General features: G+C 42.0%; 1 protein-coding gene and 1 long non-coding RNA gene across 2 annotated transcripts in view; both read right to left on the reverse strand.

The window, feature by feature from the left end:
* Positions 1-1,959, reverse strand: part of NEUROD1 (neuronal differentiation 1) — a 2,706-nt gene extending 747 nt beyond the window's left edge. The window contains exons 1-2 of the mRNA XM_015868327.2: positions 1,866-1,959; positions 1-1,620 (exon numbers count right to left, since the gene is read on the reverse strand). The exon at positions 1-1,620 is cut by the window's left edge and continues 747 nt beyond it. Of these exons, the coding sequence (XP_015723813.2) occupies positions 538-1,611 (1,074 nt within the window). The 5' untranslated portion in view covers positions 1,612-1,620; positions 1,866-1,959 and the 3' untranslated portion in view covers positions 1-537. The remainder of the gene's footprint in view (positions 1,621-1,865) is intronic.
* A 32,019-nt stretch (positions 1,960-33,978) lies between these two features.
* LOC107316586 (uncharacterized) lies at positions 33,979-49,261 on the reverse strand. Its single transcript, XR_014948073.1, has 4 exons — positions 49,168-49,261; positions 37,161-37,250; positions 34,783-34,973; positions 33,979-34,170 (listed from the first exon to the last, which is right to left on the reverse strand). It is a non-coding gene; the product is annotated as an uncharacterized LOC107316586 (long non-coding RNA).
* Positions 49,262-54,950: the final 5,689 nt, after the last annotated feature.

Raw genomic sequence — 54,950 nt, forward strand, 5'->3', positions numbered from 1 at the left:
CTCGTTCTTCTATCTTCTCAAGAGCTGGGGGTCTGGTTCTGCTTTTATGGGGGAAAGGAATACGAAAAAAAAAAAAAAAGAAAAAGAAAAAGAAAAAAAGAGAGAGAGAGAGAGAGAAAAAGGAACCAAAAAGACTTTCATGGGAAAGAAATTGCCCGGATTGCGCTTTGTGTTGTTTGTTTTTCTTCAACGATTAGAAAGGAAAGCAGTGCTAAGGCAACAGAACTTCTCTAAGCACTTTTCTGCTGGTTTAAATTAGTTAAATTATTTTGTATAAATTAGATATAATTCTACCTTTCCGATATGTATAAAAATTGATGAAGCTGCATGGTTTAAAATAGGAAATCCACGTTATAAAAAGTCATTAAAAATTCTGTACAAAACCACAACAAAATAATTCGGCGCGGGAAAGGTAACAAGTAGTAAAACGTTGGTTGAAAAATAGAGATCTCATATATATTTTGTAATTGGCCCATCGCGAGGTTAAAAATTGCATAGATCCGAATTATTGCTGGTGGCCCCGCTCGGCGGCGGCGCTCACTCGTGGAAGATGGCGCTGAGCTGCGCGCTCAGGACGCGCTCGTGGTGCGGGTGCCCCTCGTAGGGAGCCAAGCCGTCGGCGGGCAGCTCGCAGCGGGCGGCGGCGCCCGAGAAGACGGCGGCGTGGGCCGGCGCGGCGGGCAGCGGCCCGGCGGGGTAGTGCATGGTGAAGGCGTAGCTCTTGTCGAAGTCGGCGGCGGGCTCGTGCTTGAAGGAGAAGTTGCCGTTGATGCTGAGGGGCGGGCTGAGCGGGCCGTCGAAGGCGGGGCCGGCGCCCTCGGGCAGGCCGCCCTCGAAGAAGGGCTCGAGCGCGGCGCCGTAGGCGTGCGGAGGCTTGAGGTGGAAGAGGTGGGAGCTGTCCATGGTGCCGTAAGGCGGACTGGGCAGCCCCGGCGACGCGTAGGGGAAGGGCGGCGGAGCGAAAGGCGCTCCCGCGGGCGGCAGGTGCGGACCGGCGTCCGCGCTCTGCTCGGGAAGGAACGTCCGCGGGTTGAGCTGCAGGCAGCCGGCCACCAGGTTGGTGGTGGGCTGCGAGAGGCCCTTGCACAGCGTTTGCACGAAGGAGACCAGGTCGGGGCTCTTGCCGGAGCGCAGGATCTCAGAGAGCGCCCAGATGTAGTTCTTGGCCAGGCGCAGCGTCTCGATCTTGGAGAGTTTCTGCGTCTTGGAATAGCAGGGCACGACCTTGCGCAGGTTGTCCAGGGCCGCGTTCAGGCCGTGCATGCGGTTGCGCTCCCGAGCGTTGGCCTTCATGCGGCGCAGCTTGAAGCGCTCCAGGCGAGCCTTGGTCATCTTCTTCTTCTTGGGGCCGCGCCGTTTGGGCTTCTGCTCGTCGTCGTCTTCCTCCTCCTCTTCCTCCTCCTCCTCGTCCAGCTCGTCCTCCTCGTCCTCCTCCTCGCCGTTTCGCAGCGCGTCCTCTTCGGCCTCGCCGTGCAGAGCCTCCAGGTCCTCCTCCTTCTTGTCGGCCTCGGGCCCCTCGGCGGGCGGGCTCAGGCAGCCAGCCGCCCAGCCGGGGGTGGCCTGCGCCTGCGGCTCACCCGCCGGCCCATTCTCGCTGTACGACTTGGTCATGGCGAGCGCCTGCGGGATAGGGACAGCGCAGGTCAGGGGCACCGCTCGGAGCCGGTCGGGTGACGGGGAGTCGAGGGGTGGGAGCGGAGAGCGGGTGCGGAAGGACAGCGCTCGGGGACAGCCCCGGAGACGCCGTTTCTCCCGCTGCCCGCTCCCCGACGCCGCGCACAGGTGCCGGCTCCGCGCCCCTGCCCAACCGCTCCCCCTCGGCGGGTATCCCCGTACAGGCGCCCATCCCGTTCCAGACCCGTTACCTCCGTTCTCAGCCTCTCCCGCGCGGTGACGGTCTCATAACCCCGCCGCAATCCTCCGGCGCGCTCCGGGTGCGAAGGTGCGGCGCGTCGTTCCAAGGGCGCAGCGCCGGCCGCCCCGGTTTTATAGCGGGGCCGGCGGAGCGCGGCGGCGGCGGCGGGCGGGGGCCGGGCCCGGGGCCGCTCCGTTCGCCCCCGCCCCGCGCTCCTGCTCCCGCCCCCCGTCGCTCCGCGCCCCGCCCCGCGCCCCTCCCCGCCCCGCGGCCGCCGCGGCACGCGCCAGATGGTCGCTCAACGTCCGGCACCGCGCCGCGCCACACGTGACGCCCCCATTTGTATGCGGCCCCGCGCCCGGCCGCCCGCCGCGCCGCCCCGCCCCCGGTGGTGGCCCCGCCGGGCGCCGCCATCTGCCAGCGGCACGCGCGACCCGCGCCCATTGTTCCGCGCCGGCGGCGGGCGCGGGGATCGGACGGAGAGGCACCCGCGGGGACGGGCGGGGAGGATGGGGACAGAGGGAGCGGGGCTGAGCTGGGCGCCGGGAGTCGCGGCGACTCGGGTTGTTCGTGTGACGGGCGCGGACGGACGCACGGGGTGGGACAGGTGGCCCGGAAAGCGGCGCGGGGACGAGGAGCGGCAGCCCCGTGCCGCACGTCGGGGCCGGGCCGGGTACTCGCTCTCGGCCTCACTCTGCCTCTCCCACAGCTCTCCCGGGCCCGGTCCCAGCGCCCCGTCCCTCCCCGCAGCCCCCTGGTGTCATCGCTTCGAGCGACTCTTTCCCCCGACCCATAGACTCCTCCTCCTCCATCTGCCTCGTTTGGCTGCTGCTTGTTTTTCCCCTCGAGTCTCTTTTCTTTTTTTTTTTTTTCCTCTCTTTTTCTCCCTTTCCCCTTTCTTTGTTTTTCCTCTCTTCTTTCTTTTTATCATTCCCCCATTGCTCTTCCTCTTGATCTACCCCTCCCTCCTTCGCCCTTTGCTGTTCTCTTTTTCTTACTCTTTTTCCTTTTCACCCTCTCTTCCTTTCCTGTTCTTCTTTCCCCTTTTTCCTTTCACACTTTTTTGTTGTTGTTGTTGTTTATTTGTTTTCCTGTTTCCTTTTGATTTTTCTTCCTCTATTTCTTCTTTTATTTTTTTCCTCTTCCTTTTTCTTTTAACATTTTTCTTTTCTTCTCCTTCCTTTTTCTTTCTATTTTGTTTCTTCTTCTTTTCTCTATTTTATTTTCCCCCCTTTTTCTTTTCCTTCCTACCCCCGTTTTCTTCTCTTTCCCCTTCCTTTTTTCTTTTAATTCTTAAATTTTCCTCTTTGTTGTTGCCTTTCGTTATTGTTATTATTTTTTTCCAGATCTCTTTCCTTCCCCCCTCCCCGTTCCCTCTCCCACTACTCTCGTTTCTCCCCTCCCCTCCTGCCCCCTGCAGCGCCGCACGCGAGCCACACGCGGCCCGACAAAGCCCCAGCCCCCCTCCCCATCACGACCAGGGCTCAGCTGCCGCCCCCGGCCCGGCTCCGGAGGGCTTCGTGAGAGCTGTGATCGCCTGGGCCGGGGCCGAGCTGCGAAACGCCTCTCGGTGTCCGGAGTTCCATATCGCTCCCGGGGAAATCTCCGGGGTTTGCGGCATTATCTTAATTAAGATAATTGATTCATATTGCACCTGCGAGAGTGCGGGAGGAGGATGCCTCATCCCCAAATAGCTCCGAGCTACTGCTAGCGGGAGCCGCGCTCCTCACTTAGCGTGTGATTTACAGCCGGGCGCTCTCCGACGTGCTGCTCGCCTCCGCCGCCCTCTCCCTGTGCAGCCGAAGGTGGTTAAAACCCCGTCCAAATGTCATCACCGCGCCTCCGAAACTCCCCCGATCCCTGGAGAGGGGAGCACGGCACCGAGCTGGGAGAGCGGGGCGGAGTAGCGCGGTGCGGGGCAGTGCGGTGCGGATGGGCGCGGGGCCGCTGTGGCTCGTTCTGCCCTTCCGGACGCGGTGTATCGCGCTGAGGCTTTCGCCGCTGAGTAAATGCCGCCGTTGTTTTAATTCTATAAATGTAAACTTCTATTTAGTTAATGGAAAAGACATCGCCACCGCGGTGTAATTATCAGCTTTTTAAATGACTCTTTTAGTCGAGTACACACGATTACGGAATCACAATAGATTGAAAATATCGTTCAAATTGATTAAAAACCAAAAACAAATCATAGGAGTACGTACCATTAAAGCAAATGTCTAAACCGTAGCGGCAGGCCGAGCCGCGGCTTAAATAACATCGGCCGCCGCTCCGGTGTCAGAGCTCCGCCGTCATTAGGAAAAAGGATTCTTATCAGACGGGATTTAGATGCCGTTATAACCGCAAAATCTAATTATTTTTGATCCAGGCATTTACCCCCAGAGTCCCACCTTGTTTAAATAAAGTGTTTTCTTTCCTCTTGAACAAATGCATTTCCATTTGAATTAAATATTGATAATTTGACCTTTTAGTTCCTTTAACTAATCAAAAGGAGGAAAAAAAATCCAAACGTGGATCCTAGTGCCTGGCCCTGGTGGGTCTTTCCGCTTGAATAGACACTGAGATTAAATGAGTCAAACTTCCTCTTTCATTGCACTCTCTTTGCACTAATTGCTTATGCAAAAATGCAGATTTGTATTAATTAGTAACTCCACTGATTACTTCGGTGGTATTTCCACGTAATAAATCATGCTGCAGACACGATTTTTGGCACATCCCCAGTAGTGGCTCAGGATGCAATAAGTTTTCCATATTAAATAAAATCTTAGCCTAAATCTACCTTTTCGTTGCAGGTACACTGTGTACCACCTGCTGTACGCACCTGCTATGGGAAATTACCTTCTGTCCCTGGCAAGCCTTTTTCCTTCCCCTAATAATGCTCTGTTCTGCACAGGGTGTAGGCTTCAAAATGTGAATCATGAATCACAGCATCCAAGGACTAGATAAATCTGATGTTATTTTTAACCCTTTCACATGAATAATGCTCATTTTAAAGGGTATGAAACCTATTTAAGATGCATCGGATACAGATATTTTCCTTTCCCTTCCTGTGCCCAGCTACTAGAGCTCCTTTTCTAACCATTCCCCCTGCTACCCAAACTATAATGTAGAAAAGCATATTTTTTTTTCCTTTTTTTTTTTTTTTTTTTTTTAATTTTTTCGTCTTTCTGCGGAGACTGAATCCCTACCTACAGAGCTGCTCAGCTAATGTCCATGACAGGCACTGGGTCCTCAGTAGAAAAGGCTCCCCAGCACCACCATGGCACTGACATGTTGCTGACTATGACCCCCCCACCACCACATTTTTATCTAGTGGAAGACTCCCCAGTGCTCTCAGGCTGATGTGCCCAGTGTCTCAGCTGTACAGTTGAAAAACCTTTCTGAAAGTTTCAAAACCAGCTCCCAAAAGTGCCTACCTACCTGTTCCTCTCGCACAGTGTTCTCTGTGATTTGCACCTTTTAGTCAAAACATCACACAATGCAGATCACAGTGTGCAACACCTGCTAGCTTGGCACTTGGAAAGGGAGTAAGAGCTTCCAAAAGAAACAGGCGCTGGTGTCCTTTCCTGTAGGTGATGACTGTGGGCACAGAGCCTGATAAGCCCTTGCATCTCTCCTGGAGCATCTCATCCGTGCACAGGACTGCTGCTGCCAGCAGGAGCTGGCCTTTGGCCCTGCTCTAACCAATGCACTGGGGTGGAAGAGCAGCAAACACAGGTGCTAGCAGATTATCCAAAGCTTTGCTGAGATTAAAATCTTGTCTCAATATGAGTTATTGCATATTCTCTAAATAGAAATCTCCTTAGTGGTGGCTTTAAAAGGTCTGCTTTTGTTTTCCCCTGAGAGAAAATTATGGTTGAACTTCAGACTATACATGTAATAGTTGATGCATTCATTCCCTACGGCCACGTGAGCTGAACAATTTGCAAACGTTTGGCAGTTCCTAGAAAAAATATTGGTTCTTTCAGTGCTCCTTTCTTGAAGAGATAAAGCAAAAGTCAAAGTGCTTTTAGTATGTTACACAAAAAAATGATCCTGATTAATTTCAGAATATGGTTACTTATTTTAGCAATATCCTGAGAACAAAGCAAGGAAGGTTAAATCAATGATCCAGGGGGACGGAAAAAGAGATTCAAATAATCGTTAAATCTTATTACATAATGCGGCTTTGTTTTTACCTCTCAGAGTGAGTTCACACCTAAGTTTGGGCTCTGAGTGCTTCACAGAAAGCTGGGTATGAAGGAGCATCAGTCATTTCCCATCACCACACAGTGTAACCTTAACATCTGTAGGATCAGACTGGTCAGATAAAACTGCTAAGCATTGCAAGTGTATGGGAGGATATTCTATATTAAATACAGCATATGTAAAGGAGGATATTCTACATCACATATGGCACCATGCTTTGGGAAGTTGTCTTCCAAAGTCATTCCTATCATCACCTCCAAGTTATCCCCATAACTGCCACTAGGGTGCAACAATGCAGAATATTCCCAAGAATCTCACCTGAAACAGCTCTTTGGGGACGCTCCTGGGACATCCCAGCTGTGAGTGTGCTTTGCCCAGCACTCAGCTGGCACTCAGGATGGTGCCTCATCCTCCTAGCCACGAAGTACAAAATGAGCAACAGGTGACAACCCTTGATAATTTTTATCAGTGACAAGGTACTTGATCTTGAATTAAATCTCTGCTGAACCTGGGGCATGCCATCCCCTGCGTGTTAGGAGAGATGTGATTTTTCTCCTTGGCCTTGCATAGTGCCAGCACCACACGTCATTTAGGGGAGGATACAGAGGGAAAGAGAGTCATTGCACTGCATTGTTTCTGCTAGCAAAACCTGCAAACAAATCTATGCTGTATCAGGTATCTCTGGTGCAAACCCCTTCATGGAACAGTGGTTTGAAGCTGAAGAAACCAAACAGTGAAGATATTTGGTAGTGAGCATCCAATACCCTTTCCTTCTACTTCCCACCATGTTTAGAGTCTTGTACTGTCTGCAGAAAGAGGTCCTGAACAAAAAATTTCAGCCCAAGGCTTTGGGAATGAGCAAGATTCTGAGATGCTGGGGCTGGAGCATGCACTGTCTCCTGTGCCCAGGCAGACCTGTGAGGACTCTTGTCTAGGAAAGCTTGTTGTCTTCTAACGTTAAAGGTCCTGGAAAGCTGTAGCTCTCCACTCTACTTCAGTTACCTTGGCAGAATTTTCTTCTCATAACTGAGCATTTCGTTGGTTGATGTGGATTCCCATGAGAGGAGGAACATGCTGGTAAATCACTGTGCTTCCTCCACAACTGAGCTCCAGTTACATGCCACTATAACATAAATATTTACTCATTTTGTCCCTCTTCACCCTTGTAAGAGGATAAGAGCATCTGGCCCTTTGTTAGCATTCTATTGTTGATTTGCTAGAGTATCCACTTGTTTATGCTGACATATACAAGGGCACATAAATTTTCCCCTCTACTTTTTGCAGAGCACAGCCACTGCTGAAGCTAAGTGTCAAACCTGCCTTCTGTATGGAAGTGGAGAGCTCTCATCCAGGGGCTCACAGAGCTGTACAAGGCAGTCAAGAACAAATCTATGGGTTTTGCATTTCCATACATCTATCCTGGCACTTCACGCTGCGGTCATTTTGGTACTGAAGAAAACCTCTACATCAGAAGCAAGGTGCTGGAAAATGAGACCTAGCATCTTTTCAAATAAACTCAAAGTGTTAGTGGAGGCAGGAATATGGAGAGTAGCAGTAAGATGTATTTTTAAAGATCTGTTTCAGACTGTGATTTGCAGTTCTTTTGTGTTCATCTCACCTTAAGCTAGACTGGTACTCTGCAAATCTATCAGTAAATAGAAGGGCTGTGTATTCTTTCTGAGGTTAATTTAAAGCTTTATGTGGTCTGCACTGACTTTTATTTAGAGGGAGAAATCTCATTTAAGAGAAATTATCCCTTCCAGAATTCAAAGCAACTCTCAGCTCCTTTTTTTTTTTTTTCCCCTTTAATACTATTTTAACTACTAGAAGGTTCAAAGTTCAAACAGCAAGAATTTCTCTCTGAATAAATTTGTATTTCTATAATAAATTATACTTTAAAAGGAAAAAATTTAGATACAGAGTCTCTTTGCAATTTCAGTTGGAATCAGGAGTATAAAGTTCTTAGGCAATTTATAGCCCATTTCTTCTACTACATATTCACAAGTAATTAGAAGTTTATTGGGTATGCTTGATTGCAGATCATCTGTTGATAATTTAGGGCAGCTCATTCAATAGGTAAAAGGAGGTGTTTGTGGGGCTGCAGGGGTCTGTGCGCCTCACAGCAGAACTGCTGCACCCCTAGCCCTATGTGTGGGGCTTTCTTCTGAAAAAAAATCAGCCTGAATGATGTAGGTGCTCACGGCTTCAAGCACACCAAGGATCTTAGTATATGCAGGATGATTGCTTACACACCTCCTAACTCACAAATCTACAGAGCTTGAAGCTAGGCATTATCTCACTGAGCTTTTGAAAGAGATAAACACTCCATTTTCACTGCCTCTTCATGTGCAGTCAGATAAATGTAACAGCTTGCTGCTGCTCAGAGAGGGAGGGCTCATTCCTCCTGCCTCCTTTTCCATTCCCCCTGTACCTTTGCTCTTATCACAACTGGTCCTACCTTGTGAGTCAGAGCTGGAAGGACAGCTCAGAACCCCCCTCAGCACTGCAGGAATTATTAAGGCTCAGCACAGATCGATGGGGCTCTGGTGTTTGGTCAGCAAGTGCAGCTGGGAGCAGGATAAAGGAGAGACCTGAAACGAGAGGGGTGAGGGTGGTAGGAGGCCCTTGCTTTTTATGCTGCAATGAGATGCTGCTCTGAGTGTTTTAGGGAGCTGTACCATTTTAGCCACTTTCTTGTCTCCACTGAAGTACACAGGGTGGACCTGCTGAATGTGTGACTGGCATGAAGTCTCCCCAGATGGCTTAAGCCCACTTCATCCTGTGCACTGCACCATCCTCTTGTGATGTACTTCCTTCTCACTCCAAGCACATCCTCCTATATCCTCTTGTGCTAGTCTGGCCTGAAGGACAGGCAGCACAGGGCTGCCTAGGTCTATATTTTAGTTTGAAGAGATCAAAGAATCATAGAATAGTTTTTGTTGGAAGGGACTTTAAATCCCATTCAGTTCCAACCCCCTCCCATGGGCAGGGCTGCCACCTAGATCATGCTGCTCAGGGCCCCATTCAATCTGATGTTGAATGCCTCCAGGGATGAGACATCAATTCTTTGTGGATTCTCTGGGTAACTTGGTGGAGCTTTCATGTGGTAACTGCATTTTAAATTTATTTTATTTTATTTTATTTCATTTTATTTATTTATTTATTTTATTTTTTACCAGAAAACAAACCAGCATGTTCCACCAGGAAGTGTTGTTAGGGAAGAAAATCCCTCTTCAAAATCTTCACATTTGTATTTGTTAGCATTAACATCTTCCTCACAGGTGTTCTAGAAGTGAGATAGGAATGCCCTATGTGTTCTGTTTGTCTAAGTATGGTTTGTATGTGTATGTGTTTATGTGTTAAACAACAACAATGTATATATCTCAGGCTATTATTATTTACAGTTTACTATAGTGCCCAAGGAAAATCTTTCAGAAACCAGGACCTTATCATCTTCATTCTTACAGAGGCAAAATTAAAGGCAATCTAATCCTCAAGGCAAGCTGAACAATGATTTTTCACAAACCAGCAAATAATATGTCTCAGGGAATTCAAATTCACAAGCCATATTTGAATTTGTGAAAACATAAAATAATTCACAAAGTTCCTCTCTTGGAAATTTTATTTATTTATTTATTTATTTATTTATTTCTGTTTTACCATGTATTTCTATTTTCTCAGGTCCTTTTATCAACTCTAAAACTACCAAACTTCTATCAAATACAAGAGTCTATGAGCAAAATGTTGTTACTAAGAATGATTTATGACCACTACATTCTGAAAGGATAATCAGCTCACTCTGAATAGTGCTATACTTCTGTTGCAGCTCTGCAACAACACGTGGAAACACACTTTAGAAATATTAGTGGAAAATACTGAGGGCTTTCTGGTGACAGGAATATTTACACTTTTTAAAGTCATATCTAGTAAATATTTAAAAAGATATATATATATATTTGCTTCACAGAGAACTGCAGTAAAAGTAGATTTCTGTCATAAAATGCTAAGTAGTGATTTTGGATAGATTCCTACTGATTTAGTGACAACTGAAAGGGTGTAAATTTGCAGTCAGTAGCAGTTAGAACTAGACAAGAAGACATTACTAGTATATAATATTTTGGTGGCAAATGGCAGCTATTGCAGAAAATCTAGAGATTAAATGATGGAAACTTGTTCATATTCCTTTCTTATCAGTATTTGTAGTTTCTCATGGAGACTGACAAAAATATCTTCAGTGTGATCCAAGTTGCACATAAGCCTCAGGGTTCACTTTGTGACTTTTGATGCATCTCTGATCAGGCTTTATTTTGGAATGTGTGATGGTATCACATTATCATCAACCATTACAAGTAAGCACTAATGTTAATTACACTAAGCACAATTCTCCAGTTGGTCCATCTGCTAGTCATTTCTTCTGATATCTATTTTTGTTTGGGGTTTCCTTTTCCTTCCAGCTTTCTTCTGGCTTTATTTAAGTAATAGTACATGTCTTCTTTCTTTCTTTCTTTTTCTTTCTCTTTTTTTTTTTTTTTTCCCCTTTAAATTACATTTCATGTTTTCATGCAATTTTTTTACATTATTTCAACATGTACTTTTAATGTTATATTATTGTTCTGTGTATGAATGTTTAACAACTTTAACATACAGTATATATCTAGAAAAATCAATCTCATTGTGTTTTCATAAGAAGCTGGGCTGGGCCACAAAAATGATCCAAAGGGTGAAACACCTCCCCTAGGAGGACAGGCTGGGAGAGCTGGGGCTATTCAGCATGCAGATGAAAAGGCTCCAAGAGAGTGAGAGTGAGAGGCCACTGAGAGTGGCCTATCAGTATTTAAAGGGGGGCTGTGAGAAAGAAGGGGACAGACTCCTTAGTAGGGGCTGTTGTGACAGGACAAGGGGAAATGATTTCAAACTAAAAGAGGGGAGATTTAGATTGAATACAAGAAATTAGGGGTTTTTTTTGTTTTTTTATGATAAGGTGAAGGTGATGGCAAAGGACTGGCACAGGTTACCCAGAGAAGTGATAGATCTCTCTTCCCTGAAGACATTCAAAGTCAGGCAGGATAGGGCTCTCAGCCACCTGATTGTGCTATAGGTTCATCACAGGGGACTTGGACTAGATAACCCTTAAAGACCCTTTCCAACTCAAATGATTCTATGATTGTTTGCCATCATCAAGTGAGAAAAATTTAGTTTTTCTTTCCCATGCTATATTTGCCATTCCTTTTCACATCATTTTCAGCTAAAAATGGTATTTTCAGCATTATACGCCTGCAGCTTTCCTTGTGGCGAGAGCTCAGCTCTGTCACCGACTCGGGAATAGCCAGGAAAAGGGCAGACTGTCATCCTGCAGCCCTACGACCAAACCCCACTCAGCCCGCAGGCCTCCAGGACGATGCACGGGCGCGCATCACCGCGCAGCACTGCGGGGCCCGAGAATGGCCGGGCGAGCAGCTCCCTCTGCAGGGCGGCTGGGAGATCCCCGGCGCGTGTCCCTAATCCTGCGGCCGGCCGGGGGAGCTGCACGTTGGTCTTACAGTCTGTACGGTTCAAAATATATAAATAAATTACATCTCCCGTCTTCTTCAGCAGACACTGCAAGCTGAACACAAAGCACATCTAGAAAGGAATGTTTGAGGGCATGGACATGCTTGTTTACCTGCATCAGTAGTAGTTAAACAGTGAAGCAGCCGGAAGGAAAAAAAAAATCTTTTTTTATAAAATGTGAGATTTCATAAATCTCGAGGTGAGGTGCGGTGAGGTTCTAGTTAAGTCAAGGGTCTGGGCAAATAAGTGTTGCAGAAACAGTTGCTTGCTGCATTTTGCAAAGGCATAGGTTTGGTACAGTGCCTGGTTCTTAAATGTGGAGGGGGCAGAAGTATTTAAGATCTTATAGGTTGACATCTGCTATTCAGTTTAAGATTTGGAAAGGTAAGTTTGGACTCAAGTTTCCTGTTCTATGTGTTGAAGTTCCACGAGGTAAGGGAAGGTTAGTCAGAAGAAGTTTAATAGACTTATTCAAACTACTTGGGCAACAGAACAGTTAAAGGCTAAATCCTTCATAGGGGCTGAGGCTGGGTCAAGTTTATGAAGACTAGATCACCGAAGTATCCTCTGCTGTATTTTGAGAAGTTCTCCCAGACCAGCAGGTAGGATGTGATTTGAATTCCTTCATGGTCTTGTTTTGCCTTGTTTGTTTGTTTGTTTTGGAAGTAGTGTTTTGTGGTGATGCAGGGGAAAGAGCTATGTTGGTGCCTTTAATTTTCCTGAAAGCTAGAGTTTGGAAAAGTGCTTCTTGCTGTAAGGTTCTCAGAGGACTTCAAGCAGCCAGGAATTTCTGGGGTTCCATCAGGACTGCTGCTAGGGTCTGGAAATTCACAGAAGTGATTGAAGACTATGTTGAAGTCTTCAAGTCCAATGCAGTTAGCTTGGGGTTAATGGATAAGTTATTTATTTATTTATTTATTTATTTATTTATTTATGGGCAGCAGGTTGTTCTTGGTCTATGTTATTATTTTGGTTTTCATGAAAGCACAGGACACTGATCAAAACAGACCTGGAATTGTGACCAATTGTGACAATAGTGACCAGCTCACAACTGGAAGAGTAGACATCTCTCTACCAGATCTCACTGGGATTTTCCTGAGAAACTGAGAAATAAAGGCAAGACCTACATATTTCCTGACTGCTGGCCTCATCTGCATGTTGTGAAAGATCCTTAAAACTCAGCATTTAGAAATAAGATCTCGCTATATCGCAGAACTCAGAACCACCTCTTAGTTTCTGAAAGGCTGCTATGAAGAATCTCATGACCCCAAAACTTTTTCTTCTCCAGGCTGAACAAGTCCTTGTCCCCCAGGTCTTGCTGCAGGGTGTGAACTCCCAGGGAGAGAAGGGAGTTATGTGTGCAGGCTCTGACAGGTGCAGTTATGCAATGTGCTTTCAGAACTGAAACTCTTGCTGTGACACAGCATCCAGCAGCAGGTGTTACATTCTACCCATTTATCACGCAGGGTTTTCAGGTAATGTTATATGATTGTAGCCTTTTGCCATGGGATTGTCAGTTGTGCAAATCACCAGAACCAAGACTAATCAGAGCAAAGAAGTATGCAGGTGGCTGCATTTACAGCAAATTGTGATCAGGATGATTATGGTTGGGGATGTGAGCCTTTGTCCTCCAAGCTCTTCTCTCCACATCTGAGAGCTACAGCCACATTTCCAAATTTGCCCAAGTGGACTGAGATCCTCCAAAACGAGAAGGGAGTTACACACACATAAGCTATCACACCTTGTGCAAGAGGAAGATTTCCTTTGAAATAGCATCCTAGGGCAGTTCCTGCATTCTGTGCCAGATCCTGTAATGCATAGCACACCCATCTGGGCTGGAAGCAGTGGCTCCTGCAAACAACAGAGTGCATGGCACCTGCTGCGTGTGTGTATGTGCTGCTAACCACTATGAACTCTTTTTGTTGCCAAAAGGTGTTTTCTGTCATGTTCGGTCTCGCATTTCCCATCGAGGCTCGGTCCTCTCCAGTCGGTGGTTTTCCCACAGCTGACACGAGGTGGTGCTGCAGCCTCGAGCTTGGCGGTGCTCCGCAGCCGCCGCGCTGTGCCCGACGCGCTCCTCAAGCTTTGCAAAAAGCGCTGGGTCTGGGCTAGTGCAAGATCGGAGATTCATTCCTGTGCGAAAGGCAGCTGGTGCTGTGGTGAGGAGCTGATCCCCTGTCCCTACCCTCCTCGCTCAGCCTTCTATCTCTGCAAAACATCAGGCAGGAAATAACCTGTATGGACAAATGATATTGTTAGGACAGAGATTACTTGTCTAAGTGTGAATTCTTGGTACTACTATAAAAAATCATCAGGATGCATTACTGTAATTAATATGAATCCCTTCCTCCCCAAAAATTTGTCTTTAAATCTAACTTATCTGGTTTATTAATTAGTCTTAAAACTAAAAACTGCAACAAAGATTTTGCAGTTTGCACAGTGTTAGCGTGAGCTGGAAACATGACCACTCATAGGGGCTTAATGGGAAGCCATCAGATTGCAGGCTCAAAAAAACCCACACTCCTTCTGAGAAAAGGCGGTGGACATACAAACACAAATGAGATGGAGAAGCACAGCAAGTGCGCTCCTGCAGCAGCAGTGGAGGTACTGAGCTGATGTGGAAAGTCTGTCTAGCTTACTAGGCAGTAAAATATGTTCTTACTTGGTGGTACCCTGTGGTGAAAGCCTCAAAACATATGGTAGGATCATTTTGGTTTTGGACACATGTTTTAATGCTGTTTAACATGCAAGCTTCAGATTTCATTGGCCTTAGTAGATAAAAGCAAGCTTCTTATAACATCCTGCTGCTTTGCAGAGGCTGATTTTATGTGTGGACCTTGGAGTTGGGACAGATGGAGGGAATTATGCTTCAGCAGGAAAAAAAGATGCCCATCATTGAGTTATGAATGGGAGAAATTGTAACATATGCCACTTATTCAAGCTCTTTTTTAAAAGAAAGAGAGAAATAGAGAGACAGAGGAAGAGAAGGAAGAGAAGGAAGGAAAGGAAAAGGGAAGGAAAGGAAAATATATCTGGAATTTCCCTTCACTATTTGAATAGAATATTACTTTTTCCACAAGAAAGAATGTGTTTGTTTTGTTTAAATTTCTTGGTTTATTTTCATCATTGCTGTAATTCTCTCTTTCAAACTCTGAAGGTTGGATATAGAAGAATTTTGGTCTAACCTTTGCCTATGGAACAGATACAAAGCTTGCTTTGCTTTGCACCCTGAGGCCTGTCCTTTTAATGAGGATTAAATTACACTTCATTTTCCCCTGGAAATCAGTGAGTAACTGTGGCTCTTCTGGGAAGCAAGGGAAGACAGACTGACAGACTGACCACGTTTTAATGAATTCTTCTTGAGAATTGTGTCTCAGTTTATTTTAAATAAGTTCTCAGTTCAATGCCAAACATTACTTGATCTTTGTTATTTCAGTCTAACATATAGCTGGTCATCTGTAAATCAGTAATTTTTGGATTGTATGCACTTGTATATCCTGTTGTTCCTGCTTAAACTCAATAACTATCATAGCATAGGAGAACTCTAGAAGAATTTTGCCACAGTTCTCTAAGAACATGCTTCTGTGATTAGTTCTGGTGCTTTTGTTAGGAAGGGGTGATTATTTAAAAATGTACTCTCTACTCATATTCACAGAGATGTGTTAGGCACAGACATGTAGCGTTTCTTTCTTTGTTTCATGAAAAAGGTGTGTTTCCTTCTTTCTTTTCTCTGCAAAATGTATGTTCCATCACAGCCTAGCTATGTGAAAAGCAAGCAAATCTTGCCTTAGACTGCCACTTAGAGTATAAAACATGCTCACTGACATGATTTAAGTAAACAACAGAAGAGAGTCTGAGATGGACATCAAAACAAACCTCGCTACAAAATTACACACACAAATAACATTCATGTTAATATAATGCATGTCTTCCTGCAGGATAATCCTTAAACTGGTAATGGTGCCGAGCTAATTGACGAAGTAGAATCTGACAGCAAAGAACTACATCTCCTGTCTGGACAGGAGATCTGCTGTGTGGGATGTGTTTAGGGGACAGAGGGAAGAGGGTAATCCCATTCACAGCCAGAATGAGAGCTCTCCAAGGAAGCTTTGTGGGCTGGCAGAAGTCTCTGATGATGGATAGGGCGACATGACCCTCTTGGGAAGAGCAACTGTATGCAAACACTCCTGCACTGACCTCTTGGTCACTGCACCATGGCCCAAACCCAGCCCATCACTCCCACACTGACCTTCGCTGTTCTTTTGGGCTGACCTCCCTATCCTTGTGGAAGAAATAGCTGTGGGATACAGCCCTGCTTCTCAGCCATGGCTCAGCTTCTTAACTGTTGCACCGGTATTTCTCTCACTCAAATGTTCACCAGGACCCTCCGCTGTTTCCTGATCCAAGAAGAAACTTTCTTTCTGGAAGTTGACTTGTTTGATTATCTTTGTTGTAGACTGCTAAAGTGCAAAAAGGGAATGTGGCCAGACACTTTCTCTATGTCTTGTGTTCTGGCTGAACCCTCTAAACGAAGCAATAGCCCTCAAAGCAAATTTTGTGTCTCTTATTCTGAATCTCTCTTTTTCTTCTATTTTCCCCCCTCTTCCAGCTGCTCAAGCAGCGAAGCTGTAACATGTTGGAAGAAAGTTTTATTGTTTTCCCATCTTCATATTCTTTTCCCCATTCTTAGGGGAATATGCAATACCATCTAGTTTATATATATTTTTTAAGCTGTTGATTGCAAAAACAGTTACATGGGTTGCCCAAATCTCTTAGGGTGTGCACCCTCTTTTTTATACAGTAGAACCCCATGATGATTCATGGCCTGGAACTTTTGGTCTGGTTCAAAGGCTGATGCACTGATGTAATGCTGCCTGATCTTTCATGTTATATCAACTGCACACTGTACTGCCTTTGTGAAAGTTCCTGCTCTGGGATAATAGCGCATGGAAATGACTTGTCCTTCAGCAGGGGCATGCTTTCTCTGTTATAAAAGCATACACCATGAAAGTAGATGCTCTTTTTTTTTTCCCTTAAAACATTTCTTTGTTATGGATTATTAGTGAAAGGAGAGGAAAAAAGGGAAAAAAGGGAGAGGAAATGAGAAAAGGAAAAAGAAAAGGAAAAGCAAAAAGAAAGAAAAGGAGGAGAAGAGAAAGAAGGAAGAAAAAGAGGGCATTTTGAGTACAGAGCTAAAGGAGATTCACATCCTGCTGGGTTGCCTGGTCTGGCTCTGCTCACTGTGCTGAGAGATCTCCAGGGCCTGTCCAAAGAAAATACATCTCTTGCAGCAGTGTGTCTGCCTTTTTCAGAAACGTGCAGAGTTGGAGAAGGCTGTACTTGTGCCTTCCCTGTGCTGGTAGGCTGTCATGCATGAAGTAATTGAAAGGTGCAGTCGTGTGCCCATGCTATTTTTGAAGCATAAATCCTGTTTCTCTCGGTCAAAGTGAGACAGCCATGAGGCATGGTTGAGGGAGCAGCACATGAAAACACAATAGGTTTTGGTCCAAACGGTTCTTGCATGGTTTTGAGAGTGAACAAAAATGCCAGTAAAATATGCTCAGGAGCCTCCGCTCCATTCTGACAGCAGCCACGTGGCATGGGGTGCGTGGATTGTGCTAGAGAGCACAGTATGGGTCTCAGCAGCCCCTCAACAATGCCCTGGGCAGCCTCTGGGGCCTCCTCCATCAGGTGAAAATTTTCCCCTCCAAAAGCAAGCTGTGTCTGTGCTCAGTGCCCGGCAGCAGGGCTGGTGTACGGCTGTGCCTTTCTGCTGCTGAATGAGAGGAAAGGCGGTGCATGGGGGCACGTCCTGTTTTGCAGGCATGTAGGGGCTGGAGCAGCGAGCCTCTTGCATCGTCACCTTGCCCTGCTCTGTGAGGTACTGAGCTTGGTGCAAGGAAAGAGGCATTTCAGGGAGTTAGGCTTCCTGCGCTGGTCAGGAGAGGACACTGTGTTTCTCAGTTGGGTGAAAGGGCTGTTTCAGGAGGCCTGTCCTCCCCCCGCAGAGCTTGCTGTCCCTCCTGCAATTGCGAGATTTCATCTGGAAGGAAACAAAAGATGCAAACACCAGACCCAATATGTTAACTGAAAAAGATATTTTTCAGTCAAGCAGATGGTGAATAGAAACCTGCCATAGAAACCGGCTTACGCAACTCTTTTCACAACCAGCACGCCTGGTAAATACAAAGCACCAGATAGAACAGCGAGATAGAGCCAGTCAAAACAGCCTGTGCTATTAAAACGGTGAAGTAAAGAGCATATAGCAATTTACAGAGAACTCGTAGAGGATATGTAAAAACACAAAGGCAATGATGTAATCCGAGCACTGCTTCCAAGCCTGTCTGTGACAGTCTCAGTGAATGTGTGCAGCCTTGCGGACAGCAGGCAGACCTCACCATAGGCATGATCTGGCTGAGGCTGTGGGGCAGAGCCAGGCCTGGCCTGCATGAGGGAGGGAAGGAGCAGTGAAATGAGGGGCACTGATGTGTTGGGGGAGGGCAGAAGAGAGGATGTGGGGAACAGGGGGTGAGTGCCTGCTGTGCAGACAGATTTCTCTAAGCCGAGTGCTGCAGAGCTGTGCTGTGAGCTTACTTTGATTTAAACATTTAGACATTTTGATTAAATGTTTATCAGAAAGACCTGAGCTATATGACTGAATATAGCATTTGATGGCAGGCAATTGCAGCTAGGATATACAACATGGTACATTAGCTACCTCCTGTTTATCCAGACTTTGCCTAAGGTTTGTGGATATTTCAGAGGGCAAATGTGCTCCAGAAAAGCCCATTTTAGCTCATTCTTATCAGCATTCTTCATTACTGCGAGTAGTTCAGTGTACACCTTGTATGAATGTTCTGGAAGTGTGAAGAGGGTATTTTCTATGATTAGGAGAGAAGGGTCCAGCCTGGCAAGGACTAGCAGCTTAGACTGGCACCCTGCAAACAGACCTGCTGATTTTACAGCTGGTTTGCTATCTCTCCCTATTTTCCCCTAGATCTAAAACTTTCGTTTTAACAGCCACTTGAGTCCCTCACATGGGTTGCACACACTGACAGCAGCTCTCCCATGCCCACATCTTCCCTTCCAGAATCTTATTTCTGATTGACTTTCACACTGAAGAAACTCCCAGAGGAACTCGTTGAACCATATGGGCCCTATCTTTTGACATAACAATTATTGCCTGATAATAACACAATAGCGATAGCAGCATGTTTGGGAATCAACAGAGAAATACTAATGAATGTTAATGCATTGTTTTAATTTAGTACATTTGTTTTGTTGATGTACTTATTAACCTTCTGGTCTGTGGTTAATAAGGCAGTCTATTTTAAGGTAGTATTATCTGGGGGAAGAAGAGAAAAACAACACTGATGAAGTTAGACAATTTGTTCCTCATTTCATTCACATTTTGTTTAGTAATTGACAGCAGATTTTGATTGCCAGCCACAAACCACACTTTGACTGGAGTGACATTGATGTTATTTTAATAAGACAGTGACATAGGGATATGTTTAAAAGAGAACATGTGGCTTATTTTAGCCACACAAAAGGACATTATGTAGCACATGGCATTTCCAGGACATAAGGCAGCCTGGACCTTTGCAATGGGCATACAAGTTCAAGCCTGCAAGAGCATTTTGTCATTTGCATCTAGAAAGAATCATTTTGGTCCTGTGACACTCTTCATCATTGCTATATATTAAGAACATGTGTCATCCTTTTCACAGCTTTCACCAGAACCGCCAAATAAACTGGGTATATTTATAGCCTCTTGAAGAAGGCAGGCACTGGTGTTTAAAGTGCAGTTGGTGATTCATGGAAAACTGATAAACACTAATTTCAAAACAATAGCGCTTAAGGCTTGCATTGTGCTCCCTATAGCTGCTGTTCTTGTATCTTACAACTTAGTCATACATCCTGAAACACCCAGAGGTCTTCCCCATGGTCTATTTGTGTCACTAATATCATTATGCTTGTACTCCTTTTTTCTTCATAATGTTGTGATGTGCCGGCTCAATAATATTTCTGCATGTAAATACAAGTTTGTGATAGAACCCAGTGATAGACCAGCACCAGCAAAAAACTTTGTATCATAAGTAGCACCTCACTTGGAAGCTTTAAAGAGCCGTAGGAGCTGACCAGGCATGAAAAATGCTTTTAACCCAAGGCTGATCTGTTGGTATTACAATTGAGGCTTTTGCTTTTACTGCCTGTGCTCTCAGTCCTGAGTAAACATGAGATGCCAGAATGGGTGAAGCAGAATCTTTTTTAAGCATTTAGCTCTGAAAGGGGTGGTTATTTTCACTTGAACTCACTTCCTGAAACATTGTATAAGTTCTTGTTGTGCAAAGATAAGAAGCTAAACACAGTTGGTACTAATCTCTTCTAAATTAAAACAATGAACAAGGCTCTATAATACAAAAGGGGGAAATTAGAAATGAATTCTGCAACTGCAACCAAATGATTGTAATTTTATTCTTGGAATTTGGAGTTGCTGCTGATTTACTATTCCAAATAAGTGATCATTGGTAGGAATTAAGATCTGGGGGGGAGGGCTTTCTGTTGCTGCTTCCAGGAATTAAAAGAATTGACAGGTGTCCAGTGGCTTAGTTGCTGTGGGACTAAAACCATTACTGCGCCCCATGCCAGGAGCCTGTGTTCCTTGCTGACAGATGGCAGTGTGCACAGGGGAGCATGTACCAGGAGCATGGGCTTCCAGGTGCCTCCTCCTAATCTGTTCTCTCTGGTAGAACAATTCTCTCATTTTAAAAATTAAAAAAAAAAAAGTTCCTGGTCTCTGGATTTCTATTGTGAGTGGTCTCCCTACTCAGCTGGGAAAACCTTTCCCTGACCTCCCTGCTGTGGTCAGTCCATAAAGCCTCTTGTGACCAACCCACTAGTTCCTAATGCCTCAGGACATGCTACTAAATAAAAAGGAGGTACGCTATAGTCTAAGGTAACTTTATCATTTTCAGAATAATTTTGATATTTCTTTTGGGTCACCTCCAAGAAATTATATTCCCAGAGCAATGTTAGTCTGTTCCCTGTTGAAAATAGGTAATGAGAAGCAAGTATAACCATACCTAGGCTGGATATATTTTTTCAATGAAAAGTCATCTGCCATAGATATGTCTATGATCCTTAAAGATGCATTTTCCCCTCCAGAAACACCAAAGCAGTAGAGTTTTTGGAAAACGTTTTACAGGTAGCCACAACTGGTTGCCACATCATTAGAGAAGATGCCAACAGAGTTGTTGATAGGAAATCTTAGCATTCATCAGGCTTAGAAATAAATTGACTGCCACAACATCAATTGGATCTGTGCATCTGAGCTAGAGTTTGCTGTATTTGCCACAATATACTGGATAGTGGCTCTTTCTACAGTGCAGGAATGGAGTTGAGAAGGCAAGGAATTAAATGGTTTTTTTTCCCCTATAGAACCTTAGGGTTTCCTTAGGTGTATCTGTTTGCTGAAGCATATGACTGGGTGAGAGTTTCATGCCAGTGGACTTGTTCTGGATTTAATGAGTAACTTAACAAATGTTAATGAATGCAGAAATGCAGTGTTCCTGTGAGTACAGCTAGAGGCTGCATTTGACTGCTTACTATATCTGAAAATGTACTTACACAGGGTTAATGCAGTGTCTAGCAGTGAGTCCTGCATGCTAATTCCAACCCCATGCCCTCCTGGTTGTGCTGCTTTCTGAACTTCATTCAGAAATGACAACTAGATAATTGTTTATGTGAAAGCTAATTACATCATTATTGTATGCTCATTGGTCAATAATACATGCTTCTTGTAATTTATAATAGCATTGGAGAAGAACACTTGGATCAATTCAATGCATGCTCAGCATCAAGTGCTCTAATTTTCATTTTTACTGTGTGCATACAAAGCAGTAAGCTTCCCCCCTCCCCAGCTCTCATCTTCTTGTGTATCAGTGCTTAGAGGGAGAAAACTTCAGAGGAACAGCAGGACTTGAAATACTCACAGTTTGGTATGGAAACAGGAATGAGAATATTGCTGCACTTCAATGAGAACTGCGAATGCAGTTGTTTTTATCACTAAGGTCTTGCATAGAAACCTATTTGTATACATCTCTATTGTTTGTGAACAATGAAATACAGCAAATAATGAAGGGAAATTTATGAGCAAATGGGTGTGGAGCTTTCAGCTTATATTTTCTTTTAAGATATGGAATTCAAATATTGCAACAGAATTATTTCATTGTAAGGAGCTACCATCCCACAGTAGGTTAAAAATCTGTGCCAGATTCCCCTGTTGAAAATTAGTGACAGCCATTTCTTACAGACACTGGTCACAAAAGAGGATTTCATGTGTAGGTGCAAAAGAAAAGAAAACTTTAAGGTGATAGTTATGCCTCAGAAGTATGCAAAGAATTCAAATGTTACTTGTTGGCATGAGACGAGTCTTAACACAGATGTTTTGGCAGCCAGGAAGAGATCCTACTTAGTGTGAAAATCCTGTGAAATTTCTGAAATGTATGAGTTTATGTAAATACTGTACTGCCTTCAGACTATGTTGGCCACAGCCTTAAAAATCACTCTGTGATTGTAAAATATAAACTGAGGTATTTTCTGTTCCACCTGCATGTCTTCCTGCATGGGAAGAGGGGGGAGAACAGAAAAATACATCTGACAGATTCAGTGCATTTTTTCATCTCCTTTACCCCTCTGTTACCTGTCATCCATCCATGATGGAGGACACCAAGTGCTGAGTTGGCAGTGCGCACACATTCTGGACAAGGTAAAATCTTTCCTACACACACAGCTCACTTCCTATTTGCCTTGCAGAGAGCTCTCCATCTTTTATGAGTACTATGTAGGTATTTTATATTAGACTAATATGTAAACTGGTCTGAATGGTAAGCATGTGATTCTTTACCATGGCTAGCTCTAAAACTTTTAGATTTGGGGATATGTGCTGGATGCAAGCAGTCAGTAAGAACTTCAGTCTTCATAGTCAGTTATCACTGAGGTGTGTCCCTAGGACTCTGAAAAATCACAGTCTTGGGCAGAAATGCAAGGATCTCGTGTCAATGAGGAGATTTGCACTGACTGTTCCTTACAGGGTCATCCTTACATTTACCGTCATTAGGGAAATTTGGGATAGCCTCTGGTTTTAGCACGTTTTCCCCATTCACTACTTCTTATTTCTAGATCTCCCCCATGCTCTTGAATATTTCATTCCCCCCCCCCCCCCCCCCCGCATCTTTTCCTGTGCCATGCATCCAGCTAACATAAGAATCATTATTATTAGGTTGCTACAGACTAATTAGATAACCAGCATGCAATTGCTTTCATATTAAATTGTAATTTATAAGATGAGAGTTTTGGATTGTATGAGGGTTTTTGCTTTGTTTTTTTGTTTATTTTTTGTTCTCGTTGTTGGTTTGTTGTTTTTGTCCTGGTTGTATAATGAAAGTTTATTTTCCCAATAAGCCTTTTGGGGTTCTGTGGAACTACTGAGGTAGAACAGATATCTGATATCGCTGCCCTACTTTTACAAGTGCATGTGAGAAATCAGATAGGCAGAGCTTTGAATAGACTTTTGCAACTTGCATGAGACATTAGGAAAGCTGGGATGGATGCAGCAGGACAAACTGGAAAGAGCTTGTTGTGGGAAGTAATGGAATATTTTAAGGTCAGACTAGGTGGGGTTTTGGGCAGCCTGATGTAACGGAGGGTGTCCCTGTCTGCAACAGGGTGGTTGGAATTGGATGGTCTTTAAGGTCACTTCCAACCCAAACCATTCTATGATTCTAATATTACATTTCTTCTGGCCATTTGTATCACTCCTGCATCCTATTCTAGTCTATGAATAGCCTCAGAGCAAGTTGGACAGCTGCTTATTTGTACACACAACCCACAAGGTTCCCATGCTCTGTCTTACTCAGTCAAGCTGTAACAGTCATACAGCCTGCTGGCAGACTTGAGAATCCCAGTGAAGTTATGCCATTGCCTTCCTTTACTCTTGCCCTTTCTTTAATCTCTTCTATTTCCAGAGGAAATGTTCAAATGGAATTTGTAATACTACTTGCCTTTCAGGTAACTGTTTTTTAAGTTTACAGTTCCTTGGTAGAAACCCATTCTGCCTTTTATAAGTTGTACTGAAAACATTAAATCAAGTTACGCGACTTTCAGAGAAGATAATATAACATAGAGCAAGATGCCTAATGCATAAGCACTTCCTCAGCTCAATTCACTCCAAGGTGGTGAAGGTAAGAAGGGTTTTTCCACTGGAACATACTCATGTGTTTAGATCTGGAAATGTCTGTTTCTACATAAATGGGCACTGTAGCCAAATGACTGAGGGCCTCCAAAGATTGTTTCACACTTTTTGCCACGCTGCATCAGTTAGTTATGGGGAATGGGCAAATAAATTAGAAAGGGACTACAGTAGAGCAGGACAACTTCTTGCAGTCATTTGGGGGAGTGTTTGCAGCTTCACAACTGTGACAGCAGATCTTGCACTGTTTGTTTATTCTTGAGGGGTTTGACTAGACAAACCTGAGATACCTGCTAGTGTTATGAGCATACATAAAGATGGTGCAATGTTCACCAGCTCCTGCAACACTCACAGTAAGGAAAGCAGTTGCATTTTGAACATGTGGGAGATCTCCATGCTAGGGAGAAAGCAGTCCTAGATAAGAAGAAAGAAAAATCTTGTCTACCTGGGAAAACTAGTTGTACAATATATGTGTTTTCATGCTGCTTAAATAATCCTCATCAGAAGTTAATTTGGATAAATCTAACACAAGTAAACTGCCTTCCTTCAATATGGAAGTGAACTCAGCTATAATAGTCACATCCCAAGTAAATCACTTCAATGCCTTTAGACAAATTTAATGAATACACTTCTAACAAGCTGAAAGTACAAACCACTGTTGTTTCTACTCTGAGGGGTTGGAGTTTTCTTGCAATTAAATTCAAAGAAGTCACTGTCACAGCATTGGAAATTTTTAACATGACATCAGTATGTCTCTCCTCTATATCTCTCCTCTAGCTGACCTCTCTTATCTCACCAGATGTCAGAACTTAGGGCTTGGCCTGCACTCTTCTGTAAGAGCTAGAGTGTTAACACCCTCTTCTTTCTCTGTACCAAAACACACCCTTTTGTTAACAAAAATAAATCCAGAAAGTGTTACAAAAATCATACTTTATGAATGCCCCTGCATACTTTACTTTGGATACTATGCTATGGATGTCACATCCTCAAATAAAACTTTATATAAAAAAGATGATTTCTTTTCAGGATCAGCATTAATGCTAATGGATTTATTTTCCAAAATCCAACTTGATGATGGTGCCATGTATATAGAGATACAAGGAAGGACAAGGAAGGGAGCGGACAGTCACTTAACAGCTGACTCACAGAGCTGGCTATGCACACACTCTCACTGAATCACAGCCACAAATCAATGAAATCTAAACACACAAGGAAAGGTAATACTATTTTTCTTGCTTTGACTAAACTAGTCTAAGAACATGTGAACAATTTTTTAGCATCTGATGCATGGAGAATTGGTGTCTGTGGGCAAAGATGAGTAAAAATGTTTTTGTTGTTTTTTTTAACATAGATTTTTCCCACCAGACTTGGAGAGGAGAAAGAAGATGTGCCTAGCTGAATCTGTGGGGTTTATTGTGATCCTTATAGAAGTGAAAAATAAAAGCATTTAGAAATGAAATAGTAAAAAGGAAAATATTGTTCTATGGTGCCACTGTTTTCAGTAACTTAATTTTCATTCAACTATTTGATAAAGATACATAAGGTGGAGAGTACTGCAGCACTTTCTTTCAAAGGCAAGTTAAAATAAGGTTAAAGTCTCCTAGAGAAAATCTGCTATTTTAGAACTTCCCAATGCTAATTCAAGTAAACTTTTTAAAAGCAATTCTACAATTAAAATATCAATTGTTCTTTCATGTGCTTGGCATGTTTTGCATTTCTTTGCTTTATAATGTAAAATCCCTATTCAAGAATATTAAAACCAGTTTCCTTGATAAAAATTTCTTCAACAATAGTTACTCTCTAAAGGGAAGTGTAGCAAGTAATTCTTACAGATAACATTCTTTTCTTTATGTTATCATATGTACTCTTTAAGTCATTCTAGTAAATTTAGGACTTAATTTAGGAGACAGCCTAATTTGCCATGCTGTGGAAGCAAGGCTAGCAGAAGTCCTGGAGTGAGAAAATAATTAAAATGCTAATGAACCTGGCCTGACCAGAGGTGTTTATCCAAACAGACTTGAAGGAGTGTAGCTGAAAATTGCAATAAGAGATCAAAAGATGTCTGAAGTGTTTGGAAAAGGAACTAAAAACGTAAAAGCATAATTACATTAAAGGTTTCATAAAACAGATACAGAGGTAGACAGGAGTGAGTGATGCAGATGAATGTTTGTGATGAGCAGCTGATATAATGTTTAAACTTGTTCATAAAAATATGGGCACTTTTCTCTGCCAAGAAAGAAGGAATTTCTTCTATATACATACAAAGTACTGATTTGTGAAGACAGAAAGAGACTAGGCAAAAGCAAACGTGGATTCTTGAGAGGTAGATTTGCCATTTTCCTTTGTTACCAGTCTGTCTCAACTGATACCTAACTCCTGTCAAAGGACACTTCTTCACTTGGGGTTTCCTGATGCTAAGCTACTAAATATCTGAGCCTCTAAACAGAATGGTCTGACTTGCTGGGATGAAAAGCCCAGGGGCCTCAGAAAAAGTTGGTGTGATGATAGAGGACCTGAAGTTGGTACTACTTAATGTCAGCTGCCAACTGGATGTGGGTAGCAGGCTGTGGCACAGGAGGTGGTGACTTCTCTTGGTCACCACTGGAAAGTTGACAAATTGCCCTAGAGGAGGCTGTATCCAACTAAAGTCATCTAGTGGTATCTACTGTGCATGGAATAGGAGAGGCAGTAGTTATGGATACATCCTGCTTGGATCCTGGGTGCATCAGTGGGTATTTTGAAGATTTGTTTCTGATATGCAACATGCCCACTACAGATAAGTCTTTGGTCACTCACTGTTGTTTTCATCTTGGAGGCTATTTTCAGAATGAGAACCATGCGTGTAGATTGTTTCACCCTCAAAGCAAGAAGCAGCAGCTTTGCCAAAATCAACAGCATGTTTCAAAGCCTTCCAGGTTCCCTAAAACACAAAGGCTGACTCAGAGCTGTGACTCATGGTCAGGAAACAGCAAGCCAGGGGACTCCTTATCTGCTCTCCTATCTGGGGTGTGGGAACAAGCAGTGGGGTGGGGCAGGTGCCTGCTGGTGGAAGAGTAGAGGAAAGGTTAAATATGACAGCTTCCACTTCTTGGGGAAAGGGCTGGAAAACAGTCATCTTTTCTTGTGTCCTTCCTTACTGGCAAACAGAGTTGTTTTAGTAGTGAGTACTGTAGCTACACTAACAGCTGTACAGTAAATCAGTCCCTGTGTGAATTATTTATGTGAAAAGCATTAGATTAAATCTTACAAGTGATGAGAGTACCTCCAGGCACCCAAGGGATTGTCACTGCTGCTATTGCAGGGATTCTGGGCTCTGTCAGTCAGCCCCATCTGGCTCTATTTGTTGTCACCATCTTCCTTTCCACCTGTAGTCTCGCCAGTGCAGCAGTGATTTGTGGCTGAGACTGTGCAGGATTTTTGCACCTGAATACAAAAGCAACTTCCATGCCTGGATAGCAAAACCAGACCTTTTACTGGGACTTCTGAAAAGCAAAAAGATGCTGTAGGACCTGGGGTAGTATCAGTGAATAACTGTGCACAGCATCTTTTGATTCTTAGCAAGAGATGCTGAAGAATGCTAGGAACTTTACACATCAGGCCTGTCTGCACTATGTGCTCCTTTCAGTCCTGTCCTGCTCTGTGAGAAAACAGCTGTTTTTAAGAGTCAGAAGGTAGTTAAAATTCTTTCCTTTCACATCTAATGCTAGTTAGTATTACTCTTGTTATTTCACTGTTTCCTGGCACGCTGACCAGTGGCTGTTCAGTCCTGTGCCCAACCACAGATATTCATACCTTGCCCTTTGAACTCCGCATCCCCGGCTTCCTGACTCTACAGGTGAAGGGTTTTTGTGACCTCACCACTTATGGCCCAAGACAAATGATCCTCTTTTATGACAGACCCATCTCTACATGCCCTGGGTCAACTATGGGAGCTCAGAGATTCCTTTGTGTTCTGGCTTGTCTTAGTGCAAGCTTTTCACGTGTTTGCCTTCACTCAGCAACCTTTGTTGGTGTGGCAGTGTCTCAGACCTGCTGCCAGCCTCTGCACAGTCTGAACTTTCCCTTTCTTTCCCAGCCTCATGTGGTAGCATGTGTCTGGTATGAGGTTGGTGATTAAAAATAATTAAAGAACTTTCTTCCTCTGGCTGGGGTCCAAAAAGACAGATATTCTTAAGGAGTGGCTACTACTGTAGGACAATCCAGAGGAGTCAGTGGAGCTCATGCAGGCACAGTAATTGAGTGCTGGTTGGTGCTGCAGGTACTCTGCTGCTAGTATGGGACCTGGTTTTGCTTAATTTGCCCACAGCTTGACTCCCATGAGTGCATCCAGGCCTCCCCCGGGTAAACAGGATGTCTGACCCCAGTGTAGAAACAGAGGGCCAAAGAGGAGATCCCTGCCCAAGCTGTAGCAGTTTATGCTGCACAGGTAGCAGAGGACTTGGTGGTGTTCTGCTGGTAGGGATTGGGCATGTCTGGGAGCAGTGCAGATGGGTGAAAGGGAACAGGAGCTAGGCTCATGGCAAGGGAGACTTCAAAAGGAGCTTTCCCTCAGTTTTTGTTTGACAACACTGTAACTACCTGCTCATCTCCATTTTAGCATATGTAAGCATGTGTGGGTGTTAAAGTTTACTTGTAAATATGTGCTGGAAGTCCTGTCTCTACAGCAACCCTGCAGAATAAAAGTACACACACATTCTAGCATACACTTTGATGTGGTGGCGTGGCAGCAGCTGTGACAGTGACATCTCAAGTACCCCCAGCACAGCACTCCTATGTGGCTGGTCCCACATTTCAGTGCTACCAGCTATTCCAATTACTGTTATGCTCACAATGAAAGTAACTTACAGACAGCTTTCCCCCCCCCCTCTTTGAATCCCTCACCAAAAAAGAAGCAATGTGCATAGAAGTCCTGTTGGGAATGGGAAGAAGTAAGTATTTTAAAGAATTGCTAACTTTCTACGGTTCTTGTAGCTCTTCCAGGCACTTCCCTTCAACTCTGATTTCTTCCTCTTTCTTGATCCTTTGTTGAATGTTATAATCCTGTGTTTACATCTGTCTGTTGCCATAGGAATAACTGATGTTGCTAACTAAGCTAGAAACTTCCTCGAGGGATAAAGGCAAGGGCTATTCCTTGTAATTGTCTCATCTGTGAGAAAATAAGTTTTCAGATTTCTATTCAAAGGTCATGAACTTTACCCCCTCTACTATAGTATGAAAGAAGTGAGGCCCTTTGGGTGGCAGTGCTCTTGCTTTCTCTAAATGGCAGATGTCAGTGCTCCTGAATCCTACCTATCAACTCAGCCCTGCATCAAAGGAGGCCAAAGGAGAGCTCAAGCTTTCTTCTCATGAAAGCTTAGCTTTTGTTTGTGGTGCCACAAACACCTGCCTGTTAGGAATCTGTCTAAAAACATCAATCCTCCTTTCAGAAGGGACTACAGGCAGGGAATGACAATAGCTCCCCAACACTGCTGACTCAGGGTTTGAGGAAGAGGTCCCCAGCTGATGTCAGGTGATGTGGCCGTAGCTTGCTGATGTATTCAGGTTTACATTTGTATTCAATTGGATGAGATAACTTACTGCAAGCAACCTCAATCTCTGATTAAAAAAAAAATAAAAATCCAATATATTATGTATAAGGGAAGTCACAATTCCTTTCATGTCTTAAGCCTTTTAAGTTACATTTCAACTGTCCTTTTACCTGACTTTTTGGTTTAATGAAAATGTTGGTATTTAAGAGCAGGGTGGTCCATCTTTTCCATCGTAGGGAGAAAATAAAGTATCATACAAAACAATGCAAATTTAAGAGGAGGTACTAGGTATTTAGGAAGGCTGCTCAACAGTCTCTTAATGCGTGCATGGCATGGAAACTATGCTCAGCATTGGTAGAAATTTAATAACTCAGTAACTGCTTTTTAAAAAAAAAGTTATTTGTGTTTGCAGTCTCTGTTCTACTTTTGAATCTAATTCTAATTTTGAATCCTTACCACTGAAACACAAACTAAACCCCATCTCAACTGGCCACATGTAGTTGTGCAATCTTTTACGTCACTGGCCTCAAAAGCACAATTTCATCAATCTTTATTCTTCCTTCCCCTGCTCTGCTCAAATCCTCCTCTGTATCTTTTCTATCACCTGACAAATTAAGCTTTACCATTTTCTACAGTTTGCCTGCTCCCCCTCTGTTCTATACCACTTCATTTTTTTGCAATTTTTTTTAAAACATCACGGAATTGGTTATGTGGGTTGAAAATATCAATATACAACTGTAGAGATTAATATTTGTTATGAAAAACATTATTGCATATTAGTTTCAGAGCTGCTTGAGGAGGTACATAACCTGCATGCGAGTAAACTAAGGTATGAACAATTGCAAATCATTCAGAGGCAAAAAGCATAATTCAAGTAATAAAAAATAACCCTACACCAAGCTGAACTTCCTCATGTACTATCCCAAGGTTTTCCTTTCACTTAAGAATCATCTACATAGTAACAATATAACGCCCACGTATAGTTAGAATAATACAAGTATAGTTATTGTACAGTTGGAAATAAATAGCCAAAGGGTATCTAAGGAAAAGACTCACCAGCTCCGAGGTCTTCAGTCAAGATGGATGCTCACTGCTGTCAAGGCTCACCACAAGAACTTCACAAAGAAGCAGCAACCAAAAAGAGATGGTACCTTAGTGGTGGTCAGCCCTTAAATGGGATCTAGGAGAGGTGGAGTCAAGCTCCACTCCTTCTGGGAGCACAGCTGAATTATCTTCACCTGTGCTCCTGCAGCTGACTCTTCACTTGCCTCAGATGGTTAATCAGAGGTTCAGGCTGTGATCAGCAGTTTCCTTTACAGTTCATCATGTGGGAAGAGGAAGGGAAACGAGCCCTATGATGCTTAGACAATCCTTATAAACTGACTGTGACTGATGACACTCTGCAGTCAGTCTTGGTACCAGTGCTCTTCAATGTCTTTATTAATGATGTAAACAGATAAGGGACTGAGTGTACCCTCAGCAAGCTTGCTGGTGATGCCAACTGTGTAGTACAATTGGCAGAATAGAAGGAAGGATTTTCATCCAGCAGGACCTAGACAGGCTTGAAAATTAGACTCACATGAACCTGAAGGAGGTTCATCAAGGCCAAGTGCGAGCTTTGGGTCAGAACAATCTCAGATATGTGTACAGATTGGGAGAAGAACTAATTGTAAGCTGTCCTGAAGAGAATGTAAGCAGGAGGGTTACCAGCTTTTTACATGATCTAGTGACAACACAAGGGGCTTTAAGCTAAAAGAGGGAAATTTAGGTCAGATATTAGGAATAAATAATTTACCCAAGAAGTGGTGAGGCACTGGAACAAGTTGCCCAGAGAAGCTGCCGATGCCCCACCTCTGGAGGAATTCAAGGCCAGGCTGGATGGCATCCTGGGCAGCTTGGTCTAGTGGCTGGCAATCCTTCCCACAGCAGGAAGGGTGGAAACAGATGACCTTTAAGGTCCTCTCCAACCTAAGTCATTCTTTGATTCTTAGTCTTCAGTCACAATCTTTTGTTTAATGTTGCTTTTTTTGGTTTTGTCCCACTGTGTATTTCTATCAGGGAATCTTTTTAAACCAGCTAATGAAAGTATTCAAGTTTATATCTCCACAGTCCTTTATCCTAGAGTGGGTGCTCCGTACATGGGCCTGTGATGGCAAAGTATCTGAAACCTTACCAACTGCTCTGCTGAGACCCTTTCTGAATTGTCACTGCCTCACACTTATGTCGGGGTTAGGAAGAGGGACCTGTGTAGTGTTGAAGTAAGTGAGAATATCAGGATCTCTAAGTGAAGCAACATGGTGCCTGTTTCAGGCTGTGTCCAGGGAGGCATGTCATTCTGTAGAGCTCATATCCGCAGCCACCTACTGATCCTGAAATGTCCAGAGGTCTCTATATTTTGTGTTGATCTCTCATAAACAAATCGTGTTGGGAAGCATTTGCTCCCTAGCATATACTAAATCAGTAATTGCTTTCCATAACTTCAATTGCAAAGCTCTCCACAACGTATGTGTTTTATCTTTCTTTTTTCTTTTTTATTTTTCTTTTTTTTTTTTTACCAGCTGACTTCCTTAGGAGCAGCAGGATGTTAGGATCCACACCAATTCCTAATTTGACCACCAGCCACAAGTTTGTTTTCAGGAAGTTTTCTGCCAGTTATGTCATAGAGAGAAATCTGCTCTGACCTGATAATAATAATAATAAAAAAATATTAAAAATTATCCTGAACAGGAGCAAGTGAAGATGATGAGAAGCAGAGCCGGCTTGTCTCCAGTTCACCTTCCTGTTTTCCTCGTTAATACTCATTTTTGTGTAATGTCTGAATCCAAAGCAACTTGAAAACATCACAGTAGTGCACAAGTCCAGAGAGGTCGGGTCCAAATCCAGTCCTGCACCCAGGGAAGGACAGGTTTGTCCTTTCAAAACCTGAACTAAGTGCAGAAAGGCATGACTTGTTCTGTCTGTCATTAATGATCTCTTGTAAAGAAAACAGATGTTGAATACAGACTTTCTTGGAAGCATAGTATACCAGTAATTTAAAAGGCTGGAATTTGGTTATAACATGCTGACCTTTAGCAGTTCTCTCATGATTTCTTGTAACTTTCTTGTTAAAACCTTGCTTGGAAAAAAGCTCAAACTTTCCTCTCTAATTTTAAACAGAATACCACTAAATGAATGTAAAAAATAGTTTTCTGGACTTTTTCCTTTCTGTGCTAATTTTTTCTAAGTAACAACAGAAAAATCAGAAGCAAGAATTTTCTGTGATAATTGAAACCAGTATTAAGTTAGGGAAAGGCAGGAGTCCCATTTAAAAATATGCCATCGAAAGCAAAAATAGAGAGGAAAAATCAGATATAGCACAGGCCACGAAGTGAAATAACTACTTCATGTGAAAGAAGCTGGGGGAGGATCCCATGTCCTGCCTTGATCCCACACTGTCCATTCACAGGGCCCAGTCCTTGCCCCTAACTGTATTTTAATATTTCAGTTTTAGATTTCCCGGGATCTTTAATTAACACGACTCTAAGTCTCAAGGTCATCAACAAAAATGTGTTTATCAAAATCCTCTTTTCAAGTCAGTGAAAAGCCTGGACTGATTCCAGTGCACTTTGAGGCCTGCCTGTGGCACTGGGTGTGCTGTGCTCATGAGAAGCACAGTTCTGCCACAGGTTATGCCATTTTTCACTGTGTTGTGTGGCCCTGACTGCTGCCCTACACTAGGAACTGCTGAGGTGTCCCAGTGACCAGCATGCAGTGGAGCTGGATGCACTGCTTTGTTTAGTGGGATGCCTTATTAGTAGAACTACAACTAGTGCTCCTGTGAATGAGCACCATTTGTTACAGGCTCAGAAGTGCCAGCTGAGGGCATAATAAGGGAAGGTATTCATTGCTTTGTATGTATTGGGTAGGAGATGTAAATGTGTGCAGTTCCTCAAGCCTGGGTCAGTTTAATCATAGAAAAATCTCCAGGTGATAGGGCTGAAAAAGTGATTTTTCAACTTCCTGTGCTTTCAGCAGTTACTTCCAGCCCTGACCTACAAAGCATAAAGGGAAAGAATCTGAGGAATGCACTCAGTGGCTGTGGAGCAAATGCTGCTCCTTTTTGTAGAAGTGGCCAAGCAGTGCAAACCTCTACTTCATTCTTCCCTGAGTGCAGGCTGAGGGCAGAGATGCAGCCTGGGCAGGTGCTCTGCCTGCTGGAGCGTGCCCCATCACAGTTTTCACTGTAAGAATATTTCCACTGAAAGGGGAAGTGATATATATATAATTTTTTCTCTGAAGCTTGAAATGTGTTGAGACCTTGACTATGCTTTTGCCTTCATTTTGTGGTGTTGCTGAAATTCTTTCAGGAGAAATGTCTACTGAGAGTTGTATAGAAATACTGAGCTGGAAGCTGAGAGCTGTTGCAAGTTCTCCTGCATGTATTGTTTGCAGTCTGGGAACTTCTGCTGTGCTGCAGGCACAGGGACTTACCACCATGTGATACTGTATCTTCTGAGAGCACAGCTTTCTCCTCACCTATTCTTTGAGTCTATTAGGCACCTTGCCATGGTGTAAGATTGACCCCAGAACACTTGCTCTTGATTGGGGAAATGAGCAGAACACCCTGCTCTCTGCAGTATTTTATCTTTGCCATGATTTCAGATGTGTCATTGTATTCTATATCTCATACTACAGTAGATATTCAAGGTGATGTGCCATAGGATAAGAAGCATCTTATCTCCAGAAAGTTCAGAGTGACGCACAGATCCCTCCTTGCTCTTATTTTAAACTTTAGTTTTTGGTGGGTGTTCTTCTCCTTCCTGTTTTTTTGAAGAAGGCAAAAGAAAGAAAATGTTACTACCATGTGATAGGAACAAATTACTTAACAAGATTTAAACAAGATTCACACTGCTTTAAATATCAAGGAATTCTGGTGGTTTCATAGAAAAAACTCATCTGAGTTAAATTTTAAGTTGTAGCCAGGTCTTAGAGCAAGTTGCCCCTATTAGGCTACCTCTTAAAATGCCCTTAAATCTCTAACATTATGAGAATAAGAAAGTAATCTAGAGATTAATCTAGAAAGTAAATGCAGATATGATAGAGGAGAGCAAGTGCTAGATAGCTTGGTAAGTAGGCTATGGGAAATGCCTTGTGCATGGCTGTAATGAAGCATGATGGACTTCTTAAGGTGAGAAAATAACATGCTACAGTAAATAAAATGCAGGTGATGACAGCCTTTATCTGTGTACTTCATCTGTATTGCTAAAGGTTTAGAGGTGGCTAAACATTCTGAGTAGCTCATAGGCTTGATAAAAATATAGCTCAGATGTGAAGATATAGAAGGATATTCAAGACAGATTTGTTTGATACCTAGTAGTGAGATTACTTTTGCAATTTGTTGCTATAAAGCAAAGAATAGCATCAAACCTTACTTTATGAGGATTTGCCAGGGTCTTCTTGAGCTGATGTCCAGATCTCCACAGGTGGTGGAGTCACCAACCACGGGAGTGTTCAAGAAACATTTGGATGCAGTGTTGAAGAATATGATTTAGCCGGGAAGTATTGGTAATGGTTGGACTAGATGATCTTCTAGGTCTTTTCCAACCTTGATAATTCCGTGATTCTGTGATATCAAAACAAGTGAGAGACTCTCAGACAGATAGAGGGAAGTCTAAATAAAGGAACAGGAACAATATAGAAATGCCAGTGGATGGCATGAAAAGATAGAAGAAGCAAAAAAAAAAAAAAAAAAAAAAAAAAAAAAAAAAAAAGAGAATGCCCAGTTATTTAATCAGGCACTGACTGGACACAAATTGTTGCTCAGACATTAAAGGAAGCAAAGGGGTAGTAACACCTAATCTGACAGGAGAACGCATGGAAAAAAAAGCCACTTTTATTAACAGATGAAGAAAAGATGAAGGGAAAACTTCTAGGTTTTCTTGCTTTATGTTTCTTCTTGCTCCTTCAGTATTGAGTCATATTCCTGAAGATTTGAAAGTAAATCAGTAAAAAATAAAAATTCAGTAATCCCAGTCTTGACCTTATTTCCTGTGCTACAATGTAGAGGAAGCCCAAAGGACTTTTCAGGTTAGTTAGGCATTCCCTATCTTTCCATTTAGATTTTTCCACTTTCTTTGTCCAGCCTTAGTGTTGGCAACTAGCACAGCATTTGCTGTGTGATCTTTATCTCTGGTCTTGCCTTCTACGAATGGCCAGCCCCATATTTCCTGTCCTCATCCCATGCACTGAGGCCAGGGGCCAAATGCAAACTAGATGCTGTAGATAAAACTTTGCCTACAGAACAGCTTTGGTGTTTCTATAGGAAACAGCATAGGAGATATCAGGAGGAGGAAATGCTAGATTGCCTTGATCCTATGATTCTTCGCATGTTGTCTGAAATAATTTCTTCAGGTCTAAACAGATCTTAAATGCTGCTCTGATTATTTTATTTTTTTTACTTACAGTTTGTGTAATTGTCATCTTTCTGGAGTGAATGCATAGCATAAGTAAATTGATGAAAATCATACAATTTCTTCTAAAATGGTAATGCTTCACTGTTATTTTTAATGCATCTCTAACAGTCAAACAAATACATAGGTCATAAGAAGGTACTTTAAAGTTCCATTAACTTACTGCCTAGCTTCAAATTTTTATCTATAATCATGTCTGGTTACACCAGAAAATCATGTTTGCAGCAAATGTCAAAGTACATAAATGTTTTTATGAAGATTAGAAAATGTTCATTTTCTGTTAGGTTCTGTAAAACAATCTTGACAAGAAATCCGGTACTGCTAAGAAATACAGACCCAATTAGTTGATTTCTTTGTCAGCTCTTTTGTCCAGGTCTGCATTTGCAGCCTTTAACATTTCCAAATTCATTATCATGTCCTGGGGTTTTAACTCTGAGGCTTGGAATAACCTAGTGTGCTATCTATTATATCAGTAATATTTTTCCAAGGATGAAGTAAGACCAAGTTATTTGTTGTATTATATCTTTTAGAGAAAAAAAAATTATGTATTTGCCCAGATTTGACTTATTGAGCATTTTTAGGCTGTTATTTCTGGACTGAACAAATAGTTCTGTGCTGTGGATCCTCAGCTGAACATTGTTTTCCTGTAACAACCAATGTTTTAAGCAAGTAAAGCCTCACTGTGATGTTAACCAGAATATTATCTGTTTGGGTTACAGGGTTTTCTTGCATAATACACTTCTGTTACTTCCAGAGTTCGGCAGCTGTTAAACAAATATTGTCACAGAGCGTCTACAGATTTCAGTGTTTAATTTCCCTTGTTCTATTGTTTGTCATTCAACGAAATACAATTAAATGAAGTTGATCAATAGGAAAGAAAGTAATTTAATTAAGCTGTGTTCTGGAAAAAGCTATCTACTTGTCATCCCTATAATCTGTGGCTCCCTCTCCAAAAGAGGCAACATAGGAAGTGATGGTTATTTTTAAGGTACAAATTGTTTTTTAGTTTGTTGGCATGCTAAAAATATCAGGAGGTTCATGGTTAGGCCATCTTGGTGGTGATGTGTGGGATGTGCAAGTTTCTGTGCCCAAAGCATGACTTGTTTTTTTTCTGATTTCTGCTTACTTGATATTTTCTAGTTAGCAGTGGCTTTTGTATGAATCATATCTGCTGTGTCTCAAAGTAATAAAGACTGTTTTGTGCAGTGAAATGAAACTGACACATGGAAACTGCAGTGGGCAAAGAAGCTGAGGTGAAGGAGCCCTTCTTGCTGCTAGAGATCAGTGATGATACTTTGTAGTTGGAGAAATGTGTTGACAAACTAGATAGGAATCCTTACCTGGAAGGGAAATGCACCTGTGAAAAGAGCTGTAAGCTGAAGGGTAGGTTTCTGGTGGTAGATGTTGGTATCTCAATGGCAAAGAAAAATCTATGGGGCAAAAAACCCCAGTAATATTCTGTTAAATAAATAAAAATAATTAAAAATAATTAAAACAAAGTCACTGAAGATGAAGCACAGTGCCCTGGCCAGAACAAGCTCTGAACATATCCTCAAGCAATGCTCCTAACTCAGTGACTGCATGTAGATGCAAATAGATTTTATTGATTCTATAAATAAATAGGTATATTTTAATACAAACTCCAGTATGAACTCTGCCCTGAATTATTTTGAAAGCTTTTCCAAGTATTTCTTTTTGCATAACTTCACAGCAAGAAATGCTACTGAAGGGACAGGAAATGAATTAATCAGTGGTTTTAGAAAGGGTATGAAAAGTACAGGCTATTAATTAGACTGCTTTCCAAATGAACAGTTTAATCTCCTGTCTGTGTAACTGAATTATCAGTAAATGAAAGGGCATAAATATTTTCCTCATGTGTTTTAGCATCAGATGTAGACCAGTCTAAGTGCATTAACTGATTGTTTTTTTTTCAGTTGCCAAGATACAGCAGTTTTCTTCAAGAATGCTGCATGCTATGCTTGCAGTTTTGGTGCCCTCATGTTTTCTTGGAGGGCACAGCTGATGCTCTGGACACTGTTAGCCCTGAGAAGCTGCATGAGATCAGAGCCACTAATGGATGGGGAACACCAGCAGACAGCTGCTGATGTTCAAACCTATTGAACATTAAAAGAGAAAAGCTTTTTTGTTCTGCCAATGAATTTGTACCTTCAGGAAAGGGAGTTATGTTTTCATAATGAAAAGATGACCTGATATATTTTAAGTGAAGACTTTTTCAAAGAAGAACAGTTTAACAGGATAATAATAAAACAATTCTAACAAGCTGCCAGATACTACAAATTATTAACTATTCATGGTGTATGCAAGTACTGTGACTGCACTGAAAGTTCGCTTGCTGATGCCAGTGGTCATGCTGTATTGTTCCTGTCCTATTATTGACATCAGACTGTGGGCCATGTCTTATGAGTTGATAATTATGATTAGCTGTGAGTTAGGAATGGATGAGACATTTGATAACTTTTTCTTTATTTATTTTCTTTACACCTGTAGGTATTTCAGCTGAGGCTTTGTTTCTTAAATCAGTTCTCACTTTTGTCTGTGATTCATGCCTCCTTTTTTCCCATATGGTTGCTTCCATCCCACTCTCTCCCAGTAGGCTTGGTGTCTGCTGATGCTAAAAGTTAAGAACTGCCCCTGTATAGAAGCAGCTTAGTCCTTGTCACCCTGGTGGTGCCTGGTACCCCAAATGAACTACTGTAGAATTGGAATAATAAAAGCATAGTTGTGTATAGTTGTAAAAAAGATAGCTAAAGGGTATCTAAGGAAAAGACTCACCAACTCTGAGGCCTTCAGTTGAGATGGATGCTCACCAATGTCAAGGCTCACCACAAGAACTTCACAAACAAGCTGCCTCCAGAAAGAGACGCTACCTTAGTGATGGTCAGCCCTTAAATGGGATCAGGGAGAGGTGGAGAATTACCTTCACCTGTGCTTCTGCAGCTGACTCATCGCTTGCCTCAGATGGTTAATCAGAGGTCCAGGCTGTGATCAACATTTTCTCTTACTGCTACCAACTTGCATGGGTGTGGTGGCTTGGCGCTGTTTGCAGCTAAAACCAACTGGTGGTCATAACTGTCCCTGGACAGGAAGATTTCAGTGCCCAGGCTATCCTTCTGAGTGTATATCTTTACCCTCCTGTGCAATGTGTAGCTATAGGGAACAACTGAATTATGCATGGGGCCAGCAGGGAGCCTGGCCCTGCTGTTACACTGCTAGATACTTCCTCCAGTTGACAGGAAAATCTTGCTTCTGGCTGCTCAGTCAGAATTATGTCTAGATTTTGTGTGAACATTGGGAAAGTGGGAGTGCATAATTTCATGGACCATAATTTCAGTCAGTAATTTGGTTTTTAGATGATAAACTCTGAAAAGTTTTTCAAGCATTCTTTCTTAGATATTAGTGAAATGAAATCACAGACATCAACTCCTTTCACTGTATGGAAGGCACAAACACTCAGTTCAGGCTTGCAAGGGCTATTTCTGAGGCTGAGCATCCCCTGTACCACTGAATGGAGCAGCTGTCCTGTTTGCTTTGGCACAGTCTAACAGGACATCATCTTGAGGCTCAAATAAACCTTAGTATGAGTCAAGGCTGATGACAGCAGAAATGTGATTTGCAAGAGAGACTATAATTACCTGCCATACAGCAGAAGTGCTTTGTTGAACATCTCAACTTGGCATTTCTCTGTGAGCAATGTACTAGTGCCATTTGTGAATACTTTATTGCCACTTTGCACTATGTAAGGCAGTATCTCTTTCAAGCAGAGACTACTGGTCAGTTCAGTGGAATTCCATGCCCTCCTCTGTATCATCAGACTAGAAGTTCACCTTTCAAAAAGAAAATGCATGTCATATTCAGGGTGAATTCTGGGACCAAATTATCATGTTTCCTGTCAGTCAGACAATCTGGCAGCAGGTGATGAGAGAAATATGCCCTTGTATTTGCATATTAGTAGCAAGTGCTAGTCAGCATTCTATCTAGCCAAAGTCATTTTTATGCAGCCTGTTACTGGTGTGTATTCAAAGAATCTGTCCTTGAGAATCAGTAATATTTGCCTTGAATCTACAGTAGCTAAATATAAGAAGTGTAATACTCTGTATTCCTTTACAATGCTGGGAAGAACTCCAAAGGCCTGAGCTGAAGAGATGTGATGTCCATACATGGGGATAAAAATAGCATGAGTGATTGGAAATAATACATTCAGCCTACATCCATTAAAGGGAAACAGTAAGTTGAAGCAAATGCCTCTCGATGTTTTGCTTATGAGACTTCTCAAAAGTGCTTGGTCTAGCTCTCAGTCATGATCCATCTTGAAACTGAGGTTATTCTAAGTCCTTAATGATCCCTCTTTTAGCTTCTTCCCACACTTTCCCAAAAGTGAAGCTTGCTTAGCAAAGAACTGTTTATCAAAGCATCTTAAAAACCTGTCTTGTTTCTATCAGCTACTTAGTGAGAAGCAGCCCTTTGATCATTACAGAGCCTTACATCAGTCCTACCATTCTTGCATATCCCAGCTCTCCCTGTTGCTTTCTGTTTCCAGCTGGCACTTGGCTCCTATTCCTTGCTGGTCTCTGTTCATTGTGTATACAGTTGTTCTCATCCCTCAGCTAAAGCAAAGCTCTTTGGGGAGGATCTTTTGCATTTTCATCTTTTTAAAATATTACTACTGTAATCTCCCTGACATTTCTCCCTTTACCATGCATAATTCAAGACAGAATTGCATTTTCTTGAAGTTTTATCACATCCATAAATTGAGAGGACCAGGGTACAAAGCTATGGAAGATATCTTGCGGTTAGCTTGTTTATTTCTTCTTTATAAGGAAATCATACCTCAGTTACTATTTCAGTGCAATCCCTGCTTCAAGGTGTTACGTGCAGCTGTAATGCTTGTGGCAAAAGCTTCCTACTTAGAGCACAACAAACTCATTTTTGTAGTGATGCTGGAAGATGTATACAGCTGCATAATGCATACTGGAAAGGTAATACATAAGAGATTTTTCACCCCCCTTCCTAACAAGGCCTAAAATTACAGGATCCTGATTCTCATCAAATTTTAAGCAAAATGACCTTGAGGATTTTTTTTTGTTGTTGTTATTTTAAGTTATGTCTGAAGGGAGACACATGCTGCAATCTCAGGTCTAAATTAGCAAGCTGTAAAAATATTGCACAACTGTGTGCAAATAGACAGCTGTTTAAACCACCCAACTAAAGGAGAGCCAGATCTGATAGAAGAAAATACCAGAAACTGTGTTCATACTTATTCAAACTTCAAGTGACCGTGGATTCTTTTCCCTTCTTTCCCCGCTTTGTAACCCAATTGGATGCTTTCTTGGAGGGACTGCATGGTCCTGAGTACCACCTGGTCTATGGACTGTCTGAGGGGAGGAAAAAAAAAGCTGGTGTTCTGCTGCTCAACACTCACATGGAATTGTCCTTGAATCTTCAACTGCTGCTATTTCACATCTTAGCTCTTCATCAGTAAGTGATTACCTAGAAATGGGTGTTTGACACAGCCTGTCAATGAATTTGCTGTATTCGATCACTCTGAAGTTAATGGGCTCATGCAGAGTGAGTTTGATGTACAGCCTGCCTTACTCAGTAGTGTCAGCCTTAGCATGACATGACAGCTGTCTGCTGTAGCTCCTTGAACATCAACTTGATCAAGGTACAATAGATGCAGCTTGGATTTACTTGCGTCCTCCATGAACATCCCTTAACTAAAGCTGTACGTGCAGGTTTGTACCTGCACTTTCTGTGCCTGTAGTGTGTTCTTCATTTAAAGTAATATAGAAAAATTCAAACCAGATCTCTTGAAGCCAAGCTGCAGCCTGTGGAGTCATTTCACTTATTCTCCTCCTGATTTCTCTCCTCTAACCATCTCTATTAAAGTCAGAGGACAGGATTCTTCCAGCTTTCACAAGCAAGGCTTCTAAGAGTCCTGCTTGCCTAAATGCACTGCTTTTTCCAGAAACAGATAATCAGTTCCTGGTATTTTAATCAGAATCCTTTCATATAAGGGTAGTTATAAAATCCCTAAAGGTGGGGGAGAAAAACCTATCTATAAGTATCAAAAACGTCTTCAGATCTAAAGTTTACTTGAATACGTCTTAAGACCAACACAGAGAGTAATGCAGTGCTACTGGTGCTCCTTTGGTGTCTACTATTGCTGATTTTTATTTTTCCTGAATATGCGAAATAAAAAGATTTCTATGTTGTCTTTTCATGACTACCATTACAGTTATCTGAGTTGGATAAATTAAGAGCAACAAGGCTCAGATCTTCATGCCTTGCATCCTTCACTCTCTGGTCTAAAGCACAGCAGGACTTTGTTGAGAAGAAATTAAAGTGGGAGGCAGCATAGCTGAAATTTCTTCCAGTCTCCCACTACTTTGAGTCCTATTCTGTTCAAGTGCTTATTCCAAACAAGCATGGTGTTTCACTCAGAATTTTATTAGACACATTAAGTGTACCTTAATGGATCTTGGATAACTGATGGATCTGCAGGGGAAGGGAAGGCAAAGCCACTTTATCAGTTTATGTACCACACAGTTTGTTTCCTGGAAATCTCCAAGCATTAGCAGTAGAAACTGCTGGAATATGTTCCATATGGCAGCTTCTCAGGTGCTGTGAAATCTAACCCAAGTTAATGATTAAAATGCACTGCTATCACTCTTTCCTTCTGAATGCAAAAAAAAAAAAAAAAAAAAAAAAAAAAAAAAAAAGAGGGTTGGAATTTTCCTTTCAGTCCCATATCATCCTTTCTGTGGTGCTGCCATCAAAACCACAACATGCCTCATATGTGTGTAATATTTTGTATATTTTGTGTGTGTGTAATATTTCATCTAGGTAAACTATCAAAGGGCAGGAGGGTTGGTTTGTTCTTTTAAGGTATTCTTGTGTAAAAAGGAGCCCACAGAGATTTAGTGATTGATTGGCCATTAAAAGCACCGGCAGTTTTAAGATTCCTTTTCCAGAGTAACTCTAGAAAATAAAACCTGCTCCTTTCCTCCTTGCTGCACATCTTGATGTGCTGCAGTCTAGTCTGGGCAGCTGTGGTGTGCACAGCAGTCACCATGCATTGCATTCTGCTCTATTTGTTTTGGAGTTTTTCCCCATCAGAGTGATTTTCAGAGGCTGAAGGTGTAGCAGTAGCACAGAAGACAGATTCAGCCCCAAATCCTATTTTGATACCCCTGTGATCTTTGGGTCATTTAGTGTCTTTGCTACAAAAAAAGGAGGTTTTTATGTGCCCAACTGACAGGACGCTGTGATGTCAGAACCACTGAATGGTGCATCCTCTGTATTAAGAAACTCAGCGTACATCCATCACCATTACAAATATAGGAACCAGGTGCAAATACTCAGAACTCTGAACTTTACTTGTAAATGTATTTCAAGTTTGTTCATTTTTTTCCACCCCTGCAACCTATTTTGCTGGAGAAATAAAAATGTCCACACATAGACCAAGAGACCTTCCAGTGTTCTTCCCCACTATCACCAAACTGAAAGGAAAAGCATTGGGTTGAGGGTCGCATATACTGTGGAAGACAACAAAGAAATATAGAGTAAAACTATTCTGCTTGGCAATCATCTTGTGAGGTGGGATAGAGCAGTGGAATTCCACTTCCCACTCACCCATAGTATGCAGTATCAGCTATTTGCCTTTGGCTTCCAAGTACCAAGCCAATATATTCTTACTAATTTTCAAAGAACCATAATAGAAGCAGGTAAGAAATTTAGGAACATCTGCTTGCAGATGCTGTCTGGAGTGGGGTCCAGCACACTCCATGTGTGCTGCTGGACTTCATTTCATGCTAGAGTGTTCTGTACTTCGTCTGGTGCGTGACTCAGATAGCTGTGGAGTTCATGGTGAGAGCACTTAGACCTAGAGCAGCTGTGCCTGCTGCTGGAACAGCTACTTTGTATCCCAGGCAGGTCAGAGCACTAGACAAAGCACAGCTGTGTTGCCATCCCACAAGTCAGAGAGCATCTGCCTCCTTGAAAGAAAACTGTCAATAGTAACAACAGATTTTACACTTTCATTTGCAAAGTTACAGAGAAGATGCTAAACAGTTCATTTTCAGTTTATGCTGTAAAATGATGTGATTTAGAACTATCTCATAACGCTTTAAAGTGGGTAATACTTCTGAATTACAGTCTACTTTGTTTCCATTTTTTGCTTACATGAGAATAAGGAGCAAATGAAACAACTTCTTTAAGCTGACTTCGTGGTGTTAGCAATGTATTACTGAAGATCTATCAATAAACCAACAGAATTGTGGAAAAAAAAGCTGATTAGGGAAGCTGATCATGAACATTTTTCTCAGATAACACTTGTTGATGGCAGTATTTTGGCTTGTGATAAAAGGAAGCAAATCGTTGCTGAGCTCTCAATATCTTCATCTCCTTGCACAGTTTTTTTGGGGTATTAAGGAGCAGTTGGTTTCTTCCTTTAGCTAGAAATATTAAAGGATTTAGAAACACAGTTGTTTTGTATTTTTATTTTTATTTTCTTGCTACAGCCATGTTGTCTTTATACAAAAACAAATTCCTGAGGCTAGGAGACTGTGGCTGGTCTGAAAAAATGTGTGTTCTTTCTTCACTTAAACGGAAGAGACATGGAAAGCTTGCAGAGGATGGGGGTGGAAGAAAATGTTGTTGTTTCCTATTTTCTGGAAGCGTGTGAGTGGCTGGAATGTCACTGACACTGAGATGGTTCCAATGATCCTTGATGGTACAGATGTGTTTTTAAATATTGCAGTTGTCTTAAAAGCTCCTGACGCCTCATGTGGTTTTGCTCAGGATGAATTGGAGCTCAGCTGAAATTACTGAATGCAACGTAGTTGATGTTGCAGCCAGCAGAAAACTCAACAGTTGTGTTTATTTTGTAATTCATACATAGGTTCTCAATAACAATTTTTTGGGGGGATGCTCTGTAATGTGCATGCTTGTAAGTGGCTACAGTTTGAACGCTGTGAAAAAGCCATTCATATTTAGAGCAACCTTTCCTTTTCTAATTGACTTCCCCAGTGGAATTGCTTGATCAGCAGTTTGCTGATGGCAATGCAAGGACCTTTTGGGAAGCAGAAGAGCTCTTGTCCTGCAGCAGAAGGTGAGGAGGGAGCTCTGGGCTGCAGGGCCATGCCAGTCCTTGTCACTGGGCAGGCTAGACTATCCTTCAGGACAGAAAATGAGAGTGCATGGAGCCGATCTAGTGTTTTTTTAGAAACACCACCCCTTGTCAGACAGCACTGATGCCCTAAGCGCTATCCGTGTGTTGGAAACAAACATGAACTCCTCTACTCTGCTTTTATTAATTGCTAATGTGCTTTGTGAAAACTAGCTGAAGGGTGTTACCAGCACTAGCTTTGCCAAGGCAGTAAGGTGGAGCTGCATGTGGGAACAGAGCGTTGTTTAATCAGGTTTTTTAATTACAATTTTTGTTAAAGCATGTTGAGTCAAGTAGTTCCAGGTTTAATACAATTACTGTTTAGTCTCACCTTGGGTTAAAAAAGGTACTGTTCACTAACTGTTCTTTACTGTTGTGCTTTCATCTACAAATATACACAGTACCTGTATGTTGTATTTTTGTTCATTTTTACTTCTATAAATCATCCTTTGTTATCAGCTCTCCCCTGCAGTTCACTATTTTTTATTTTACTTTTGTTTTCAGTGATGGCAACTTGAACTCATATGAGAGCATCAGCAGAGCTTTGACCTCTCTCCCATCACGGGTGAAGTTTGGTTTTGGTGTTCTCTTGATTGACTCATTAGATACAGGGCAGATGTACACCCTCTGTGGTAAGACAGGAAGAGAAATAGTGCAGTGGTATACGGGGGATTCATACACCAGCACTAGTTAATGATCTTTTAGCTAATATCTTTGAGTTGTGAAGCAGAGTTGTTATTGCCCTGATTTTAGAGCAGGATTGGATTCATCTTGGTGCAACTATGCATGAAGCACATTGGGCAGGTCACCCTGGAGCACATGGCAGCAACAGGCTGGGAGCAATAAGAGGTGGCTATTGGTAGGCAGTGGGGAGTTTTTGGTTTTGTTTGTGACTGCAGGTGAGCAAATAAATGGCAAAACTGCATGTTACCTTGTCCTCATGGTTCAGAAGCTAAACCACTTGGTTTCCCCCGGTAGCTTACCTGTGCTTTTGCTTTCTGGATATAGCATCTCTAACAGAGGTACCAGGAGCGTTAGCTCTGAAAGATGATGTGCCATTTTTCGGTTTTGGTATACTTTTCATAACATCTTAAAAATGTCATGTGAAGTGCTTCCTGGGGGGAGAAGGAAGCACAAACCTTTCCAAAGTATTTTTTTTTTTCCTCTAAGAAAGGAAAACCTCATACTTAGGAAACTTTAGTCTGTAACCAGAGAATTATAGTCTGCAATGTGACTTGACTTTTTTCAGCTGAAAGCTTCTTTTGAAGCCTAACATGACTTTTGTATTTGAAGTATGCTTAGACTATCATGAAGTTAATTGATGAAGGGTGAGCTTATACCCACTTAAAAGGCACAGACATGGAAAGCAGTGCAATCTCCACAAGAGACTTAATGATTTCCTTTCAGAGGATTTGCACACTATCTTAATTATACAGAAGCCTACGTAAAGGTACCATTGGATTAGATCCAATGAAAGCTAAAGCAAACAAAATGACAGCAAAAAGGGCACATGCGTCATTTCACTTCAGCATTTATAATACAAACAATAACTGGCAAATAAAGAGCTTCTAAAGTGTGGTATGCTCAGTACTGCCAGCATAATTATTCCTTCACATTTAATCATTAAAACGAAGAATGCCATAACTGAAAATACAGGGACAGTTTTTCTTCCTTCATCATTAGCCTGGATGAAAGCAAGGCCTCTTTCTGCAAAGAGGTATGTTTCCTGTAGTGTCATGCTGCCTTAGTGAGATTAATCACCTCTAAATTTCACAGACAAACTTTCTGTGTGATCTTTGTCCTGTGTGAGTGAGTGTGTGCATCTACTAACACAAAGGCACTGGAAAGGCTGGCCAGTAAAGTAAGTAAAGCTGGTGGTGAGGTACAGTCTCATCCAGCTTTGTGCAAGAACTGAGTTATGAAAAGGGCTATGCACAAGGTAGGATGAACATGAGTAAGTGCACAGGATTAACAGTTGTCAGTGTGATGGTTAATACATGGAACATGTTGGACAATATCATATAACAGATCTGATCTCTATAGCCAACAGAGTATGAGACAGAAAAGGAATGACAGAGTCATAGAATTAAGGTTGGATAAGACCACTAAGATGATCTATTCCAACTATAATCCGCCACCACCATGCCCACTAAACCATGTCCCTCAGTGCTGTGTCTACATGTTTCTTAAACTCCTCCATGGATGGCAACTCCACCACTTCCCTAGGCAGCCTGTTCCAGAGCCTTACCTTTGGAAACAGCAAGCAGCATGTTTCTGTAACCAATGCAACTGCCTTCAACAGTGGAAGGGTCAAAACAGCTTTCATAATTAACATATATATATTTTTAATATAATCCGGGTTTTCCAGTTATAGCAAAGCCTGGCAGGGTTAAGAGCAGTGTTCAAAAGCTGCTTCTTTCTGATGTCATGGAGCCCTGAATGAAAATACCGTGACCCATTCATCACCAGAGTGAGGGCAGAAGCTTGATGGAAAGAGGCACATGCACCAAAATAAGCCTTCACAGTCTAGAGCATCACTATTTATCAACAATGATAACAGCCTTTTTAAAAACATCATGTTTTTATCCCTTAGGTGCTTATCCCTTAGGTGTTGTGTTTTTTAGTATCTGCTCTAACTAAACTAACATGACTAATATACACAAATGTTGGAGTCCTTAGCTTTAGTACAGCAGGTTTTTTCCTCACCCTTCTGTATCTACTGCCCACAACTTTGTGTGATAATTGCAACTTTTTCTGCAGTAAACAACTGAGTACTTAGAAGGAGGCAAAAATGTTAATACATGTACAGGTATGCTCACTGGTTGAAGGCAAGTGGGAAGTAAGAGCTGCAGAAAGTAGGAACACTCTGGGACTAACCAGACTCTTAGGGAGAGTGCGGATATCATCTGTTCACACTGCATGGCAGGGGAACAAAACCTTAGATAATTTTAAAGAAATTAGGCTTTTTTGTGTATGCATGTACTGCTTTTGGACTTGCAATTAATATTTTAATTAATTAAATGGATGTGAAAATCTGTCCCAGTTCACAGGGACTGGAGGCATTTGAACTTGCATTAACTAGTGCTCCCAGAGGCAGTATGATTTTAGTATCTAAATGGTCTGAGTAGCTAAAGCCCTCTGTTTTAACACCGGAAAGCTTGAACTTTGAATTAATGAAGTAATTTCTCCGGGCAACACAGGTTCCATCCCCATCTATTTCTGGCATCACTTTCACTACTACCAGTCCTTTCTGTGCTTTTTAAAGAGCTATGTTTAAAGTTAATGAGACTTCTGCATAAAGGGTTTGCCAACCAGGACTACAGACAGCCATGAGGCACATGATTAGCACAAAATGTGACGCTTTCATGACTTGGATTTCTGCCCAGTGGGAGCCACTTCTATTGACCACGTCAAATGAACTCACATAAGTCACCAAAGAACTGCAGGCCAGGAGTGGCTGTTAGTTACTACTGGATCAGACCAGGCTCTGGCCATTCATCTAGGAAAATATCTTGCACTCTGAATGCTTTGGGATCCATTTATAAACATTTAAAAATAAATGCAACAAGATGGAGCTGTTAAACTGGAATATCATCTTTAGAATGATAGCATCTGACCATTAAATACCTACAAAAAAGGTTTTAAATAGCACAGTGACTCATCAAGACATTATTGAATCAGGTAAATCAATCTTCCTTTAGATTTTATTGATTGGTGTGCAAGACTTCATGAAGCAAAATATGCTTTTTAAGCAGTTTCATGGAAGGCTTCTAACCTTTACAGTTCTTTTACTAGCTTTGAGCTCAGAAATAGTTACTATGTGCAAAAAGTAAGAAAAACATGAATTTGTTCTTCTTGTTACAAATTTGTTTTAATGGGATTATAGATATTTTAAATGTAGATAACATTGTTTCTTCTGTTTCCTGCTGTAATATTGTTTAATTGATAATCTTTAGTTGGCCAAGTATTAGCTCAAAGGAGCTTTTGAAGGCTGGACCTCTTCCTTCCCACAGATGGAGGTTATACCTCTGACACCCTGAGCACTATTGTTTAAGCTGATGTCTCAGCACTGAGTGGATGCAACATAACACTACTGTAAGGTAGAATGATACAAAGATAGTAACAGATATTCAAAAGGTTATTTATAGGGAAAAACTCACCAATATAGAAGCCTTCACTGGAAAATGCTGATGTAATCTCCACCAGGAAGCAATCTCCAAGAGATGCTGCCTCAGTGGTGGTCAGCCCTTAAATGAGGTCTAGAGGAGGTGGAGTCATGCTCCACCCCTTCCGGGAGCACAGCTAAATCACTTTCACCTGTGCTCCCACAGCTTACCTGACACTTGCCTCAGCTGATTAATCAGAGGTTCAGGCTGTGATTACCAATTTCCCATACGACTATGTAATATGAAATCACCAAGACTGCCTAGCCCAACCTACCTGTAGTTTTCTTTGTCAGCTTTCACTCTTTTCAGTTTAGTTTGGTGTATTTTGTCCTACTGCTAGTCACAAATGTAGAACAACTTGGTCAGTGCCTTAAAGTCAATACCATTATCACCCTGGAATTTCTTGTATATCCCAAGGAAAGGAAATGAATTAATTTTAGAGCTGGGCCAAGCCCATGAGTGAGTTTGTGCACTGGGTAAACATATCTTTCAACACACTTTTATAACTAGTCTTGAAAAACTGAGCAGCTCAGCTGTAGGTGACAGTCAAAAGGCACATCCTCTGTGCTTGCTTATGCAGAGATTTTGTGTAGTCTTTCTGATGAGGAATGATTATCAACTTTGTATTTGGTGGGCTCTTTTAATATCTTAAAAAAAAAAAAAAATCATAGAGATTAATTTCCTCTTTCTCCAGTCTTAATTTCTGAACATGCTGAAAAGCTTCAACTCTAATCTAATAAAAGAGAATTTAACTTCAAGTTATGGTATGTTTCATAAAGCACTTAGGAAGATGAAATGGTAAAGGGCATACTGTGAAGTCGCTCTCTAGGCAACAAGAGTCTACAGAAGAGACATTATAAATAGTCCAGTGATGGAAGACTTGATGGAAGTGAAAGTATCAACCCACTAATCTGAAATATGTAGGGCACTTGATTGCCTCCATTATGGAGTTGATGTAAATTTAACCGATTCATTGCAAAAACAAAACAAAACAAAACAAAACAAAACAAAATTAAGAAGAAAAAATTCATCTAGTGAGTTTTCTAAACGAATCTGCAAAGAAATGTCTAGTGTGCTGGTCTGGATATGCTGTGTTCTTTTGCTTCATTTTTGTCTGGATCACTGTTCGGCCATGGGTACCGTAACAGAAACTCATACCTCAATGTATGTGTAAGTTAAAGAATTAAATTAATTTAAATTGTTCTGCCAGGGATTCCAATGAGAGTCAAAATGCTAGTAGGCTTCTTTTGAGTGTAGATGATAATATAAAGATCTTGTAAGTGCAGGTAAATCTCTGCTTTCTAGGTTGTTTCTTTATCCTGTTCCACTAGGAACACAACTACAGAAATTATTAGGAAGAAATATAATTATAAATAAAACTGTCTTGTAGTTCTCCAACAGTAAAAAGAGCACAGAATGCTATGGCATAGTATATGTGCATAAATCCACGCTGAGCTGATGCCATAGTCTTGTAAGGATGATGCTCAAAAGGGAATGGAAGTCTCTAAAATTAAAGGCAGACTCAGTTTTAAAACTGAAATGAAGTACACTCTCAATATCCTAAATCTGTGCTATTTCATTCATTAGCTTGCTTTCTTGGTAAAGATCTTCATATCTTCAGAAACTGTAGCTACCCTCTGACAGTTCAGAGACATGAATGCATTTACATCTTGGACAATTAAACACCACTTTTACTTTCCTCTCTTCTGCATGGTGTTTGTTTTCATATGTTTATGTATAGTCAGCTTTCTCCAGTATAGTCAGGTCTCCATCTGATTTGTTGGCATAGCTGTAATCCACTTCAGGACAGATGTCCAGCTCTTCCTTCAGAAACTTCCTCTTGCTATGCTGCAGTTCTTGTAAACGCCCTCTCAGAAGTGTTTTTTTTTCCTCCTTCCTCATGCTGCAAGAAGTCCTAGAAGTACAGGTCACTTTATAAAATCAGCAACATTTGGATTCAAGAGAGACTAAAATGCTGGACTGTTCCAAAATGTTGGATTTTTTATTAATATTAATGCAGTTGTTTCTTACCTTATAGAAACATTATGCATATTGTTCACATAAACAAAATGACTGGCAAAGCCATAGAGACTGTCTGAACATGTTAATTTATTTGAGTAAAACTGCCAGGTTACTTTCCATCCTTTCTATTCCATGTATTTGAGAAAGAACATATGTCTGGTAACAGTGATGGTTCCAAACCAGCATAGGATTTTCTTCTTTATGAAGAAAGATACTTGAATGACTCTCTAGATGTGACTACCTTTAACTTGCAACATTTTGCTTTAAATATGTAATTTTAAAAAATGAATACTTAATTAAAAAATAAAAAATGATATTGTCCTATAAACTCATTTTTATTAGTATTTTGTGGCATGTATGTATCTCCCTGGATGCAAGGTGCTCTCTTCTGCATTAGTTGATTATGGCATCCCAGCTTTAGGATCCTGCAATCCCTGATGGTGTGGTAAAATCATTGTTTCCTTTTGTAAATTTGTTGAGAGAAATCCTCAAGGGTCTAAAATAGAAAGAAGATATTCTTGGTGTGCTTTGCCAGCATGGAGAGGTGAGACTCTTAGAATACCTAAAATAATGTGAAGTGTCCTATGAGACCAGCAGGGGAAGAAAAATGAAAAGAAGCATTTCACTGTCAGGGGAAAGGTCTGTGGATGCTCTATGAGAGACAGAGAAGGGTTGCTCTGCCTCTTGCCATTTCTGGAATGGAAACTGGGTAGTGAGATGTAATTGGAAATCTGGGAATACAGATATCTGCACCTTCCCAAAAACCCTCACCCCCAAGGAACTCTGCAAATACCAGTCTCCAGCCATTTGCTTTCATTTGCAGAGGGGTATGTAACGGAGGAGTCAGAAAACCAGGCTGCCCATCGCTGCAGTGGTCCATCAGACTGAAAATATCTCGAGAGACAGTATGCAACCCTTCTCTTTCATATTCAGTAGGTGTTTCTGATGTATTGCCAGGCTGTCATTTTCATCTCTAGCATAACAGAGCCCTCAGACTTTATTTATTAAATAATTTTGGCTTAGAAAGAAGTTCATCATTTTAAAGAAGTGCAATCATTAAAATGGGGCTGTGGAAATTTTAAAGATGTACGTGACACTGAGCTGTGTGTTTCTTCAGGCATTCTCTTGCTCTTAAAGTACATCCTGCCAAAGCAAATAACTGCACAATATCACAGTTCTGTTACCATGTAGGAATATTTTCTGTTAGGATGTTTGCTCAGGTGACCTGTTTGTTAGCTCCTCCTCTCTTCTTTGTGGAAAAAACCAGCACCATAGAAATCCTATTGCAGTCAGGATGTGTCTCTGATCAGGAGCTGCTTGTGCCAAGATCAGATCTACACTAGGCAGCAGTATCAAGTTTCTCTTGTCATGAGCTTGTTTTCACTGCATTTTAGAAGTGTGTTTTTCTTATAGTACCTCTTCTCTAAGGGAACTAGTGGGACAGAAGGCACAGTATTGGGACACAGCAAGCTTGTCTCAGGGGCATGTTGGACTATGTCCTTGAGAACATCCTAGGATGGAAGCTCTTGGAAACAAGGAATTCACAGAAAAACAAACAAACAAACAAACAAAAGATCAACCATTCCTAGTTAGAGAGCTTTGTTTCTGGGTTTTGTTGTTGTTTTATGTTGGGATATAAACAGGTTCCTAATTACACTGTTTAAGATCTTCCATATGCGTATGTTCTCATGTGGTCACGGGGTCCTCTCTGTTGTGGCAGGATTTCTACAATGGGACTTTAGGCGCAGGATGGCTGTCTGGGTGTGGTGAGCCTAGCCCTCTGCTGAGCTGGAAAACTCAGCTTCAAATCTGCCTCGTGCAAGTTGTCCTGACCCCTCTGTCTCCTGCTTACCCCTCCTCTGGCACTGAGTGGCAGTGGTGATGGGGTGCCTTCTGTTGAATGTAGCAGATAGAGAAACATAGGCTGTGACCTTGACACTGGAGGCCCATCTGGATAGACTGTAAAGACGCACTTAATATCTGGAGGCTGAGGTATTTTATATGCAGGGATACAAATAAACTGTGTAGCTCTAATGGAGCAATTAAGGGTCTCTCAACCTGAAGACCCTGAAGGAAGCAGTCTGCTCTTACTCAAAGCTCAGGAAACCCTCCAGCCACAGCACAGCAGGAAAGTGTTGTTCACAGACAACATGTCTTCTGGGACAAGTCCCCAAGGGAAGTTGTGGAAGCACCTCATGTCTTTTCAATTTGCACAGGAATGCATTTTATTTTTTATTTTTTAATTGATCCTGTATCTGAAAGAATACTCATTACGGGGAAAAATTGGATTCCATCCTTTTCAAACCCTTTTGCTTTGAAAGTAACAGTAATTTCACTTAAAGGGATTATTTGGGCTAAGTTGTGTCTGTATGTGTTCCCATATACTTATATACAGATTTATACATTCAGAGCTGACACCTAGAAGATAAAAGTCCATTTATTCTTTTAAAACATCTTGTGAGATGTTACTGTGATGCCTGGTAGATTTATAACCACAGCAGTACTGACTCTGGGAATCTATAGCACAGTTATTCCTTCTTACCTTGCTATTCCTTTTTGTAAATAGTTCCAAAAGTTATCAAAAGTTATTTGGAAAAAGCAAGTTGGTCCAATTTTGGTGACAAGAAGAGTTAATGAGATACTTTTTCCAGTTGCTTATTTCTTTGAAGTGCAACTAACAATTACCATCTGAAGCAAGAGCTTTTATTACAGGAGTGTTTTTTTCTTTTTTTTTCTTTTTTTTTTCTTCTTATTTTTTTACAAGTGCTGGAAACAAGAAGCAGCCAAATATCTTCCTTAGAAAAAGACCTGCTTAGTACAGTGGATGTGCAATCCTTATTCATCTAGAGTTACAAGGGAACTTTGTTGGATATGATGAAGGTGCAAGTGTGAGTCCAGGCTACGTGTGGTGAGCGCTGCAGGACTGCTCTGCAAACAGCTCCTAGCTGCTGTTTATATTTCAAACATTCTCCCACTGTGTGTTGTCACAACAGGCAAGCAATTATAGGCAGTAATGTCAGCGATTTGTGGATTAAGAACTCCTTAAGGATGCGCTGGCACTGCAGACAGTAGCCACTTTCAGCTTGCAACTGTTCAGCTGATGCTGTGCCAATGAAACTGTTACTTCCCAGAAGCTATTGTGTTCCTTGGGAAGGAGAAAAACAATTGTGCTGTGACATTCTCACACCACTCCATGGCCTTTGGGATTCTGCTGCAGCCCTCAGCCACAGGCAACTTAACCAGATTCATTTTCAACAGACATCTCTGCTGATGCGCACACACAAATGAGGAATGTCGGCTACTGTGCTAGAGGGATGCTGTGCTGGACTCCTAGGACCAAACTCAGAAAACTATGTTTTTAAGGCTCCAGGACTCTAAATACACCTGTCTGCTTCTGTCTCTGCTTCTGCTGAGCACAAAGCTTCAGTGCAGTGTCTGCTGGATAGGGTTCTGCGTTGTCCCTGTAGCTACCCTCACCAGGGACAGAGGTGGCTTTGGGACATGGCCCAGGTACAAGTGAGTTCATGTCTGCCATGCAGGGAAATTGATTGCTTTGAGGATCAGCAAGAAGGATTTAAGTGGTGTTTGCTCTTTTACTAAGAGAATGAATACCTGTGCATAAGTGCAGTCACTTACTGCCATATGCACTTTAACTTTCAAGAACAATTCAAATATGCTTTCTTTGTGCTGCTGTTTGTCTGTTTTAATTTCAATATGACCTTATGACCTATTCAGAAAATTTAAGTGTATTTAGG

This window comes from Coturnix japonica, chromosome 7, assembly GCF_054131305.1.
Source record: "Coturnix japonica strain WE chromosome 7, WE-NBRP24, whole genome shotgun sequence".
In the NCBI taxonomy this organism is placed as follows: Eukaryota; Metazoa; Chordata; class Aves; order Galliformes; family Phasianidae; genus Coturnix; species Coturnix japonica.